The following is a 72,089-nucleotide window of genomic DNA, read 5'->3' as shown; positions in this document are numbered from 1 at the left end:
ATCAGCCTGAACACACCATCCCCACTGTCAAACATGGGGGTGGCAGCATCATGGTTTGGGCCTGCTTTTCTTCAGCAGGGACAGGGAAGATGGTTAAAATTGATGAGAAGATGGATGGAGCCAAATACAGGACCATTCTGGAAGAAAACCTGATGGAGTCTGCAAAATACCTGAGACTGGGACGGAGATTTGTCTTCCAACAAGACAATGATCCAAAACATAAAGGAAAATCTACAATGGAATGGTTCAAAAATAAACATATCCAGGTGTTAGAATGGCCAAGTCAAAGTCCAGACCTGAATCCAATCGAGAATCTGTGGAAAGAACTGAAAACTGCTGTTCACAAACGCTCTCCATCCAACCTCACTGAGCTCGAGCTGTTCTGCAAGGAGGAATGGGTCTCTCGATGTGCAAAACTGATAGAGACATACCCCAAGCGACTTACAGCTGTAATCGCAGCAAAGGGTGGCGCTACAAAGTATTAACTTAAGGGGGCAAATAATTTTGCACGCCTAATTTTTCAGTTTTTGATTTGTTAAAAAAGTTTGAAATATCCAATAAATTTTGTTCCACTTCATGATTGTGTCCCACTTGTTGTTGATTCTTTACAAAAAAATTACAGTTTTATATCTTTATGTTTGAAGCCTGAAATGTGGCAAAAGGTCGCAAAGTTCAAGGGGGCCGAATACTTTCGCAAAGCACTGTATATATACTTGCTATTTACAACAAGTGTTAATAGCAAATACACTCAGTGAAAATAAAAATTTCTTAGCGACAAATGATATTTAGACTAAGCTGTAGTCTGTAAAATAGCTGTAGATGCTATATTTACTAGGTGAATATTGTTATATATTCTACACCATATGAAAGTAGCAGTTCTTTATGGGGCTGGGCATCTAACGGCGATACTTTTAATGGTATATCGAATGAAAAACTCAGATACAATGAGTATCGAAAAATGATTTCTTTTTCAGTGCCAAATTTCGGTTCCAAAAGCCAAGCGGCTGTGTGTGTGTGAGCCAATAATAACCAACTGCAGAAACGCAGAACCCATATACGTCACTAACAATATTGGCAAATATTTCTTAAGAATGCTTTCAGCACCTTGTTGAATTAATGCCACGTATAATTACGGCAGTTCTGAAGGCGAAAGGGGGTCAAACACAGAATTAGTATGGTGTTCCTAATTATCCTTTAGGTGATATACATTTGCTTTGTAAGGAAAACTGGTTTCTTTATTTAACCATCCACCTTTGTAGAACACAAGGTTTATTACAATGGATTTTTTTAATAAACACTGACAAAAATATAAATATTTAATTGATGAGTTACCAATACAGTATATGACCTAGAATATGATTGTAGCCCAAAATTCAACATATTGGACATAAAATGTTTTGCTGCCTGATTCAGGTTGTTTCTGTGAATAGCAGCAAAGCATTTGCTTCTTGTTTCTGTAGCTTTCGGAAGGCTGTACAACGATTGCTCTGATTTCTTGTTGAATGTGCAATTGACTGTATCTATATTTTTACCTAACCATTTTCCATTTTAGATGTTTTGGGTGTTTGTTTGTTTTTGTGCAGCATTCACACTGAACACCAATCCTGCCACTCAGTGTTTTTGCCTCTCAGTTGGTGTAATAGTTACACGCCGTCTACTGGGACATCATGTGCATACTCTTATATTGGAACCTCAGTTCTACCAAACTGTTGCCTTCTCATGCTGCTCTATGGCAGCATCTGAAACAAGAAAGAAGATAAAAACATTTGGTCACAGGTCACATGAGGCGGTTCTGGTTAAGTTATTTGTACTAGGGATGCTCATTTTGGTTAATTTTGCCGACCAACAACCGATGCTCATTAATCGATTATTAACCTTTAACTGATAAGATTATAATTGTCACAATTCACCAGTGTGAGTGCCCGTGATCACCACCAGAGGGCACTCCACCCCGGACTGTCACTCCATCACAAACTACATTACCCATAATCCTTTCCCCAGACTCATTAGCACTCAATGTTTACACCTGTGTCTCATCACCTCATTACCTCTGGCTATATAAGCCTGGTTATCTCTGTCATTCATTGCGAAGTCTTGTTTAGTGTCAACTGCATTTCTATGGTTACATGTTTCTTGGTTCCCTTTCGAGAGAGGTTCCTTGTATTGCGTATGGGAAAAACTCCTTTTTTCGAGAATGTGTAGCAAAACTTTATTAATAAAGGTATCTATGTAAAGCGCAGTGCAGCTGCACGGCCATAGCCCGGCGCAAGGAGCGCTCTGATTGGCCGGGCCGCGGCAACTGCAGGAACCTATGGTGAGGCGGCTGAGAGGAGCGAACCAATGGGGGCGCTCCAGAGAGACCGCCAAAAAAGGGGGATTATATTAGCATACAGGAGGCTATATAAGACCCTGATTCATCATAGGTGTCAGGTTTTAAAATCGACTGAAGCGACACCTGAGAAGCACCGTGCGAACACTGTGAACCAGCCGCGGACAGACTGAGTTTTTCCTCACTTTTACTCTTCTCTCATTCTGTCGCGCTACCGCCGCGGACAGAGAATACTAGAGTAAATAAACTAACTCGAGCCTAAGCTCCCGCCGTGCTGAAGAAGCCCCGCGGACAGACAGAGTTTTTCCTCACACTTCCTCTTCGCTCGTTCCGTCGCGCTACCGCCGCGGACAGAGAATACTAGAGTGAATAGGCGAACTCGAGCCGAAGCTCTCATCACTATGCTGCCGTGCTGAGGAGGCGCCGCGGACAGGCAGAGTTTTTCCTCACTTTTACTCTTCTTTCATTCCGTCGCGCTACCGCCACGGACAGAGAATACTAGAGTGAATAGGCGAACTCGAGCCGAAGCTCTCATCACTATGCTGCCGTGCTGAGGAGGCGCCGCGGACAGGCAGAGTTTTTCCTCACTTTTACTCTTCTTTCATTCTGTCGCGCTACCGCCGCGGACAGAGAATACTAGAGTGAATAGGCGAACTCGAGCCGAAGCTCTCATCACTATGCTGCCGTGCTGAGGAGAAGCCGTGGACAGACGGAGCTTTTCCTCACTCTTCCTCTTCTCTCGTTCAGTCGCGCTATCGCCCAGGACAGAGAATACTAGAGTGTATAAACAAACTCGAGCCGAAGCTCTCGCCATGCTGAAGAAGCGCCGCGGACAGAGTTTTTCTCACTCTTCCACCTCTCGTTCAGTAGCGCTACCGCCGCGGACAGAGAATACTAGAGTGTATAAACAAACTCGAGCCGAAGCTCTCGCCATGCTGAAGAAGCGCCGTGCTGAAGAAGCGCCGCGGACAGAGTTTTTCTCACTCTTCCACCTCTCGTTCAGTAGCGCTACCGCCGCGGACAGAGAATACTAGAGTGTATAAACAAACTCGAACCAAAGCTCCCGTCACATTTTGCCGCAGCGCCGCGGACAGACACAGCTGTTCTCACTCTTCCTCTTCTCTTGTTCCATCGCGCTAAGAACTGCCGCGGACAGAGAATACTAGAGTAAGTTAGACGAGCGAGCTCGGACTGTTGGGTATGTCAAGAACGTTCTCCCTGCAGCGCGCGCTTACTGCCAAGGAATTTGTAATGGCTGCCTTGTCATGATAGCGCCGTTCCACGGCACGCGTTTGCTGACTAGAGCGCGACTTACGTCATAGCACGCGCTCACTGTCAGAGCATAAGGGCGTCGGAATATGGCTGCCAAGCTAAGCCTTTTTTCACTCTATCACTTCCAGTCCCCTTTATTCAGGCGGCTGGAAAGGTTTTTACACAAACCTTTCCTGTTTGTAGACAAAGTGTCCACTACACAGTGTGCACCCCTACATAAGCGCTGTTAATTCAGCCCCACAAAATCACAAATAAATCCCGCAGCTGCCGGATTACACCATGTAAACTCAACTAGCCTTATTGCAGTCAACTAGCCTGTGGTCAAACACGCTTGTCTGCACACGCGCTTTCAGTCTAGACTAGAGCATAACAGCATTGTGGAATGGCTCCCATACCACCTGCACTTCCTTACATTCTCCCAGTTCCCTTAGTTAAGTGACTAGAGATGAAATATTGCAGTCAACTAGCCTGTGTTAAACACGCTCGTCTGCACACTAATGCTGTGTGCGTTTACCCCTGTGGACTCGCTCACTGGTTTGCACCGTGGGCATTCTACGTAGGTTGCGCCCACTACACAGTGCGCGCCACTGTACATTGTTGACAACTACACACAAAAGAGCTTTTCTATGTAGGAAATGTGCCCACTTTACAGTCTGCACTCCTGCACCCAAGCACTTTTCACAAAGCCCACTCTCGCACACACAATATAAATGTGAGGAGCGCGCCCACTGCAAAGCCTGCACCGCCAAAACCTAACACTATCCCAACAGTGTTACAAGCAGTGTTACAGCACAAGCAACCGGGTTAACAGGCCCCTATTACTAAGCGGCCCAGGTATATAATATTGGGTGTTGAACATATAAAACGAGGTTCTCGCTAGAGTTTTGCTCGCAGACCCCCGCGATCATTCACGTGCTTCTCGCTGAGGTGTTAAAACTGTAAAGGAGAGAGCGGTGGAAACAGTGCACCCGACGCTAGCGAGTCAGGTTTTTACTGTTGCTAATTCCTCGTCCTGAAAATGGATGGCGGTCTCAGGCCCATTTTCCAGACATCTGAACAAAGCACTTATGACACGCTCGTTTCAAGATGCTGACGGTGAAACAAATCCTCGCGCACATTCGTCCCGGGGATTGGGTTTTCACAATACATCTAAAAAACGCATACTTTCACGTTCAGATAGCCCCCCCACTACAGGCCATTTTTGAGATTCGCCTTTGAGGGGCAGGCTTATCAGTACAGTCACTGTCATAGACTCAAGACTCAACGAGCGGCTTACGTCATAAGAACCACCACGTCTTGGTAACGTACATAAAATCGCCAGGGCAGCCGAGATCAGACTCTCTTCACTGCATGGCTAAGCATCTCCTTTTATGGGCAGAGCACAATCTGAGCTCCCTAAGGGTGGCTCACGTGCCAGGTAATCTGAATCAGGGTCCGGACATGTTATCCAGAGGACCCATTCCCCCAGGGGAATGGTCCCTTCACCCGCAAACGATTCAGCTCGCACAGCACACGCTGCCCTATATTTTTCTGCAAACGCAGGGACGCCCTGGCCCATGTTTGGCCCAGACTCCCTCTATATGCTCACTCCGATCGCAATGCTGTTACAAACCATCAAAAAAAAATCAGGGAGACAGTATCCACAGTGCTTTTAATAGCCCCACTTTGGAAGAACCACACATGGTTCTCCGAACTGATTCAGCTGTCAGACACAGCCCCATGGCCCATTCCGCTGAGGAAATACCTCCTTACGCCGGCGAAAGGGAAGATCTGGCATCCCAGTCCCGAGCTGTGGGCCACGTATGGCCCATCAACGGGTATCTGGGAACCTCTCTGACAAAGTTATGAACACTATTTCGGAAGCTAGAGCCCCCGCTATCTGGCAGCTCTGCTTTGAAGTGGTCAGTGGTTTTCTAATCAGTGTGCTGCGCGAAACATCGACACACACTCATGCAAACTGGCGGAACTGCTCGCTTTCTCCAAGAGCTAATGGACGTGGGTCGTTCCCCCTCCACGCTCAAATATATGTCTCCGCCATAGCAGCTAACCATGCTCTGATCACGGTCTTTACACTGCTTCCTTTACCCGCATCTCAGAGACAATAGACGCGAAACTATTCTGCCCAGTCAGAGCATTGAGATTGTATCTAAAGCGCTCTGCCCCCTTCAGGCAGTCGGATCAGCTCTTCATTGCTTCAGTGGCCGCATTAAAGTTTGTGCTGTCATGAAACAGACTCTCACACTGGATAGTGGATGCAATCCCACTAGCATATAGGTCAAAGAACCTAACCTGTCCTACAGGCATTAAAGCCCACTCCACTAGAGGCATGGCCTTGTCTTGGGCTTGGTTATGTGGCACTTCCATGGAAGATATTTGTGCGGCGGCAGGCTGGGCCTCTCCGCCCACGAAAGTAACCGAGTACGATTTCTTGCCTGTCTTGGATTACCCTTTTGCCTCTGTCCCTTGTTTTTGTTTGCCTGATTGAACTGCCTAGCTGTGTATGACCTTTTGCCTGTTTTATGGACTACGACTTTGGATTACCCTTTAATAAATACTGCGTTTTGGATCTTCAACCTTCTGTTTCAGAGCAGTTCGTTACAATAATATTGAATTGGCATTACATAAAAATACAATTGACAAGTGTCTGTGAACCATTAAAAATACTTTTTTTCACGTGTTTATTTTACTGTGCAAACAGCAGAACAGCTTACCAACAGAACCTAGATTCACACATTACATTTTCACGCACCTGCAGCGTTTCTGACAAAGAAAAACAATAAATCATTTAAATAAAAAGCATAAAATTAATAGGACTACACTAAATATTTGTATTAAAATAATTAACAAATTGAGATGACAAAAGACAAAAGATGACAAAAAGATGATTGAGATGACAAAAACGAAAATACAATGAATCTGTTTGAAGCTTTGAACAACCGGAATAGTTTTTTTTCCCCATTAAATAAAAATAGCAGGCCTACCTCAATTCACACCTTACCTGATTTTTAATTGCTAAAAAATAACATGTCTAAGTGATATGGGTTAGTCTGGAGGCAGCCTGTTGACTGTTAGACCCGCGGCAGAAAGCCTTGTTTACTTTCTTCTGTCTCCGCAGCACGCGCCTTGTCTGTTTGGGGAAGTGTTTACTCGACGCGCTCGCTGTTGTGCTGTTATTTGACACGACAGAGGGCGACTCAGATTAATTGTTCTATAAACCAACAGCGGCGAGATGAACATATGTGACAATGTTTACTTTAGTAAACGTGACCAAAACGGCACTACGAAAAGCATTAAACATTAAGGCTTCAGATGGCACTGCCTGGTGCCCGGGAAATACAGACACTTCGCTAGAGCGGTCAGTGCCTTTCATTTGGTTTCCTTCACCAGTCAAGAGCATGTACTATTGCCGTATTCTAATACCGTGTAGTTTATTTTGCACGTAACTTCGTCACCCTTTCTGTAGAAATATAGTCCCACACAGTAGGCCTATTCTTTCCCATTGCTTCATTTCGCGAAATATGTCTGTGTCGGCACGTGTGCAAATAATAGAATTTCTAATCCCGATTTCGATTATAGATGCTACGATTATGCAATCGTTGAAATGCAATCGCCGCGATTACAAAAACAAAACATTATTCTTCGTTCTTAGAGCATGTTACATTGTGACAGCAGTTGGCTGACTGGTCGAATGTACGCAAAATAGATCAGAAGCCGTGCACACAGCCTATATGTCATTCGTTTAGCTTCTAAACACAAATGGAGATGTTTGTTATAAAACCTGCGATTTCTGTCCCTCCATTTAAGTCCATTCCCAGTGCAGCGGCATCTTAAATTGGCACTTAAAGGGTTAGTTCACCCAAAAATGAAAATTTATTTCATTAATTACTGAAAGTATTGTTGAAAGCTGATGGCTGAGAAAGGCTTCAGAAAGGACTCCATTGGCATTCAGTACATTTCCACTGACCCACTCACAAGACCCATAAAAGGCACTAAAGACATTGTTACAAAGTTCATCTCACTACAGTGGCTGTACAATAATTTTACCAAGCGCCGAGAATAGGTTTTGTGCGCAAAAAAAAAAAAAAAAATGACTTTATCCGCCAAGATACTGTCTTCCGTGTAGGTCTCGGACGTGAACTCACCTGGAACTCACGCGATAGCAGCGCTCCTCCTCTTCCGGGTCATGTATTCGCTATGATTAGAACGGTGGAGCTACGTCATATTCTCGTGCATGCGTCGAGTACACGTCAATAATTTGGTGGATTAAATTGTTATTTAGATTTTTGTGTGCACAATAACTGTTTTCGTCGCATTGTAAAATTATTGTACACCCACTGTAGTGAGATGGACGTTGTAATGTCGTCTTTAGTGCCTTTTATGGGCCTTGTGAGTGGGTCAGTGGAAATGTACTGAATGCCAATGGAGGCCTCTCTGAAGCCTTTCTCAGCCATCAGCTTTCAACAAAAATATCTTCATTTGTGTTCCGAAGATGAACAAAGGTCTTACAGGTGTCCAACTACATGAGGGTGAGTTATTAATGAAATATTTCCATTTTTGGGTGAACTAACCCTTTAAGGCATCAAGACAGCCAGCAACGGGACTGTCCATTCCTCTCAAACTTTGGATCAAAAAGATCCAATAAATGTCATAAAATTATTGTAAAAATAACTAAGGCTGCATTTACACTGCAGGTCTTGATGCACAATTCCGATTTGGTGACTATATCCGATTTTTTTACGACCCGCTAACATCATCTTTTCAAAAGCGACCCGTATTCGATATTTGCATTTACACTGTACACTGGCAAAACAGCCCAAGACATTCTTAACCGGTGAAAGGAAGTAAAACAGCGCGATATGCAATGGACGCAGACAAAGTGATTGCACAATGTTTTGCTTTCTGTACTGTTCCGCACATCTTTAAAGGTCGGCAAAACATTTCTCTCTTAAGGCGGAGAAAAAGAGGAGAGCCCTTGACAGGGTTGCCAAGTTTTCACAACAAAACCCACCCAATTGCAACTCAAAACTGTGTTAAAGTAGCCTAATTCCGCATGAAAACCGTGGACTTGGCAACACTGGCCCTTGATCGCAGTTTGTGTCCACCTGAGTTGACGTCATTCGCCTCCGTCCTTTTTTCAATGACGTACGACTCGCATTTACTGGGGAATATCAGTTTTAACCGCTTACATGGCAGACGCTAATGCACGCATCCGAATCATATCAGATTTATTACCACATATGAGTGAGGCCTGAATCCAATCTGAGGATATCGGAATTCATGCGTTTTTTTACTGCTTACACGTTCACGTGTCATATCTGATCTGTGCCACATGAGAGGGAAAAATCGGAATTGGGTCACTTGAACCATGCAGTGTAAATGGGGCCTAATTGAGTGTCTAATCCAAATCCAAGTCTTCTGAAGAAACACAATAATGGCTTTATCTGATAACCAGATTTACCACGACTCGTATACTGTAACACGGACATTCAAATGATTGCGAGACACACGAAAACAACATGAGTGAGTACATGAAGAATTAAAATTTTTAGATGAGCGAAACATTTACAGTTTAGTAATAGTCATTTTGACACGCTTTCTTGCGATTAGAACTGTGACTGCAGTTTTTTCAGTTTGGTCTAGTTTTGTTTTTATAGTAGACAAATATATATGATATATATATTTTTTTTTGACTACTTGAAGACAACGTACCAGGTTGGTATTTTCACAACGTTTTTAAAACATTTCATTCCATGTAGATTACATTATTTTAACACCTGAATAAAACATCTACCAAAAGTTGTAGTTTGGTCTAGTTTTGTTTTCGTAGTAGACAAACGTGATATTTATCTCTCTTTTTTTTGGCAACTTAAAGACAATGTACCAGGTTTTATTTTGGTAACATTTTTTCTTTTGAAAATTTTTTTTTAAAACGTCTTTAAAACATTGTAGGCTACTACAACATTACATAATTGTAACAAAACAACAATGTTGTGAAAAGTTGTGTTTGCTGGGCATTGATCATCTCAAAGTGAGCGCAGTGACAGAATTACACTCCTCAAAGTCAACGCACAAACATCATTTAAAGCGGCAGTGGCACTCCTTAAAGTGAAAGCGCAAACATAATTTGAATCACCAGATCACATTTGGTTTTAGTAGTATGATTATTTAAAGCATTAATTTAGATGGTTTATTCTTATATGTATAGTGCATTAATAGTGGGAGAGGAGAAACACAGTGACCGGGAGAGAATGCTGCCTCATTTGAAAGCATGAGTGTGTGTGAGGAAAAAAAAATGTTTGTGACATTACTACATTAAACCACTATGTATAATGTTAAATATAATGTATAAGGATGCAATGGGGGAATATTTGTGGGTCCGGATAATAATACAATAACAATAATATTTTAATAATAATAAAGAAAGTAAAAAACACTTTAATTTGTCTTAAAATGGCAGTAAGTTCATCGAAAAGTTAAGTAATGTGATTTAAATCGAATTGTGACTGGGTTTCGTTACACCCCTAGTATAAAGCTATTCAAAACATCATTAAATGTAAATTGTGATAATCGTTTTAATAATCGCAATTACAATTTCAAAGGAATAATCGACAATTATGATTTGTGTCGTAATCGTGCAGCCCTAAAATACAGTTTGTTTTAACCATGCAGCAAACAAACAAACAAACGAGTAAAAAAAAAAAAAACCTTTAACTGATAGTGTTAATCGGTCAAAATTCTTACTATCGGTTAACAGTTAAACGGTCAATATGAGCATCCCTAATTTGTACCAACTGTAAATGTGTTTTTATAATGCCCTGCGATGCAAATTGAATTAGCGATAAAGAAGACATGATAAATCAAATTTGTCTTCTTGATATAATTGACATACAAGGTATTTTGTATTAAACCATGATTCTGCAAGTTTCATAGCTTAAAACATCCTCCTTGATTATAAACAAAGCATTGATTTAATCCAAAAATGGATGTTGCAGGATCTGTGACTATATTTGCATTAGACTGCTAGCTTCCAGAGCAAGACAGCAATACTATTTTGACAAACAGAACTCAATGTCTCCTCTCCACCAAAAAGCTGGGGTGTACTGGCTCAATATGGCTGCCATCGCATTATCAAGGTGGATGATGCACATTAATGGTGGAGGAGATTCCCTCCTTCCATGTGTAGTGCTTTAAGTACCCAGAGAAATGCTGATTGTTACTAGTGCATGTTTGAGATTTTACATATACTAGTCATATGATACATAGGATTTTGGAGATTGGACCTGCAGTCCATCAGCATGGAATAATCTAGAAAAAAATTAAAAACAAATAAACAATTTGTCAAAGTGACAAAAAATATTGTGTATAAAATATCAGGTTTAGAAGGTGAAATGCATGGTTTACTAATGTATTATTGCTCAGTGTTACTGTACATACTGTTTGACATTTGAATGTCAAAGCCTTCTTAAAACGACTTATAAAATATATATAATTTTCATAAGAAATGTACAGATGCATAGTGATACAGTAAATATGCTGTGAAAAATTATATTAACTTATTTAATTAGCTTTTTCAGTTCACCTGTATTTCTGTAAGGCTAAACCTTACTGTTTATGGATATATGCAATATAAATGCTACATGTACAGCATGATCTAATGTGTATACAAACTATATTCGTAGTTCAGTGGCATTCAATAATGCACATTCATATTATTAAATGCATTAGAGCTTTCCTTTGTTGTAGGTTTCTTTTTCTTCTGTCGCTCCTGAAATCACAAAACATTTTATCCATAGAGAGACAAGAACATGAATTTTTTAATTTTCGCATCTGTGGGGCCCTTAAGTTAAATAAATGTGCTTACTTCCAGTCATCCATTGACAAATTTATCAGCAAAACCTTTACATAACTATCAAAACCTCTCACCTTAACATAAAATGTGATTAAACGGCCAAACGTTCCTTACCTCTTTTTTCATAGCTACTTCTTCGAGACACTAAAATATTTATATAAAGAAAATATTCAACAGAATCGTTTAATTAAAGTTAAGAAAAGTATCAGGAACAGTAGCCTAATGTGTATATTACTTTTGTGATTTTATGGACTAAACTCAACTGAAAGCAGCGAAAACAACAGCGAGAGAGGATTTTGCTGCCTGATTGTTGTTTCAGATGACAGATGAAGGTAGCTCGTAGGTAGATCATTAATTTCTTGAGACGTACATAAAGGAATGCGCATGCTCACGCTGCAAGCGCAATAAGATTCGCTGTATTATAAACCAATGAAATTGTGTGTAGGCGGAGCGACACGTGTCGCCACGCTCCATCGTCCATGGTCCAGAGTCCAAACTGCACTCTGGGGGGGTTACTCGATATTTTTCTCGAACGATCGCCAAGGGGGCGGAGCTTCATTTTTTTTCACCAATAGCAAATTTCCTTTTTGCTTACACACTCTAGTTGGCAGGCAGATTTCCTGATATCAGGTTAACAGACTAAAGCGACTGAATGGCACAATTAAGGATAATTCCGTTCATAGAAACACATTACTTGTTTTACATAGGGATTTTGCATAGGGGTTACACATTTCATTTATACTTTATTTTGAAAGATACCATTAGCACCTTAGTATTGTTGTACATTAACAGGATGCAATAATTTCCGATGTGATTTGTAATGAGAAAAGAAAGAGCAACAGCTGTAAAAGGCAGATTCAAACCCGTGTTGTTCGCAACAATATAACGACCCGTTAGTCCTACGCCTTACTGATTGCACTACTGAAAAGTTAAATTGCGAGTGTTTAAAGCAAAAAAAAAAAATTTGTTTGGCACAAGCTATCACTTGCCATACACTTGGTGTGAATATACACTAGGCAAGTTCAACCATGCATTTCTATTGCTAGAGGTGGGAAGCAACAAAGTAGGCTACATTTACTTACATTTACTTCGTTACATTTTCTTGGGTATATTTTAGATTTCTTTAAGAGTAGATTTTATAATGAAAATAAAATATTTTTACTTCATTACACTGGGCGACATTCCTCTCGTTACTTTAGTTTAATGCAATTCATTTTAAGAAATGTGTAAATATTCCAAGAATGTGTTGCATATTTTTCTGGGGCATAAGTGCTCAGTCACACATGAATTAGGCCTACTCTTTTAAGTCAATTCTGTTCAAAGACTAGATCAAACAAGTTGGCAAAACTGTCTGAATTGGTTTGTAAATCGTTTGAATGATTTCAGGTTCCCTGCGTGCACTTAATCTTAACAGGAAATGTAAGAACATCAAGATTGTTGGGTGAAGTGTCTGTGGACCTAATGTTACAGTCAACTAAAAGCAAATCTGCAAACACATCCTATTGCTTGCCAGCGGTGAATATTGGTTGAACATCTGTGTATGCTGTTTGCAAACGAGCTACCTTCGATTTCAATTAATTTAGGTAATTTTTACAACTAAACATATTATGCCACGATACCACTACTACAAACTATGAAATTACCAGTAATATTTGGACATCTACTTCTTTCAGAACATTATGTAACCTACACTCTTAGAAGAAAAGGTTCTATTTGGAACCCTTAAAAGTTTATAAAGTATAGTTGAGTATACGCCAAAGACCCTTTTATGCTAAAATGGTTCTATAAGAAAGAACCCTTTTGGCACTTAAAAAGGGTTCTATATAGAACATTTAAAAGACTTCAATAATAAATAAACAAAACAAACATAATGGACAACTGCCGCACACACACATAATACAACATTTAAAAAACACAATGTAAATCCAGGCCTGGTCCTCTCACTTCCTCCACTGGTGTTGCACGTACTTATATGCCTCTGAGCTCTGTCTAGCTAAGTCATTCTATATTTAGCAAATTGAGTCAGGTAGTAAAACATATCATACATGTTGATGAACTATCAACATATTTTCGGTGACGAAAAAGGTTCACATTCCTGCTGGCAGGCGGTGAGTAAAACTGCTTCAAATGTCTATGCTGTTGGCTATCGTTGCGTGAGTAAACATCAGTAAACAACACGATTGTGTATAAGGTTAGTTAATTTATCAATGGAGCATGCGATCTATGGTGTGTTTAAATACATTTGTTTAGCTGACCACTATAGGTGTCAGTTTGTTTAACGTTATTGTTAAACCACCCAAACATAAATCTAGCGTTCTCACAAAGCGTGCTTTGTCATTCAAATGCACTAACGGTTACTCCATTGTTGTTCTCTGTATAACGTTACACTAGTCTGACATGTAAAATCGTTTTGCTTGCTGCGGCTAATGTTTAGTCACATACAATAGTCCATAAACCGAATTATGTCCTCATAAATTGCGAGTAAACACACACAAATGTTGACAGGGCACTAAATACAGTACATACCACAGAGACGGACGTCCTGCTGTTGTTGCTTCCCCTGTTCAATTTATTTCAGCCTCCGGGTCTGATTATGGATCATATATGTATTAGTTGAATCTGATCGATAGTTGTTTTCTTCTCCACGCTTGAGGACGTCACCACTTTCCGCTCGTCATTCTTTAGCTCCGGCAACACCATACGCCTCCAGCCCCTCTTTTTTTTCCGGAAAGACTTGGTACAGCCTATATTTCTTTTATAAATATGTTAAAACTAAAGACTTTTCGGAGATATGAAGGATGCAATACTACTCTATAGGTACTCAAGATTGGCATGAGATTGACTGAAACTGAGTCTTTCACCCCCCCCCCCCTTTAAGCTCTAATGACTTTTTTAATATTTTAATAAAAATTAACATTTAGTTCATTATTTTGTTAACGTACAAAATAATGAATTCCGTTTTGTGTTACGGACAATGGGATGCTATCATGAAGGATGAAACTTTTCTTCAACATAAATCCAAAGTATAATGAATTTAGTATAATTTACCACCCTTACCCAAGATTTCCATCTCCAGAGATATCCCCATCTATTTTTCCAACGGTTTAGATCACATTTAAAATATTTCTGACATAAAAACCACACATAACACAGTTAACAAACAAAGTAACACAGTTGACAGAAGTAACACTTTTGACAGGACACATTAGAAGGAAAAGAGAAACTCTCTTTAAGCTTATAAACACACAATATAATATATATTACATATTATAATATATAATAATATATTACAACTTTATTATAAAAGTAAATTAAGATTTATAATGCATCCTGTCACTTGTAAGGAATTCAGCATGCTTTATATAACCCTTGACAAATGTGAATATATCATATATTATTAGTATACAATGTTATAATGTTTACTAGAGTAAACATTATAACATTATATACTAGAAACTGTAAAAGAGGAAACTTCTGCCCGACTGCAGGCAGATACAGAGTCTATTAATATTAAGGAATATGTCATGCTATGTTTGTGTGTTTATGATACTGGAATTTTGTACATCCCCTGCGTACAGGTTGCAGAAGAGAATAAAGAGGAAATTAAGGGTGACAGATTATGCGCCCAAGGGTGAGGGTATATAACTTTCAGACACAGAGAGAAGGTTGCCTTCTTTCTAAGCTCAGAGTGATGAACGCCTTTCTTACAAGAAATAAACAATTGTTAAACCTTTCAATACTTCTCTGAATCCTAATTACCCCCACGTAATTTTCTTTACGTCCAGGGTCCGGAACAGTGATGGTCAAAATCTAAAAAAAAATGGTAAATCCACCATCCCGTTCATGTACAAAAGGTGATGTGGTCTGGCCTTATTAATGTAAAAAGTGACACCTTTTTTGTGGCACCAGTTCTTTAAACTTGGGCATAAAAGGTGTGAGGGTCAGGCCGTGGCACTGATGTAACTGTTCATTACTGAGGGTGCTCCTGTATTTGTTTTTCACCATATTCGTGGTTGAAAAGGCAGACTCACAACAGTGTGTTGAGGGAAACATGGTGAGAATTTGAAGGGCCATCTTCTGCAAGAAAGGGACACCTGCTGCAGGGACCATCTTAGTCCAGAAGGTAGGGTCACAGAGAGACTCCTGCAGTGCAAGGTTTTCCTGAAGCTCAATTAGCTCTGATTGAAGCAGCATTAGCCCATGGGCAGATTTTCAGGGCTTCAATTGAAAATTCTGCGATGTTTTTGACAAGGAATGGATTTTTCATGCATATTAAGACTTGTTTTCCCGGAAGGAAATCCCCAAAGGGAGTCTGGAAATTTTCAATCAGCTTGTCCAGGACTTTAGCATGATTGTGAATTTAAACGCTTTGGGAAGTGAAGGAGGTCCTTCTGTAAGTCACACTTTGAACCGCTCCAGTTTCATCTGAAAGGCACAGACAGCTGATGCGAGCTTACACACTGTGTTATTTTGCCCTGGAGCTTCAAGTTCAGATCATTGAGATGGTAGGTAATGTCGGATAAAAATGCAACACTTCCATTTTTTTCTTCATTCTGCATGAATTCCACAAATTGTTTTGCTTTTGCATTCTTCTGATCCAACAGAAGGGTTTCCAACTCTTTCCGTAATGTCCAAAAGCGCTCCAGTACCTTGCCTTTACCAAGCCACCGGGCATTGTTGTGGAGGAGCAAATCATCGAATTCAGCATTCACAAATCGTATTCTGCATTATGTTGTAATTTGCTTGTTCTGATTCTGGGGAAGTAAGCCTAAGGGCGGCACTAGAGCACACTCGCACCCACAACACAATTGTCGCTCTATGCAAATGCGTAGCTCGCCTATAGCAAACGGCCCTGGTGCCACTAATCCCCTCTCAACATCTGCATCGAGGCTTCATAAATATCATCTCCTCTTGTGTGTCCATGGAGGGCTGTGAGGCCTAACATATCTTCACAGAATTCTCCCTTCTCTTCATCAAAAAATCTAACAAACACCACAAGTTGTATGTTGTCTGTGGATTAATCCAAAGCCAATGAAATGCATTTAGCCTTTTTTTATTGCAGACTTCATTTGATAAAGTAAATCATCAGCAAGGAATTCAGTTCGCTTTACAGCAGTGGAGTCAGACAAACATATTTGGTTTATTTTTTGTATGATGTCATCTTTTTGAGTTCCCTCAAACAGGGCAGTTGCTATTTCATTCATGCATTCTTTTAATAATGATAATGATAATAATAATTTGTTATCATTTGTCATTTGTTATCATTTGTCATTTATATAGCGCTTTTCTAGACACTCAAAGCGCTTTACATAGGGGGGAATGTCCTCAACCACCACCAATGTGCAGCATCCACCTGGATGATGCGACGGCAGCCATATTGCGCCACAACGCCCACCACACACCAGCTTATTGGTAGAGAGGAGACAGAGTGATTAAGCCAATCAGTGGGGATTATTAAAAGGGCCATGATGGACAGAGGCCAATGGGCAAATTTGGCCAGGATGCTGGGGTTACACCCCTACTCTTTATCGAAGGACATCCTGGGATTTTTAATGACCACAGAGAGTCAGGACATCGTTTTAACGTCTCATCCGAAGGATGACTTTTATAATCTCTTCGGAGATTATTAATCTTTTTATAAATTTCGGAGTCAGAGAAGGGTTTCTTGTGCTTTCCTAAGACCCATGCCACTCTTAATGAGGCTTCAGTTGCACACTCTTGTTGGGTGGCTGATCTAATGATTACACTGCATGTTGCTTGGAATGATGATTGCAGTTGTTTGATTTTTCTGGCCCTTACTTTAGATTTATGGGGCTAATTGTGGTCAAAGTGTCAATGCTTTGACTCATAATGATGATTCACATTACCACTCTCGACAATGGCAACCGTCTCGTTGCAAATTAAACACATTGGTTTTGTGCTCCCCACCGGCAGCACAAATGCATAACTCAGTCAGTCCACTCTGTCTTAAATTCGTCTTAAAACCTTTCGCTTTTTGTCAGGTTTTGAGCACACCATGATTTTCACTAACAAGGAAAACAAGTAAAGTGACTGTTAGCAGATGGATTAGCACCTGCGTTGTTGTGAATGTGTGTCTTTGACACACAAACTTTGATGAGTGAGAATGTTGTCATGGTGATTACAGTTATAGATCCTAATTGGCTCTTTGGATTCGACACAGAATATAGATAAACCACATCTAGTAGGAAAACAATATAGGAAATCACACCAAAAACTTGCTTGGATCAACTAAATTATAATGTTGATTTTGGCTTCAGCACAAATTGTATTGCGTCTGGGTCCAGATACGGACCGTGGTACACCTATTGAGTACCCCCAATATTGATCATATTTTGAAGAGGAGAAATTATGACTTACATCACTCTTCAAATTTCCCTCCAAATAAGGAATGTGGACATGTGACTTTGGAACAATGTTTTTTTTAAATCACCTTTCTCATAATTTAATGATTATTTTGGACAAATATTTATAAGAAATATATACAGAAACATGCATTTTAGAGCTAATCTGAAGAGCAAAACCTCACATTTACCAAATCGGACAGTAAAAAATGGCAAATTCCAGTATAGAATATGCCATTATTGCAAGATAAAAGATGGGTATCTTTTGGTTATTTGTATTAAATTAATTAGAAATGTCCCTGATTTTAAAGCGATCATTACTTGAAGTGAAAATTTAATGAAAATTTTGTAAAATTGATAATTGAGTTCACAGACATGACATGTACCCGTAATTATAGAAGGACTCAGCTATGTCTTGACTAATCCAAGGATTATAATGGCAGTGAATGGCAGTCTGAAATTTGAAGCATACAGATTTAAAGCTACACTGTGTAACTTTTTTAGTTTATTCTTAGCTAAAATCACTTAATTCTTTCACGTATATTTACTTCTTTCAAGTAATAATGCATTCTCGTAATTTTATAATATACCATTGAAAATACATACGTGTTAGGGGTTCGGATGGCGGTCGCCATGTTGCTCCTCCATCTTGAAAGTACATTTGCCAAAGAGGGACATACCCGTAAATTCAAGCTTCGCCTTTCGCGTTTTTACACTCGATGGCACTGTGTCGAATGTGAAGAGGAGGATTGCTTGAGGCTGCTATATGATGATGGAGGATCACTCTTAAGCCCCTTTCACACTGCACGTCGGACCCGCAATATTCCCGGAACATTGCAGGGTTACCTTCTGTGTGAAAGCAACCACGTCCCGGAATTGATTACCGAATTCGACCCGGGTCGGGGACCTAGTAACATTGCGGAATATGTATCAGAGTCGCCAAGGAAGCGGAAAAGAGAATTAAGACGGCAACGCAACGGGCAAATCAACAAGACAAAAGTAAATATTGGAGTGGCCTTTCCAAGATGGATAGAGCTCATGAGGAGCAACGATTTTAAAAAGAACGCCGACGTTGCCTGCTTTCTTCTCGACAGGTAATATTAATTCAGCCTATTTGTGTATATTGGAAGTTTTATTGTTGCTTGGCTATCATGGTGTGCTGTGCATAACACTACGTCGAACGACGTCTATGATAGTTTTCCTCGCGTCAATGATGAAAAAGTATTGTTTACCTTATAACATAAATCCGTGTTCTATGACGGATAACATGAGATTAATATTTTAATTGCATTATAATTTGTTTGCCTTACACTAGTGGAGTTGTACAATATGCAGAATAACGATAGCACTGATAAAAGTTACTTTACTAAGAGCTTGCATTCGTCTGGGAACCTGATAGCTGATGTTAGCAATGAACTGGTTAAAAATAACGAAAACGTAAAACTATTATTCATTTTACATAGATTCATTTGATCATAGATCATTTGGTAAATTAAATAACTGCAAATTATAATAGTTTTCAAAAATTACCTCATCACTTGAGTTAAAGCAACACTAACCGAAGAGGTCGAACTGGAAGCCATGACTAAATCGGCCACCGTAGGAGTTGAAACGAAATCGAAATTGAGAGGAACAGAAACTATTATTCAGTGGATGGTCATATACCTTTTCACCACTAGATGGGAGAAAATATCACACAGTGTAGCTTTAAACTATACAGCACCGGGGGGTGAATAAAGGACTTCTGAAGTGAGTCAATAGGTTTAAAAAAATATCCATATTTAACACATTATAAAGTAAAATATCTAGCTTTCAGCAGACAGCCTTCCGTATTCAAATTACAAAAAAAGCATTAAGTATGATACGAAGTAACTAGCTACTTGAGTAGTTTTGTATTGATTTTTTTTTTTTTTTTTAATCTTGCTAAAGTAACTATTCAGATTAGTACTTTGAGTAAATATTTCTGTTAGTACTTGAACTGGAATCCGACATAAGCTTATGTGGCATGTTTTTTGCTTGGAAGTTCGATCCGGTTTAGCTCCACATAGGCCTATGTTATTTATCTTATATTACCATGACCTTTTATATATCAAAAGCTCAAGGAAAAGTTGATTTCTCAATTCAAGACCCCTTTAATTCTTCCCTCACCAAACACAGAATTTTCCGTTATTTGTGAGAAAACGCTTCCCTGGCAAACACGTCATTTTGATTTGGAGCTGTACATCTCTCTGACCCTTGCTTTTTCCCTGTGCATGTTGCTGATAAAACTCTGTAAATGCAGCATCATGGTTGCTGAACTTGATTTATGACATGTTCAATATAATACAGGAAACATTGAGGAGACTTACCTGGGAGCTGATAAGAATTAGACCACTGTTTTTTCCAGTACTGAAATGTTTATTTACAATTGCTTTTGTTTGTGTTTGTATCTTTAGTTGATTAATTTGGTTATGTGAATATTGTATAGTTTATTTGTTTTTGTTTCTTTATTTTCATTTGATTGATTTGGTTTTGATTTGAATATGGAATATGGTATATATAGTTTATTGTATTTTGTCTTTATTTTTATTCTGCTGCTTTAGGGGGGCCTCATATTAGATGAGACAGTATCTCAGCTACTAGGGTGTGGTGTGACCAGGGGTTAAAGTGGGCCAGAATTAATAAATAAATTAATATATCCAGCAGTCGCATTGCGAGAGCAGCTGGACAGTCTCACGTACAGCGCTGACAAACTTGTTCAGCCCTGCCAACTGTAATCATGGCCATAGCCAGATCTCTGTATTTTTCAGAGGCAGGGGCGCAGGAAGATGTTTTATTGTTGGGGGTGCTGTGTCACCACATTTGAAAAAGAAAAAATTTAGATGAAATTATATAAGTCTATAAAACACAAATCATAACATGTATATCACTGAGATTACTTGTTTAAACAGCATTCACACCGGGAAATTTTACATTTACACATAACATTTTTGACATTGTTAATCCTTCTTGCAATCGTAATGCAATATAGACTATGGCCTACATTAAACCTTTAAATAAAAGGGTATTTGTGCTGTTTAAAGTCTCATTTACAATAAAAGAGCCTGCACTGCAACAGGAAATAAAAATGAATGCAAAAATACTTACCAGAGCATGTGAGAAGCAGAGCACATGAACTGCTCAGCTGTAAAACCATGTGCGCTCAAATCCGAGATGACATTTCTTCTTTACTGTAGCCTACTATACTGGTTGTAGCCATTAAAAGATGTATTAAGTATAATGTTTAAATATTATAATGTTATCTTTTTATTTAATTTCATCATGCGTTGATCATGAAATGTGAACAGGACACACAAAATGCACAACATGTCATAAGACATGGGGGACAGAAATGATTTTGACCACTTCATTAAGTTTTGTTTTGTACAAATTGTATCTTAATTTTAATCATGTTTTTTTTTTTTTTTTTTTTATGTACCAGGGGTGAAAAGGAATAAGGATTCTTTGTGAATATGTTAATTCATTTTGTAATTAATGAATTGTTAGTGCATCATAGTGTCTAGACTTATGGTTAACTAACCAAACACTAACATCAACTCATGGCTTGTTAAAGGGGGGTGAAATGCTGTTTCATGCATACTGAGCTTTTTACACCTTTAAAGACTTGGATTCCCATCCTAAACATAGACAAAGTTTCAAAAACTAATGTTGGACGTTTGATGGAGTATTTCTGTGTCAAAAATACTCCTTCCGGTTTCTCACAAGTTTCGGCGAGTTTTTTTTCGAGTATGGGTCTACTTGACGTTAAATAGAGCGGAAGGTCCTTGTATGGGCTGTACGGGCTTTTCTCCCGGAAGGGTGCGCGCGCGTGACTAGAGGGAGAGAGAGGAAATGCACGCTGTAAACAGTCTCTCAGGTGCAGATCCAGTCGTCCGTGAACACTTATGTCGCGCCGAGCTCCACTTTATTCCTATGGGTGACGTCGAGCGACTTCAACGCTTCAGCACAGCATTCCGGGAAGGCAGCGCTGCATTTGAACCGATTTGAACGCAGAAATGACGGGAAGCTTCAAGGCATCGCTTCAGTCGCGTCGCAAAGTGGATTTCCACGGTCACTGCTGTCACAGGACTTCACCAAATCATACCAAAGAAGTGTGTTTTTGACAGAGCGGTCCTGCTTTGGAAGATGCCGGTGAGTAAATCAACTTCAAATGTCTCTGCTATTGGCTACCGTCGCATGAGTAAACATCAGTAAACGATACGATCGCGTGCTTCGTCATTCAAATGCGCTAACGGTTACTCCATTGTTGTTCAGTATAAGGTTACACTATTCTGACTCTGACGTGCAAAACCGTTTTGCTTGCTACCTCTAAGGTCTAGTCACATACAATAGTCCATAAACCGAATCATGTCCTCATAAACTGCACACAAAGGCCCCTAAATACAGTACATACCACAGAGACGGACATCCTGATGTTGCCGTTTCTCCTGTTCAATTTATTTCAGCCTCAGATTTCATTGTGTATCATTATCTGTATTAGCTGAGATAGATGGGTTTCTCCACGCTTGAGGACGTCACCGCTTTGCGCGCTTGTCATTCTTTAGCTCCGCCCACACGATACGCCTCCAGGCGCTCGGTTTTTTCCGGAAAGACTCGGTACAGCCCATATTTCTTTTATAAATATGATAAAACTAAAGACTTTTCGGAGATATGAAGGATGCAATACTACTCTATAGGTACTCAAGATTGACATGAGATTGACTGAAACTGAGTGTTTCACCCCCCCTTTAATGCATCATTATAGGCCTGCACGATATTGGAAAAAATTTACATTGCGATATTTTTTCCCCCAACGATAAATATTGCGATATTGAGAGCCATCAATCCAGGCTAAAGTCAATAATTACCATTCCGTGATATTAATAATTTCACAAATAAGCAAGCTTCATTACAAGTGACAAAAAGAAATGTTGGAAAAAAATGTGTACACATGAAACTAAACCTCCAGTAGGTGGCAGCAGGTGACCGTCTTAATGAGTGAGTCACTGAGTCGTTCATTCAAACGATTCATTCGAACGCTGAATCGTTCACACTTGTTGCTATGAGTGAGACGTGTTACGGGTCTGCTGTGAACGATTTTCACTGCTGAAATAGAACAAAAATACTAAATATTGCATCTAAAATGTAAGTGACTAAGTGATTGTTAATTAGTTGTTTATGGAGCTGTCATATGAAATCAGTGTAATTTTCAGTCGTGATGGTATTCAGGAAAACGCTCTAGTGTTGTGATTTCTCCTGAAGAGGCTGCACGAGCGTCAACAGCGCGACCTTATTATCATCAGTTCATTATATATTATCCACAATCGATCGCCACTTACACTAAATAAATGCACAAACATTCTTGCATTTTGGTGATTCGCTAGTTATTTTTTGTTTTAATCCGGCTCTTGTCCGTCAGGCAAGTAAAATTCTCTTTCACTTGTCCCTTCAAAACACCCACATGTCCCGGACAAGCGTCAGTGTTGAGCCCTGCTTTGTAACTTATTCGTCGTAAAGATTGTTGTGGTGCCGTTTTAAGTGATCAGATAAATTGGTGGTTTTCTTGTTTTGTGGCCACAAGACACTCCATGCAAAGTACCTCTTTTTGTTCAACATCCTACTTTATGTATCCAAAAAAATCCCAAAAAGATGATTTCTAGTACGAACCTTTTTTTCCCCTCTTCGAATGTTTGGCCGTGTGCGGTGAGCAGCGGCACAGCGAACCAATCACTGTGCCGGCATGAGGAACGGGCATGTCACTCCAGCAACAAACTCGTGTTTACTGTGTGCTTCCTTACTACTACCATAGACCGTAAAAAAATACTACTACCCTTCACATCGCATGTTCCGACGATGTGACTATCGCACACGCGCACATCGCGATGTCGATGTTAAAACAGAATATCGTTCAGCCCTACATCATTATGTCATATTTTACTTGAGGGGACACATCATGATTAATTCACTATTAACTAACCATTCACTAACATCAACTCATAGCTTGTTAATGCGTCATTATGTCATGACTTTACTTGAGGGGGCACATCATGATTAATTCATTATTAACTAACATCAACTCATAGCTTGTTAATGCATCATTGTGTCATGACTTCATTATTAATTCACTATTAACTACTTACCAAATTCAGCTCAATTGATCATAAACTTACTATAAAATTCACATGTAACTAGTATAACTAGTATTCAGCCCAGTTAAGAGAACGGAGGTACCGTATCATCATGGCCAATGTCTGGGTGGAGAGAGAACTGTACGGATCCCAGCAGACGTTCCCCTACTTCCGGACTTAACTGCTTGTTTCTTGTTTGGTTATTTTTTAGGGACTGATTCCTCAGAAACTGTTATAAGTCACAATAGGTTTAGTTTGATGGGAAAGAGATTACAAAACAGACTGAGACCTTTTGAGATAAAATATAGCAGATTTAGATGATCAGTGAAAGTAATGAAAAACTAATCTTGGCATTCAATAATATTTATGATGAAGCTTCTGATAAAAATGGTTTACATTATGACAATAATTCATTTGAAAATTTCAAAGTCAAAATATCTGTTATTCCTTCTTAGAGAGCCTGTTTAATTTAGTTTACCAATACTTGTTAATTAATACATTAATTACCAAACATGTACTAACGTATTAATGCTGCTGTATTCATGCATGAATCATTATGACTCATGTCTTAATTAAGAATAGCTCATCATTTGTTCATGATTAATTCATATCTTAACTAATCATGAGTTCATGTTGAATCAATGTATTAATACATGATTATTTATGTCCTATTATTGTTAAGTGTTACCGATTTATGTAATGGTTGTCTATAACATTGCATGTGTGGACATCACAAATTTTTATGGTTGTACTAGAAACAGCTGAGACTGTTACTTTCAATTTAAGACTTCAGACTAAATGAGTATCTGGTCCCCTTGTTGCAGCCATTTTGTTTGCATTTTGTGGGAATTTTTTGTTGTTGATTGTACTTTGTTGATATTTTTTATTTTTGTTCGTTGCTTATATATTGGATTCTATAATTCTTAGGTTTAATGTACTGCACCAGAGGTCATGTTTTCATTTAATTTAATCACTTGAGCGGGTCTACTGCCCCTATTGGTATATCCCGGTTGGCGTGTATACAGCAATATTGTGTATATATATACACTCACCTAAAGGATTATTAGGAACACCTGTTCAATTTCTCATTAATGCAATTATCTAATCAACGAATCACTGAATGTCAGAATGGGAAAGAAAGATGATTTAAGCAATTTTGAGCGTGGCATGTTTTTTGGTGCCAGACAGGCCGATATGAGTATTTCACAATCTGCTCAGTTACTGTGATTTTCACACACAACCATTTCTAGAGTTTACAAAGAATGGTGTGAAAAGGGAAAAACATCCAGTATGCAGCAGTCCTATGGGAGAAAATGCCTTTTTGTATGCTAGAGGTCAGAGGAGAAATGATGAACTAATTCAAGCTGATAGAAGAGCAACTTTGACTGAAATAACCACTTGTTACAACCAGGGTATGCAGCAAAGCATTTGTGAAGCCACAACACGCACAACCTTAAGGCGGATGGGCTACAGCAGCAGAAGACTCCAACGGGTACCACTCATCTCTACTAAAAATAAGAAAAAGAGGCTACAATTTGCAAGAGCTCACCAAAATTGGACAGTTTAAGACTGAAAAAATGTTGCCTGGTCTGAGGAGACTCGATTTATGTCGAGAAATTCAGATGGTAGAGTCAGAAGTTGGTGTAAACAGAATGAGAGCATGGATCCATCATGCCTTGTTACCAGTGTGCAGGCTGGTGGTGGTGGTGTAATGGTGAGGGGGATGTTTTCTTGACACACTTTAGGCCCCTTAGTGCATATTGGGCATCGTTTAAATGCCACGGCCTACCTGAGCATTGCTTCTGACCATGTCCATCCCTTAATGACCACCATGTACCCATCTTCTGATGGCTACTTCCAGCAGGATAATGCACCATGTCAGAAAGCTTGAATCATTTCAAATTGGTTTCTTGAACATGACAATGAGTTCACAGAATGACCACCACAGTCCCCAGATCTCAACCCAATAGAGCATCTTTGGGATGTGGTGGAGCAAGAGCTTCGTACCCTGGATGTGCATGCCACAAATCTCCATCAATTTCAAGATGATATGCTATCAATATGGGCCAACATTTCTAAAGAATGCTTTCAGCACCTTGTTGAATCAATGCCATGTAGAATTAAGGCAGTTCTGAAGGTGAAAGGGGGTCAAACACATTATTAGTATGGTGTTCCTAATAATCCTTTAGGTGAGTGTATATCCTGATGTTTTGTGTCATACACTTCAGAATGTTGATGTTCACATTAAACTACGAAACAGAATAAATAAAATATCATAAATCCAGACCTATATTTCATGGCTACATTTAGTCGGGTAAAAAACCCAAATCCAAAAATAATCATGACAGGATCATTCCTGATCCTGGATAACATGAAAATCATATTTTTCATTATTGTTTTGTTATTCATTTCTATTTTTTCAGGATGATCTTATTATTTTATTTAGGGTGCTAAAAAACATAATCATGTTAATCCTATAATTGCCATCCAATACTGATATCAATCACAATGCAAACATTTTGATGTGCTGGTCTAAAGTGAACGCAAAAAGCAGAAATCTTCGTTTTGACACATGCTGATGAAAAGTTGGCAAATGTGAATTTTACTGAAGTTTATATTGGTCCCTTCGGATGAATGGAAACTGTTACAGAAAATAGCGGATGAACTACTATAAACAATTGGTAGAATGAGAATATTGACAAAATCAACAGCATTGGGAAGTTTTAGGTACTCAACCTAGAGGTTTATTAACTACTTTATAACCAACAATATTCACAATTCTTTCACCCGGTAATATAGTTTCTGTTGGTTTTATTTGCTGTTATGAAAATGTTTACATAAAGTAAAAAGAGTATTCATTATAGATTGCTCCGTTTTTAAAGTAAATGCAACCAAACCCCTTTTATACAAATTTATATTAGCAGATATTAAAACATCAGAAGCAAAACCATGTAGCTTGTACCCCCCCCCCCATTAAAACCCTAAATGAAATAGAAGACAGCAGATCATACATTTCATTCTGAAAGTACATATTTTTTGTCGTCTAATAAAAGGTAAGTGCTATAACTGAAACAATGCTAATGATATATAGCCAAATATATAAATGTAAAAATCCCACATATACAACAGACAGACATACTGTAAAATCAACTTCATCATCAAACATCATTATAAAGGATTATTAGCCTCATTATTTAATGCAATATTTCAAAAGACATTCAAAGAGTTTAAAATATCATATCTAATTTGTATTGGCATTCAGGATAATTTTTGGGATTTATTTCTCCGGTATGCTCAGGATTATTTTCATTGGTATTCAAAAGATCAAAAATGGTAGAAAAATGCTTGTCTATGTTGACAATGACAAATACCAGAGATCTGCAATTACAAATGTTCCATGATGCTCGGACTTCAAGAGTCGCCATTAATACTCCCTTTTCCTGTTGAAGAACAGTGAAATGTCAACATGTTTCTCCAGTGCTATGCATGACATGACATTAAATATGGATGCACCAACATTTTAGCCACAAAAAAAACAGAAAACAGTGAAAGGCATGCCTAAAGAGCTCAAAAAGCTTTGCACATCTTATGCATGTGATAAGATGTTTGGATTCCAGGAAAACAAATTCATCATTTAGGGATGCATTTTAAGTTTAGTGCATAACATATATTTAAGTAAGGGGCATATTCACCAGAGTCACTGCTTCCATCACTTCCAGTTGATGCCTTATCTAGACATGTAACAGAGATATTCAAGTTAAACAGCAATACAAGTCACATCAGAGATTTTAAACTTCACAGTGAAATGTATTTTTACCCCACATTTTTTTTTTTTGTTTGTTTAATGTTTACTGCTGACATTCAATGAACAACATTCAATTAGGGCTGGAACATTATGAGATTTTCACGATATGATAACCGTCCCAGAAAATATCTCAGTATACAGTAATAACCAATCAGTTATTATATATATATATATATGTTATTATTATTATTATTATTATACAGTTAATATGACAGTTATAATTATGAAAACAGGTTTTTGGTAGAACAAACGCTTTATTATAACAAACTTGTTTTAATCAAATTTCAAAAATCAAAAACATGTCTAATCAATAATGTTCAATAATTGATTATGGATTAATCTATAAAAAGGAGTCCTAAAAATTATTTTATTCAGAATTTATTTTTATAATTTAATACAAAAATATTATCAAAAACAGTGGTAATCAAATGAAAGCTTACAACTAATAATTTAATATGTTTTAAATGCAATCAAATGAAAATTTTACAACTTTTATTTTTGGCAAAGTACAGAGATTTACTAAATTAATACATAGACAAAAAATTATATTCCTTAAAATAATTTTTAAATAAATGGTATTATTATTTAGAGAAGAACATTCTGTTGTACAATAGTTCTTTGAATTTTAGGAAGACAAATTATTAATTCAGTGATGAATTTTGAGTTTAGTGCATTATTAAAAAACATGACATTTAAATAAGGGGCATATTCACCAGAGGCAGGTAAAAGGCTTGTCTCAATTCCATTTGCTGCCTTATCGTCTCCGTTACCTAGACATGTAACAGAGATATTAAGTCAAGCAGCAGTACAAGTCAAAGAGATTTTAAACTGCACAATGAAATGTACTTTGATCCCAGTTTTTTAATTTTTATATGGTTACTGCTGACATTTAATGAACAAGTTGTAAGTACTTACAATTAGGGTTGTAACGGTATGACATTTTTTACGATATAATGATCATCTCAGGAAATATCACGTTTTCATGGTATACAGTATTAAACAATCAGATATTCTCATGTCACCATTAGTTTAAATGACAGTTAAATGAATGACAGAAATGCTATATTATATATTATAAAACAATAATTAGCTAAATTATTACCTTCCTCTTGAGATCTAGGGGTGCCCCTGTCTGCATTACTAACATTTACTTCTGTTGAAAACACAATTAAATGATAAAGTGTCATTTCACCATCACCTGATACACAAGACTGATTCAGTATTAAGAATGGGATAACTGGTACCTTGCAGACAACTAATCTCTTCCTCTTTCTTTGGTTTCTGGGTATCCTCTTTGCCTTTGAAAACTAAAGGACATGACAGATTAAATCATTTCTGAAGAATTTTTGCAGTGTAATAATATTTTTAAAAAACAGTGGTACAAAAGAAACACTAAGACAGAAGCATGTAAAGGCAAATGACGTAACCTACTATAATATTATTTTCAAAATAGTACATCTCTATTTGGACATTTATTTGTTAAAGCAATAGTGAAATGAAATCTGAAAATAATGTCATTATTCATTCACAATTTATTTTTTCCAAACCTGACTATGTTTTTTACATGGAATTTCAACGTTGATTAAACAATTGATTACATTGATTAAACAATCGTTAAATAATGAAGCCGAAAATAAGAATGTGTATATCATAATCACTACTCACTCATAATATTTTTCTTCTTTAAGATGAAAATCACCAAACCGGCAAATACCAACACAAGCACACCACCAATCACTGCTCCAATCATAACCGGGATAGCCACTGACGTGCAGGTCGGGCATATTCCATCTATACAAATGCAAAAGATAAATATTTGAACTGAATTTGAACTAAGTGAGGATATTGCACATTAAAATAAAGTGGAAAATGTAAGTTCACAAGTTCAACCCATTTTATATAATATTGCTATTGTTTATATGTGTAACTGCTTTTAAGTACCCCATTTGACGCTAATAGGTTCTGTGAGAGTACTGTGGGACACAAAACAATCATATTCTGCTTTTTCATCCTTCTTGATGTGTACACTCTTCCTCAGCTGGAAGGTTCCATCATGGTTTGGTCTGACTCCTGAGGATTCAATCTCATTTTCAGGCAGAGATGAGCGATATTTCCTTATGGTAACTTCCACATCTTTGGGGAAGAAACCGGTGACCAGACAGCTGAGTTTTAGCTTGGTATCGTCACTGATACACCTCTTTGCTGACAAACTCACCTGTGGAGGAGCTGAGGACACAGGAATCAGTTTATCAGTGAATTCAATATATATACAGCTACTGATAATCAACAAATACAAATACTGTACATTTACTCACAGCCCTTTCTCAGCTCCTCGTCTCCAAATTCTCTGAATTTGTTGAGCCAGTCCACACACTCTTTCTCCAGGTAGCCCTTGGTGTACTGGTTTAGGATGGGTACATTATCCCACTTCGTCTTGGTTGGAAGAGCTGCCTCAACGGGGGCAACCCACCGAGACTCCTTATCATCAAAAGACAGGAAGTTCTCACCATCATAGCTGTACTCATCAATACCTTTGGAAAACTTCAGTTCATTTCCCAATTTCTCGATTTCACACCCATGTCTCCACTGAAGAACATGAACATCTGAAAATTAAAATGTTTAAGGGATGATAAAATTATACTAAAAAAGATAATATCAATAAAATATTATAATTCTATGTATATGGATTTTAAAATGTATCATTGTTCCTTACCTGATTCATTCTGCCTCATTCGGTTCATCAGAATGTTGACGTTCACATTAAACCACTGTTCTTTGCTCTTTCTTGACTGGGTGCCTTTTTCCCAGTAATCCGCTTGCATTTGCTCTTTCATCCAGTGCTGTTTGGGAATCTTTATTTTGTCCTTGCTATTATAATAATCAATCTGTCTGTCATCTAGCAGACCCATTGCAGTGAATTCATAGATGCCCGGCAGATCAACAGGTTTGGATAAAGCCGTGTATATGTAGTACAGGGAGTGTTTGTCTGTGATGCAAAAAAAAAGGAAAAAAAGGAAAACCAAATTATATTATATTTTATATATATATATATATATATATATATATATATATATATATATATATATATATATATATATATATATATATATATATATATAATATACGCGTGAACTGAGTTTTGCAGAGAAATGTTTGTCTCGCAAATAAGAAAGTATTCAGAGCAAATTAAAATTAATTCGCATTTAAAATAAGCTTATTTGGTTGTGCGTCAATGTTATATTTCACATGTGAAACGTCTCGTTTGCTTGCGCTCCTATACCTGCTCAGACTGCTCAATGGCTTGCTTGCTCAACACAACTCAAGGTTACAATATCACATAATTCCAGCCAATCAGAGATGAGAATGCTAAATTCTGATAGGCTGGCTTAACAACCTCTCACAAGAATCCCTGCATTACTCTACAGCGGACAAGGAAATATACATGGTGGAAATATACATGGAAAATCAAATTTAACACTGTTATAAAGTCTTTGACATTTATTTCCAAGTTCAAATATCTACCATTTGACAAACACACATAAGTATCTTATTTTTTCTAAATTAATATCAAATTGTATCCAATAGATAATAGTTCTTCTTAGGGGTGTGCATTGGCACTTCCTTCACGATTCGATTCGATTACGATTCACCAGGTAACGATTCGATTCGATTCGATTCTACGATGCATTGTGATGCATCAAAATTCTACTGCACACAAAGCAAATATTTCATCAGTCATGAGGCAATACAAGCAGATATTAAACAACAGATTGTATTGGCTGCTATGTGTCTCCTGTATGTTTGACATAAAAGTTATTAAATAAAATAAAATGTAATTAAATAAAATGCAATTAGCCCTTAAATGCATGACTGTTTCACCAAACATTCTTACATATTCAGGTCGTTAGCGACCCAGATCTATATTTAACATGGATAGACCTCTACCTGTCGTGATAATATTTAAAACTCCTGATTTTAGAGTAGCAGCTACAGAAGAATAAAATAAAACCTATTTCGTTACCTTTTGGAGCTTGGAAGGATTCAGTTTGAGCAGATGTTTAATACCATCATCCTATGACCTCATCAGAGCTCGTTTACCAGTATATTCAGCATCTGCCTCATATTCGCGATCTCCAGCATATTCTCAAAACTCATTTTCAATGTCTTCAAAATCAATATTTTGATCACTGACAGCTTCTTGACCACATCCATCATCAAGAGAAAGTGACACTAACATATGATTGTGTTTAGTACTTGCTTTCTGCGGTAAATCACTGAGCCATTTCAAGTTTTGCAGATTATTGTTTCGTTTTCTGTCAGAGGTAACTATGAGTGAAACGTCACTTCATCATTGCGTATCAGACATTGCCACCTTGTGGAATAAAGGTGAATTGCGGCGTTTTTCGTCATTAAAGATTCATTGATTATTGTGCAAAAAAATATACGTACAATCCTACACACCTCGGGTCGTTAGCGCGTTTTTAATAACCCGTCTATCGCGGTCCTCTCCCTCTGCCTCAGCCATCTCTTGTTGTTGTTGTTATTCTCTCGGAACCGGAAGTATTTGAAACTTCCGCCAGAAAATAAACAGTGACATAATCGATTATGGCACTTTGCCGCATCGATGCTGAATCGTTCATGCCCCGCATCGCGATGCATCGCCGAATCGATTATTGTTGACACCCCTAGTTCTTCTTACTGATCTTCAAGTTATTTTCAAGTTATTTATGTTCTCTAATGTTACACAGTTTCAGAAATAAAAATGTACAGACTTTTCGCCTATATTAATTAATGAATGTGAACAAAAACGGCCTCTGAATATTTAAAAATAAAAGCCATCAAATAAACATAGAAATGCAATGTTAAAACAGTAAAATCACAATAAATATACTTCATATCCTTTAATTTATTTAAACCAAAAAACAAACAAAAATTAACATTTATTACAAATGTTCTATAAATAATAATAATTTGATTATTCTAAAAAGACTGGATTACTCATTTTACATACTATTTAGGATGTATATTGTGCACATTGGAATGCAGGCTTATTTTTCCTCATTGGAAAAAACAAACAAACAAACAATTAAATAAATAAAAAATGTTATGTGGGTAACCATTACATACATACAAGATTTTCACTTACTGTTATATTTGCATATGCGTAATTGTTACCCACATAACTACATTTTTGCATTGAGGAAGAACAAGCCTGCATTTCAATGTGCATACTAACCTACCCAAATAGTATGTAAAATTAGTAATTCAGTCTATATTTTACAGTATTGTACTGTATAAGTCTTGTGACCATGCATAGTCTATGCAAAACCATCCAATGTATATTTGTCATTCTGAGTATACATAATATGACAAGCATGGACATGCATACTTTTTATAATTCTCCCTTTTATATTAATTTAGAAAAAATAAGATAGCCATGTGTGTTTGTCAAATGGTAGACATTTGAACTTGGAAATAAGTGTCAAAGACTTTATAACAGTGTTAAATTAGATTTTCCATGTATATTTCCACCATGTATATTTCCTTGTCTGCTGTAGAGCCTTGTGAGAGGTTGTTAAGCCAGCCTAACAGAATTTAGCAGTCTCTGATTGGCTGTAATTATGTCAAATTGTAACGTTGAGTTGTGTTGAGCAAGCGAGTTGTCAAGCAGTCTGAGTGACTGCTTGTTGTGTTGAGCAAGCAGTCATAAATTAAAGTTGGCAGAGGCTGTTCAAGTGTGCAAATAGATTATCATAGCTATTGTTAGGTCTATTAAGTACCTGTTAGACACTTTAATTTTTAATAAAAATAACGCCACTTATCAGCTTGGAGTGCAAAAGAGGGGGCTTGTAAAAGTGAAAATGTCCTTTTCGATTGCACCACAGTGCCCCCGTGAACGCGATTTCTACCCCGCACCGATCGTAATCCCTTGCTTCTCCCAACCTCTAACTTATCAGCTTGGCATTTAATTTTAAATAAAAATAAAGTGTCTAACAGGTACTTAATAGACCTAACCATAGCTATGTTAATCTATATGCACACCTAGAACAGCCTCTGCCAACTTTAATTTAAGTTGTTTCTATTGCCAAAAAATAAATAAATACATTTATATTGCACTGGAGTTAAAATGCTATGCGAGTAATGTTTTGTTTGGTTGAATATTGATAGGCCTATATATGAAATTATTTTTAGCTGTTTTCCACCAGGTTAAATGAGTGATTACTTAGAACACTAAATAGAATTTTTAATTAAAGTATATTACAAAGTTTAAATTTAGACACCAAAGAATCATATTAACAAAAATGGCATTATATGACCCATTTAAACATATAGGGGCCTATTAAAGTCAATGTTAATCATAAACATTACAATTGACAACATTTCTTTTAAACAAGAAATCCTGCAGGTCATAAATAATGTGTTTTTCCACTTCAAAGAAAAGAGGAAGGATGAGTGCCATTATGTGTCCTTATTTAGCTAAATGCCTTGCTTGGTTTTCCTTGCTTTACCTAAGGCAAAAAAAAAGTAGAAAAAAAAGAACTAAACTTAAGTCATGTGATGACTTTAAAACAGTAAATTTATAAATTATATTACATTTATATGCATCTGTGGTGAAATTACTAGGTTTTCACGTCTATTTTAATGCCCCTCACGCCTCGGACCGGAGAAGCGCCTGCGGCCATCGGACTCTGCCCCTTAATCCTATCCATTCACTACCCTTTCTTCACGATTCCCTGGCACAGCGAGGACACAAGATCCCTTTTTTGTTTTACACTTTATTTCCCTTTTTGAAAATGTCTGTTTGTTTGTGTCAATAAATAAACCGTGCATGCACACACAGGCGCAACTAATATGCGAGCCGCCTGTAGAGGGCGCTTGGTCGCCGACCTCCCTGCCTGTTTTTATTTTTATTAGGCTATTTTTTAAATAATCTCTAATTTTGAAAGACAATGTGTTTTAATTATATGATAATAATGGTTTTTATTTTAGAATGTGTTTAGAATAGGGTGACCATATTTTGATTACCGAAAATCAGGATCGGCTCGCTCGATATATCTCGCTCTAAAAAACACACACACATATATATATATATATATATATATATATATATATATATATATATATATATATATATATATATATATATATATATATATATATATAATCCTCCAAGGGTCCATTTTCCATAATAGCCTATACAATAAAATAAAAACAAAAATAGAAGAACTAACATAAATTCATATTTTGCTATTTAAAAAATCTCTCAAAATTATGTGGTAGGTTCATGAACGTGTCTTCTTATGATAATACCAAAAAGTAATTAGATAGTTTCAGGTAGATCTTATAGGCCCACGTTTCCCTTTCAGATGCAGACTAAAAATGCGTCATTAACACTAACGTTAAACATTTTGTAAACAAATTAGTTTATAGCCTATTAGTCACAGATTATATTAGCCTACATTAGTTAGCAATTGAAAGTCGCATGTAAAACATATTTTCCATTTTAGTAGAATATGACTATTTAAAAGATCCGTCGAAGTAAGTAACTTAACTCTCTTTCTGTAGCCTATTCCAGGAAGTTCGACATGTTCCTAAACCGAAAGTATTTTGATAGCCTATTGTTTACTGCGACATTACAGACACACCACGACGCGAACTAAATAGGCTACTAACAAGTAAACTCGAAGAAAAGCTTGGGCAAATAGGCCTTAAGTTAATTAGACACACGAATAATATAATAATAGTATTAGTCTATGCATGTTGAGACATTTCATTAAATGATGACAACGCTTGTTTTTCTTTCAGTTTTAAAAATAAATAAGAGTACGTTTATTTATTAAGGCTATTATGTGTTGAAATAACAGCAGACTCACCGCTCCAGGCAGGTACGACAGCCCCAAGGAGAAATGCCGAACACAAAACAGTGAAAAAAGTCATTTTTCCAAGCCTGTTACGGCTTCGGCGTCTTCTGCGTCTTGCTCAGTTGATGGCTTCCTCTTAATCTGAAACTTTTACCAGTCTGCCAGAGTGCAGTCTGGACCGGGCGGGGCGACAATGGAACATGCAATTTCATTGGTTTAAAATATAACAAACACGCGTCATTTCTGAAAGCCGCTCTCACCGGGGTGGGGGTGGGCTGGGCAAACCGTCTCCATTTACTTTCGATTTGAAATCCGGAAATCAACACCAATATTTCAACACTTTAAAAGTGTATTTATGGGAACCACCCGCAAAGTGTTAATTCAACACTTTTAAAAGTGTTGCCTCTCACAACACCAACCCAGTGTTACAATAAACTCTAATAGAGTAAAATTAACACCAATGCAGATAACAACAACACTGTTACAGAGTTAAGTGCAGCTTTGTAGAAAACACTGGCAGAGTTAAAATTCCACACTGTTCTGGTGTTGACCTAACACTTCAGAAAAATTGAAATCAATGTACTCAACATATATATATATATATATGTGTGTGTGTGTGTGTGTGTGTGTGTGTGTGTGTGTGTGTGTGTGTGTTTGTGTGTGTGTGTGTGTGTGTGTGTGTGTGTGTGTGTGTGTGTGTGTGTGTAGTATACACATACAATCTGTTCCTTGTAAAGTATAAAAATAAAGAACGCAAAAAGTTGTTTCAAACTTTATTAACGAACAAGCCCATTTACATCACAGAAGGTTAACTTTTAAAATAAATGATAAAGGCACAATACATGCATTTCTGATACTTCAAGTCCTGCATGTCAGTGAAGACATGTCCTGTGTCTGTGACGTTGGTTCAGTATTCAGCTTTGCAACAGAACAGCACTTGAGTCAACACAACATTCAGCAGATCAAAAACAGTTGCAGGATATGTGTGGATCAGTTGTGTCCAGTTGCTAACAGTGCAGTTCAGTTGTTGTTTCGCATGCAGAGCAGGAAAGGCTGTGCAGATCCAACTCTCTGGAATGTTGGTTAAACAACACAATACCAGACCAATTACAATTAATACTATTTGTATTTTATAAATACAGCAAGTTTATGGTGCAAAAAGTTCAATCATCTTGGACTTTGGTGACTCAAACAAGAAACTATTTTGGTTAGAATTGACTGATTTCCAAGTACTTTAAAGGTCCCGTTCTTTGCGATTCCATCTTTCAAACTTTAGTTAGTGTGAAATGTTGCTGTTGGAGCATAAATAATACCTGTAAAATTATAAAGCTCAAAGTTCAATGCCAAGCGAGATATGTTATCTAACAGAAGTTCCCTTTCAAAGCCTACAGCGAACGGCTGGTTTGGACTACACCCCTGCACTTCCTGGCAGGAATGACGTCACTAGAACCGTTTGTCAACTAACCCTCCGCCCACAAGGACAGGCAAAATAGGGGGCGTGGTCTCGTTGCTCTCCCACGTGGAGAAGAGCACGCATTCAGCTCTTGCATTTCCCTGTTATGGTAAGAGGCGGGACCTTTCCGGGCAAAGTGTGCTAAGCTGCTGTCCAATCACAACACGGGAAGCGCTGGCCCAATTAGAACTCGTTACGTGTTTCTGAAGGAGGGACTACATAGAACAAGGAAATCATCAGGCCGTTTTTAGGACAGAGGAAACAGCGCTGTACAGATAAGTAAATTGTGTGAAAAATACGTATTTTTACACGCGAAACATGAACTCATGTTGTATTGCACACTGTAAACATAATCAAAGCTTTGAAAACACGCAAAGAATGGGACCTTTAAAGGGGGGGGGTGATACACTCAGTCAATCTCATATCAATCTTGAGTACCTATCGAGTAGTATTGCATCCCTCACATCTCCGAAAAGTCTTTAGTTTTATTATATTTATAAAAGAAATATAGGCTGTACCGAGTCTTTCCGGAAAAAACGAGCGCCTGGAGGCGTGAATGACGAGCACACCCAAACCCAAGTATGCTATCGATCGGATTCAGCTAATACGTGATCCAAAATCAGGCTGAAATTAATTGAACAGGAGAAACAGCAACAGCAGGACGTCCGTCTCTGTGGTATGTACTGCATTTAGTGGCCTGTCAACATTTGTGTGTCTTTACTCGCAGTTTATGAGGACATGATTTGGTTTATTGACTATTGTATGCGACTAAACCTTAGCAGTAGCAAGCAAAATGGTTTTCCATGTCAGACTAGTGTAACGTTATATAGAACAACAATGGAGTAACATTAAACTTTAGCGCATTTGAATGAGGAAGCACGCAATCGTGTCGTTTACTGATGTTTACTCACGCGATGAGCCAACAGCATAGACATTTGAAGCAGTTTTACTCACCGGCTGCTTCCAAAGCAGAACTGAACCTTTATCGCTGGGACCGCTTCGTCAAAAACACACTTCTTTGGTATGATTTGGTGAAGTCCTGTGACAGCAGTGACTGTGGAAATCCGCGATGTTGTGAAGCTTGCTGTCATTTCTGCGTTCAAATCGGTTCAAATGCAGCGCTGCCTTCTGGGAATGCTGTGCTGAAGCGTTGAAATCACCCATAGGAATAAAGTGGAACGGGAGCGTGGAACCCTACTAGGAGAAGAGACCGTACGGCCCATACAATGACCTTCCGCTCTGTTCACGTCAAACCGAGCCATACTCGAAAAAAACGCTCCGAAACTTGTGAGAAACTGGAAGGAGTATTTTTGACAAAGAAATACTTCATCAAACATCCAACATTAGTTAAAATACTTCATCAAACACCCCCCCCCCCCCCCCCCCCCAAAAAAAAGGCTTAGGCCGGGGACACACTGCAAGCGTGTCGTGAGCGTCTCGGCTGCGTGGCGTGTCCGTTTTTATTTCGGCTCCCATGTTAACCGGTTAGCGCTTGCATACTGCCTGCGTCAGCCGCGCGGCTCTCGCACGGTCCGAGCCGCGCGGAAAACGCGTGCATGCTTCAAATAAAAGAGTCGCCTATTTTTCACGCGACACGCGAGCGTGTTGCAAGCGTTTCTAGGCAAAATAGCATAGGAAAAGATGTTTAAATGCAATTTTGACACGAATACATATTAATAAATGACATTTTGATGTTTGAAAGTCTCTAGGTTAACATAAATGCAGATATAGGCCTAATTGCAATACTAAAAAACGACATAAACCTGTCAATACAGAATGAAATATTCTGTAGCTTATTTTGCCGTCAATACCATATGTATGGCCAATAGGCTACTGCCGACGTTGTCTTTGCTGTATCAATAGGCAATATATTTATATTTAACATGAAGTATGGGGCTTCCCTGTACATTAATAGCAGCAGCAGCGCCGCATCAGAAACGCTTCTGGTGTGTAAAGACAGAGAAAACGCCGAGCAGCCGCCCCGCGACTGACACGCAGCAGAAACGCAACGCTTGCAGTGTGTCTCCGGCCTTACTTCATCCAAAATTTTTAATTCTGTTATTAATTACTCATCATCATGTTGTTCTCAACCCATAATATTTTTGTTCATCTTCAGAACACTGAATGAAGATATTTTTAATAATATCTAAGAAATTTGTCCTTTCATTTACAGCCTATTCAGCCCCCATTTCCAAAGCCTTCTTCTTCTTCTTTCGGCTGTTCCCTTCAGGGGTCGCCACAGCGAACCATCTTCCTCCATCTATTCCTATCCTCTGTATCCTCTTCTCTCAGACCGACTACCTTCATGTCTTCCTTCACTACATCCATAAACCTCATCTTTGGTCTTCCTCTTGACCTCCTGTCTGGCAGCTCTAACCTCAGCATCTTTTTACCGATGTATTCACTCTCCCTCCTTTGAACATGTCCAAACCATCTCAACCTGGCCTCTCTAACTTTGTCTCCAAAACATCTCACATGTGCTGTCCCCCTGATGTACTCATTCCTGATCCTATCCATCCTCGTCACTCCCAAAGAGTGACCCTCCACTTCCAAAGCCTAAAAAAGGAAATCATAAGTGATCTATGTGACTCCAGTGGTTTAACCTCCATTTTATGAAGCAAGTGCTTTATTTGCTCAAAATCTCAACTCCATTTATAAAATATTAATCTTCATTGTCTTTCACACAATTTGGTCTCACATCAACAAATGGTAAATGGACTGCATTTATATAGCACTTTTAACAGACCCTATGGCCATTCAAAGCGCTTTACATTTTTGCCTCACATTTACCCATTTGTACACCAACAGCAATGTCAGCCATGTAAGGCACCATCTAGCTCATAGGGAGAAGCTTAGTTGTCTCACTCAAGGACACCTCGACACTTGGTCAGGTGGAACCGGGGATTGAACCACCAACCTTTCAGTTTGTAGACAACCTACATGAACCACTGAGCCACTGCCGCCCCGGACAACATGAATGAGTTCTCATGTCGGAAAATTAATATTTTATAATTATTTAATTTTTGCAAATACAGCATTTGCATAGTTTAATAAAATGTATGTTAAACCACTGGAGTACTTTAATGATGTACCTTTATATCTTTCTGTGGCTTGAAAGTGGTAGTTGCATGGACTGTCTATAGAGGGACAATGATTCAAAATGCTCCGAGGCTTTACAAAGCAGTGTTTTGAAATCGGCCATGCCGTTATTTCATTTTTTTATACGCACAAAAACTATTCTCGTTGCTTCATAAAATTATTGTAGAACTACTGGGCTTCGTAACAACGAAGATGGGCTTCGTAACAACGTTTTTAGTGCCTTTATGGGTCTTGAGAGGAAATGACATTGGTGTCAATGAAGGCCTTACTTCAACACTAGAGCCATCGGATTTCAACACTAATATCTTCATCTGTGTCTGAAGATGAACGGAGGTCTTACGGGTGTCCAACGACATGAGGGTGAGGAATTAATGACAGAATTTTCATTTTTGGGTGAACTAACCCTTAAGAAATCTCACTTACTAGTCAGCTGCTGGAATGATTTTTGTTCCCTTCTTCCTGACTTTGTGATGTTGGGGGCAGGTGATTTCCCAATCTGTTGAGTCTAAAATCAAACAGAAAACATCTACCTGTCAAATAATGCAAAAAATTAGTTTGACTCAATTCTATTAGCCAAATACCAACAAAGCTATGATTATTTTTGATGTTTGTGGCCATGATTCTCTCATGTTATCTGTTAAATCTTACCATTTCCAGACAGGTTCTAGTCTGTACAGTCTTCAAACACCAAGCCAGGTACCCTTACTTGATGCATCATAGAAATTCTCCTAAAAACCCAAATAGCAAAAACAATACATTTAAATATGAAGGCATATCCAAACGTCAACCAAAAGTTAGTGATAATTAGCCTACATTTTGCATAAATATTTAGTCTGAAAGAATGACTTACCCAGTCTATGAAAATACCTAAGCTATTCCCAGATATTGCCAGATAATCACTTTATCTTTACAAGCCCGCCCTGATGATTTCATTGGTCCGAACAGTTTCTGTTCGGAGATTACTCCTCTGTGGAGCAAGGCCAGACCGAACTGCCCGACCTAAAAATGTTGTGGGCGGGGCTAAGTTCGGCTGGCATCCAGGCTAAGGCTACTGCATAATTAAAGTGAATTTACAGCATAACTTTCAGTAATTATAGTGTAACTATAAAGTAAGTACTTGTAGGTATATGAACAATATGTAATATTTGGGGAATAAAGGGTAAATCAGGAAAATGAACTAATGATTTATACTGTAATTATTTTTTAATTAAGGGTTAATTATCCATTTAGTTACGGGGTAAGTATGCGCACAGCGTTTTTTCGGCGTGCCCACGTCACGCTTCAAGTTACGTCCAACATGAAAACAACCCTCGCATGCACACACAGATGACTGCTGGTTGGAAGCGATATAGTCTACAGTTTAAATAATGTAAAATATTGTTATTTTTCTTACAAACACTTATCGTTTAACTTCAGAAGACATTGATTCATCCACTGGGGTAGTTATTGCTATATGTGCATTTTCATTTTTGGGTGAACTAAGGCCCTGTCCACACAAAGCTTTCCCAATCCGGTCTTTTCCCCCACTTTTTTCCCCTATGCTTTAGAACTTCTTTTTCAAGAAATATCTGCATACACACAAGATCGCAAGCTGCTTTTCCATTACAGATTTGCGCAAAACTTTTGCGATATTTTTTGAATGTCGATAACAAATTATTGCGACATGACAGAGTTTACCATTAGCCGCATTTTAGCCCAAAATTCAACATACCTGACATAAAATGTTTTGCTGCCTGGATTCAGGTTATTTCTGTGAATAGCAGTAAAGCATTTGCTTGCTTTTCTGTAGCTTTCAGAAGGCTGTACAAAGATAGCGCTGATTTCTTGTTGAATGTGCAATCTACTGTATCTATTTGTACCTAATCCTTTCTCATTTGAGATGTGTTTTGGGTGTTGTTGTTTTTTTCAGCATTCACGCTACCAATCCTGCCACTCAGTGTTTTTGCCACTCAGTTGGTGTAATACAGTTGCACGCCGTCTACTGTAACATCATGTGAATATTCTTTAATTGAAACCTCAGTTCTGCCAAACTGTTGCCTTCTCATGCCTTCTGAAACAAGAAAGAAGATAAAAACATTTGGATTAGTCAGTGGTCACTTGAGGTGGTGCTGGTTAAGTTGTAATGTCTTTTTTAATGCCCTTTTGACATATGAGGTATTTTGTACCATTAAAACATTCTGCACGTTTCATAGCTTAAAACATCATCATAAACAAAGCATTGATTTAATCTGAAAATGGATGTTGCAGGATCTGTGACTAATTGCATGAGACTGCTTCCAGAGCAAGACATCAACAAATACTATTTTGACAAATAGAACTGATTGTCTGCTCTCCACCAATAAGCTGGGGTGTACTGGTTCAATATGGCTGCCATCGCATCATCAAGGTGGTGCTGCACATTAGGTGGAGGAGATTACCCCTTACACGCTTTGAGTACTCAGAGCTATATGTAACAAATTTAAAAAAAAATTATGGTAACACAGAGTTAGTTAGAGTTATGGTGCATACATATCCTATTAGGAGCCATACACACACACATCCCACAATGTAGGTAATCTCAGGTTTTACTATCCTTATGGGGACATTTGGTCCCCACAATGTAATATAAACAAGGGCACACACGCACGCACGCACGCACGCACACACGCACACACACACACACACAAAGCAAACAGTGAAAAGGATAATCCCTGCATCTCATTGTGCATTCTGCCCTAAATAGGAAATACCTAATGTATACTATTTAGGATTAATAATATGCACATTTTTTACAGTCTATGATTGGGACACAGGCGCTGCAATATAAACACATATTTATAATCAAATTAATTCGAACCATACCTACTGTTATTATTACTTGCTTTTTTTTATAATAGCCTGTAATGATAGATACATTATACAAATATTTTATAAATGAAATTAGCTGCCTCTCCTCCCTGTTTCCTCTCTATCTCTGTACATCTCTGCTGGTTGCATTGTATACATCTATTAAGTCTACTAACTATCATTACATGATGCATTTATAACGTCACATCACATCACATGCCTGCACGCTGAACATGATTGTTCTTCAACGAGTGGGAGAAGGAGGCGGGAAATGAGGACGAAATACTACAGCCCTTGTATTGTTGCATCGAATGGATATTAGCTGTGAGAAGACAGTGTCAATGTATTGGACAAAACAGCGACCATAAATGTTAAGAAACTAAGTTGCTTATCATATTTTAGTGAGATGGACTTTGTAACGACGTCTTTAGTACCTTTTATGGGTCTTGAGCAAGCGGCAACCTCTACGTTTCTGTCGAAGCCAATACGGAAGCCATTTAAACTGCAGATCATCGACTGGCTCCAGAAGGAAGCAGAATCTCATTGAGCCCCATGCATGTTAAAATTCCCAACTTTACAGCAGAAAAACAAAAACAAATTTACAGCCTGGTATTAATTGTGGTTTTGATCTATACGGCTAATTTTGCCCTCTATATGACAACTGTGAGGGGGTGAATTAATTTTGCACTAATTCGTTTACATTTTATAAAGCCTTATTGCCTATAATTGTGCCTTCTGCATAATTAAGAGCGTGGCCACTTTAAGTGACAGGGCGATAGCCATTCACCTGCTGTATGTTAGTCAACACGTCACCTCAGCTCCACCCACGACCCGCCTCTTCGCCCATTTTCTGTTATTCGGGCATGACGGGCTGGCAAGATGGCAACGGCCAGCTCATCTCTATGCTTTAGAACTGCTCCTCCGAATCCTATGGGAGACGTCATGGACACTACGTCCATATTTTTTTACAGTCTATGGTCTTGAGATAGGAAATGTCATTGCTACTAAAGGAGGCCTTTCTTAGCCATCCGATTTCAATAAAAATATCTAAATTTTCTGAAGATGAACCGAAGTCTTACGGGTCTGGAACAACATGAGGGTAAGTAATTAATAACATAATAAAAATGTTTGGGTGAACTAACCCTTTAAGTCCAAATTTTCCTTCAACAACCTCCAGAGATCTTAAATACAATACTAAAACAGACCACAGCGTCAACAATAACCACAAGCAAAAGTATGACATTACCAGTAATATTTGGACATACCTCAATTTATAGATGGATGAACACCCGCCTTCTATAATTTGTGAGTATTGCGCAGTGGCAGTGATCTGTTCTTGAACACAATTCTTTGCTTAGACACAGTTAAAGGGACAGTTTACCGAAAAATGAATATAACCCCATGATTTACTCACCCTCAAGCCATCCTATGTGTATATGACATTCTTGTTTCAGACGAATATTTAACGTAGTTCTTAGATATGGGAAGAAAGGAGGTGGGAACTGGCGAACATTTAAATGACTTTAATACATAAAGCAAATGTAACCCAGGCAGTCCCTCGCAGACAAGTGCTGCGTAAAAACACATAATAAAGCATAAACAAAACACAAAGTAAATCCAGACCTGGTCCTCCCACTTCCTTCACTGGTGTATGCCTCTGAGCTCTGTTTAGCGATGTCCTGGCTAATCCAAACATAATTGCAGTGAATAAGAGCACAAAGTTTGACGCTCAAAATAGTGCTATAACCCCCCCAAAAATTTGGCGTTTTTTGATTCTTTTATATAAATTAATTTTTGAAAGTGTGTAACTCAGGTAGCCTAGAAACATAGACACACCCTAGCGGCAGCAAATTTAATCTGCCCGCAAGTGTCGTCTAGCAACTCTCAATACCCTTCTGAGCTGTATTCCCCTAACTCTTGCCGGGCCAATCACATCATGTATAGAGTCGGTGGGCGGGGCCATAATGACGACGGCCGGGTTGCGTTTGCGTGCTTCTAGTAAACACAGGAACTGGCGAACGGCGGTCTTTCGAATCAGCTCTGACCGCAACTCTGGAAGACTTGGAGTTGAGCTTTTCTCTGAGAAAAGGACAAAGAACGGCACTGAAGTCATTCTTAAAAAGGGAAGATGTGTTCTGAGTTTTGCCGACCGGATACAGCGAATGTTTAATCTATCAAGGAGCTCTGTTTCACCTTTGTTGCTTTGGTTGGTGTAGCGCTATCCTATCGTGTGCAGAGGGAGTTTGAACGACAACCGTTTATCCTGCCCCTCGGATTGAGCCCGGTCTATGGTGAGTTTCCAGACCAAAGCATTTTATTACAGCATAGACAACATATACTTACATGTTTATCACTTTTAGCTGTGTTTTATGTAACTTCAAAGGGTTTCCTGTAAAATGACACCAACATTTTAAACCTAGACCACTGTGTGTTTGTGTGTTGTGTGTGTGTGTGTGTGTGTGTGTGTATGGGAAGCTTTTCAATTTGGGTAGGCCAAATTCAGGCGGAAATCCCCAAAAAAATGGCCCTGAGTGTAAGAGGTTAAGCATCTTCTGAAGGAGTATAGAATCTCTTGATCAAAAATATCTAAGACCAAACAGTGACAGATTGATTGACAGCTGTCAGACTACCAAAATTGGAGAGTGACAGCTATGGTTTTGCAACAGAGAGGTCATTCGAAGTAGAGGACTTTAATCTATGAACAGTCAAGTTACACAGAATGCCACTAATTAAAATAGATCAGATACATGCAATTAATTTTTATTCAAATTAACTGAATCAATAGGCAGCTCAGGACCAATAACTTCAAACCTAATAGCATATTATAAACAGATTTCCTCAAATTAAAGTTAGATTATATACGCCAGCATGTTACAGTATTGTTGTTCGTTACCATGGCATCCACTTGCGTGTCAAGGTTCGAAAGCACTTCTAGTAGTAAAAGTATCTGTATTACACATGACGGGTGGAAAAATATCACAAGAAAAGCCTGACGTGTACTATCAACTGCAGTATTTAACCGTATTTTCTTCATTAGAATGTTGATAGCAAGTGTCAAGTAAGATTCATTTATAATGTCTCTATGTAACATTAGAGTTCATACTGGAGTGAAGTCATTCTCATATGAGCAATGCAGGAAAACATGTTTAGAGTGTGGTGAGCTCATGCCACGGGCGTGGGTGAGTCAGAGCCAATATCTATCATACCTATCATACCTACAGCGCATGACTGTTTAGGTGTTTACCACCAAGCTGTGGGCTAGGTTCACTAACATAACAAAAACAACTTATTTCCTCTTTGAGTCTTTATGTTTAGAAAAGAGCAGAGCACCATCATTATTATAAAACATTAATTATTAATATTTATTGTACTCCGTGTTAACCAGCAAAAGTATTTTGTCTGTAAACACAAGCTACTGTGACACAGGCTTTGTTCTCTGCTCTCTGTTGAACTCTGATGCCATGTCTGTTCATATATAAAAATGTTATCACTTGACAAGCTGTAATCCAGTAATGGTTAACAAAACCATGATAATATTTTATAATCGTGATAATTTAGTTCACTATAATTGTGAAATATGACATTTTCATACCATTCCATCTCTAGTCCAGAGTCAGACCCCTTAGAGCAGAGCTACCATCCACATCGAACAAATACACCATAACAGGAGCAATGGGAAAGAGCATAGCCTTACTTAATACCTATACCCAGAGAAGGCGCAGAAAAGAAATACAACTATAATAGATAGTCATATAAAAAAATGTCTCCAGCTCTACTTCTGAATATATTACTAGGTAGCCAAACACACAGACACACCAGATTCCAGCCCTCCAAATTTTAAAGGTGTCATGAACTGGCTTAAAAAAAATACAATACTAAGTTCATACAATACTAAGTTTATACAAAACTAAGTTGCTAAGTTCAATTAATGACGTTTGTGTGATTTTTACATTTAAAAACATCATAATGAATAAGTAATAGGTTGTTTTCTACACTGTTTTTTTTACGCTGCCTCCTGAATGCTTTGTTTTGATGGAGACTTGGAGACTGAGGGAGGGATTGAAGTCAAGAGAGTGAACAACGCAGATCAAGAAAGGAATGTTATTTCACTATTTAAGATTCACTAGCCTGCCAGTGGGCTTACGTTTTGGTAGCCCGTCTGAAACACACATAGCCCTGGGACGTTGGGCTTTATGAGCCCTGGCCCATAACGTTACATGTCCGGGTCTGATTCCTTAATTGCAATGAACCAATAAATAAAGGATTCTCCAGCCTGTGACAGCGTGCTAAGGCATGTTCTGATGGAAACGTACACATAATCAAAACAATCAGTACCAATGCAATATTTTGTTGTAAATATATATTTGTAACAAAGTTCGTAGCTGGAAAGGAAGGAGGCGGGAACCGGCGAACGATCAAAAACATTTATTTAAAGTAAAGAAACAAAATGAAAGTAAAACCGCGGACAGCCCCTCACGGACGACTGCCCGCAAACACACACAAAATAAAACGTGGGCAGCCCCTCACGGACGACTGCCCACAAACACATAAACAAAACATAACATAAAATTCCAGGCCTGGTCCTCTCTCGTCTTCCGCAGCCATGTTCCTCCTTTTATGCTCCCGTCACATGGCCGCGAGACGAGACCGGTGTGCCACGCAGCTGGCACTCGTTGACATTAATCACCGGCCCGCTCTCGCGGTCCCTCGCCCTGCTGCTTGCCACACCACATACCCCCATCGCCCCTCGCAGGCCGGGGGGCACTCCCGAGACTGCGCTCTACTCTCACCCCCTCTCCCGGGGGGGGGGGGGATCACGGCGGCCGCGGCACCTGGGGGTAAGGACAGAGAGGCGAGAGAAATGTAGACGGGAGCACGAGGAGCCCGCGGACGAGAGAGGGGAGAGAGGAAAAAGAAAAAAAAGCCCGTCACGGACGACTGCCCACAAACACATAAACAAAACATAACATAAAATTCCAGGCCTGGTCCTCTCTCGTCTTCCGCAGCCATGTTCCTCCTTTTATGCTCCCGTCACATGGCCGCGAGACGAGACCGGTGTGCCACGCAGCTGGCACTCGTTGACATTAATCACCGGCCCGCTCTCGCGGTCCCTCGCCCCGCTGCTTGCCACAACACAATATTACATATATTTTTGTTGAGGCGGCGTGTCCCCGTTCTATTATGTCATTGATCAATTTTGGAGAGCTCTCGTTTTCTGCTTTTCTCGTTTTCTGCTGAAAAAAGCTTTTCTTTGTCTAACAAGGAAGTTTTCAGTTCAGTTTATCACAATGAACTTATATATTTCAAAGACTCATCATCCCTTTAATTTAAAATCTTCTTTACCCTAGTTCTCCATGGAGGGGAGGGAGGAGATTTTTATTTTCCTCTAAAAAAAAGCATTATTACAGCTCAACACCCACATTAGAGGGGAAGGAAGGAAATTATTGAAATATAATTGTTGGAGAGGAAAGGAGACCGCTAGGTTCTGGGTCTACTTGAGCAGTAATACATCCTTGTGTGTCAGCCAGGACACAATAATGAGGAGGAGACTGGTGCTTCTTTCTAAAGGGTATTGAAGATTACGCCCAACAATAACAAAAACAATTTACATTAACACCTTTAAAAAGCATATGAGGATGGGTGGTTAAAGACAATGTTGCTATTGGTCTAGTCACACAAATAACTTTGGCATATATATATATATATATATTTATATATATATATATATATATATATATATATATATATATATATATATATATATATATATATATACAGTCTAGTTCAAAATAATAGCAGTACAATGTGACTAACCAGAATAATCAAGGTTTTTAGTATATTTTTTATTGCTACGTGGCAAACAAGTTACCAGTAGGTTCAGTAGATTCTCAGAAAACAAACAAGACCCAGCATTCATGATATGCACGCTCTTAAGGCTGTGCAATTGGGCAATTAGTTGAATTAGTTGAAAGGGGTGTGTTCAAAAAAATAGCAGTGTCTACCTTTGACTGTACAAACTCAAAACTATTTGTACAAACATTTTTTTTTCTGGGATTTAGCAATCCTGTGAATCACTAAACTAATATTTAGTTGTATGACCACAGTTTTTTAAAACTGCTTGACATCTGTGTGGCATGGAGTCAACCAACTTGTGGCACCTCTCAGCTGTTATTCCACTCCATGATTCTTTAACAACATTCCACAATTCATTCACATTTCTTGGTTTTGCTTCAGAAACAGCATTTTTGATATCACCCCACAAGTTCTCAATTGGATTAAGGTCTGGAGATTGGGCTGGCCACTCCATAACATTAATTTTGTTGGTTTGGAACCAAGACTTTGCCCGTTTACTAGTGTGTTTTGGGTCATTGTCTTGTTGAAACAACCGTTTCAAGGGCATGTCCTCTTCAGCATAGGGCAACATGACCTCTTCAAGTATTTTAACATATGCAAACTGATCCATGATCCCTGGTATGCGATAAATAGGAGAAACATGCCCATATCATAATGCTTGCACCTCCATGCTTCACTGTCTTCACTGTGTACTGTGGCTTGAATTCAGAGTTTGGGGGTCGTCTCACAAACTGCCTGTGGCCCTTGGACCCAAAAAGAACAATTTTACTCTCATCAGTCCACAAAATGTTCCTCCATTTCTCTTTAGGCCAGTTGATGTGTTCTTTTGCAAATTGTAACCTCTTCTGCACATGCCCTTTTTTTAACAGAGGGACTTTGCGGGGGATTCTTGAAAATAGATTAGCTTTACACAGACGTCTTCTAACTGTCACAGTACTTACACACTGTAAAACCCAACAAGTTACGGTAACTCAAACCATTTGAGGAAACCGATTGCTTCAAACCAATTAAGTTTTAAAACCATTAAGTATGAGTACTGAAAACTCATATACATTGAGTTAAATTAACTCATATTTTAGTGTTGTTTAAGTGTTAAAACTTATATTTTAGTGTTGTGTTGATCAATTATTAAGAGTAAACTGAACTTAAAGATTTTAAGTTAATTTTATTAATTCAGTTTGAATTCAGGTAACAAATCTAACTAAGTCTTAACAACTACATGGTTACTTAAATGGTTTTAGGAAACAGATTGCGGCAAATGGTTTAAGTTCATCAAACTCAAAGTGATTAAGTTACATAAGACTAAGCACAAGCTAACATTGGTACAAAATGAAGACAGAACAGGAGGGTATTTTTAAGTAATTTATTGAAATATAACATTTACATCATAAATACAGTATGCCATATGTTCACAAATATAACTAGACAAAAAATATTAGACTTTTTCACCAAATAAAACAGCACAAACATGTTTAAAAAAGTCATAACATTTAAATAACCAAACATATAAAATAAAAAAAATTATGTAAAAAGGTACGTTTCCTCAAAAAGCAAAAGCACTGTATGATCTTTAATGTACTCTAAGTGTATAGCACTGACCGAAGACTTGGCAGACATCACCACCTCATCTTTAAAGACAATCAAAGCATCCAGTGGGTTTAAAGGTAACGTTCCCTCTTCCTCCTCGACAGTAAGGATGGTGACTGTTGGCTTCTGCACCTGGTCAAGCTCCTTTTTCTATATGCATTGGAAAAAAAGTTTGTATGTCACCACATATAAAAATAACTCTTGTCAGGGCAGACACCATATTTCAATTTTCATAAATAAAAAAAACGTTGTTATAAGGAACGGATTATTGTTGATTTAATTGGGCGTGTGCTTATTTAAAACCCTGTAGTTCAATTTTGTAAAGATGTTAAGTTAAGTTGTTTGTCAGCAAGGTTCAATTGGGGGAAAAACATTTTCAGGGGTGTATCAGCCGAATGTTCTAGACCTTGAATTGAATGACGAATTGAATTCAAGCGATAATGCACACATTGCAAAACATTTGTTTTTCATGTCAGTATGTCATAAATAGAAAGAGGCAACAGTTTACTGTCAAAGATTTGTCGCTCACATCACGCCACATCCAGTGTAGACAACATAACGGACTATAAGGGGCTCTTTTGTCCTGTCGCGCTGCTCACATCCGGTGTAGACAAAGTGAAACAAGACAGATTTGATTAACAAATTTTAAATGGATAATGGCAAGACATCCTTGGTGTAAATTACGTTCTTCTTTCAGATTAATATAATCAGAGCGGTATTAATAAATGTCCTGGTTAATCCAAGCATTATAATGGCAGTAAATGGCTGTCCAAAATTTGAAGCCAAAAAAGTGCATCTATTCATTATAAAAGTAATCCACATGACTCTGGAGGGTTAATAAAGTACTTCCGAAGTGAATCGATGGGTTTATATAAGAAAAATATCCATATTTAACTCGTTATAAAATAAGAAAATAACTAGTTTCCGGCGCAACGATGACGTCGGATATAGCGTAAAAAAGCATAACAGCCACGGCGGACGCAGCGTAAAAAACATAAATGATGTGACGATGATGTCGGGCGTTGCACAAGCGTTTTGAATCACGAGAGGATATTTTTCTTACACAAACCCATCGATTTAATTCAGAAGGCCTTTATTATTCACCCGGAGCCGTGTGGAGCACTTTTAAAATGGATGGATGCACTTTTTTGGGCTACAAATTTTGGGGTGCCATTCACTGCCATTATAAAGCTTGGACGAGCCAGGACACATATTAATATAACTCTGATTGTATTCGTCTGAAAGAAGAATGTCATTTACACCAAGGAGGACTTGAGGGGGGGAGTAAATCAGGGTGAACGATTCCTTTAAGCTTGAGCTGAGATTGGTTTATTATGTGTCAAATAAGCTTTTAATGTGCTCAATGTATATGCTAATGAAAGCCTAAATTAAATGTTTTGAAGACTAGATTTTCAATGGACAGATTAATAAAATTCTTATGTGTTTGGAACAATATGAGGGTTGGTAATTTATGAATCATGACTGAATTTGTATTGGCAAGTGGACTATACATTTAAGACAACTTGAATGATCAACTATCAGTCACTGTAACCACACCATGCATTTATGCTGGTGGCAGCTGAAAGGTTAACATGTTGATAAATAAATGTAATGTAGTTTTGACATGTGTCCTACCTTGTGTCTTGAAAACATCTCCTGACTCTTCCTTTTAAATAGTAACAGACCTGCCAGGATCGTAGTTTTTTTTATGATTCATGACAAGACTTCTTTCAACCACTGCAAATCTAGCATTGCCAATTACCTTACACCTTTACAAACCCAAGGCAACTTCAGGATAACTGCCAGTGAAAATATAACACACGAAATGTTTCTGTTTATATTAGGAAAGCCGACTATAACAACAACTTTCAAGACTTGACCAGTACTCTCCTGAAGCAATACAACATGACTTTGAATGATAGACAGACTGGACTTTGGACTTTAAGCCTTTTAAAAAAATCATATTGCTTCAGAAGACTTACAAGTTGTGCTAAAAGACATTTATGGTCATAATTACGTTTGCAAAAATAGCAATTCATTCAAAAATTTAAATTGAAGAACAAACTTATATTTGTATGAACATTATGTAACTGTTCATAACGTTATCATTTGCATTTTGCACAGTAACGTTACAAAATTCCATTGATTTGTTCAATGTTAATTCTAACTTACTTACTCATAGAATTGTAGCCACGTTGCTGCCATTGCACCTTCGTCTTTGCTCTGAAAAGATTTAAAAGCATGGCAACAATGTGTTAGTGTGAGTTTCAAATGAGAAAACGTCATGAGAAACAAATAACAGTTTAAAATTTTATCTAACGTTAGCAAAACAGGATCTAAAATGCTCCTCAAGTCACTTTGTTCACCCCGGAGCTTCAGCTGCTTTAGTCAAATTAACTAGCATCACATATGATAGAGGAAACTCGAATTCGATTAACAATACATTTAAAACGGTTGTAATATAAGGAATGCGTGAGTTTGCATTAACGTTACCTTTTGCTTTAACGTAAGTTAGTTAACGTCACTGTGGCACGAGACGAGAGACATGGAAAGATGGCCAACTGTCTCAAAAGCCAGCGTTTATCTGTCCGACTGTGAGAAAGCACAAACATATATTTTTTAATTCCCCGCTGACAAACTGCAGTGTAAAACAGCATAATTAACTCCAAACGTGTACATTACCGTTGATAACACTGGTGCAATAGCGCATTTGCTCCTAATGTTAGATTGTTTGCTGGCTAACTTTACACACAACATTACTGAGCTGGTTAATCTTCGGATAAACATAAAAGAGTTACGAAAATAACACTGAAAACGTTCAAACATGAGCGAAATATGAATAAATAAGTTTGAAACGCTTACCTTTTGTTTTTCTTGACTGTAGCGCGAGCCATCCTGCTGTGACTGGACTGAAGGAGGGAAAATGGTGCGGTTTTTGTTACCTCGGAAACTCACTGGGATGATACTTTGACATGACTAAATGTAATGACTTTAAAAGAGCTTAATGTAAGACTGTAGGCTTAATATGAGGTAGATTAATGTATATACTATTGTTTATTTATTTATTTTATCAGCTTTTAGTCTTTCCTGTAGCTCAATGAGTAGAGCATGGCGCTAGCAACTAGAGGTCTTCACGGGTCCAAAAATTCGCACCCGAACCCGAAGAGACCCGCAATGTTCAACACAGATCCGACCCGGACCCGTCTATTATTTCAAAAACTGGACCCGGACCCGTGCAGATCCGAAAAATGACAAAAATATATTACCCGGAACCGACATGGACCCGTCTATTATTTGATAGCTGGAACCGAACCCGCCGGGAAGACAGACGCGACTGGACCCGATTGTCTCATATTACACAATATACTGCTGTTAACAAGTTAATGAACAAGCTGCGAAAAATAACTGTCTCAGTCAGCCTACCTAACGATATATAGCCGTTGTTTCCCTTCCTTGTACCTTGATTGTGATGTATTACAATATTCCTCATTAATTGTTCCAAGCATGCTTAATTCACTCATTTCAGCTGTAAAAGTCAATTTTATTTCACAGTGACGGATTTATGAGTTAATTCGCATAATAACTTTGACTGTTTGCCCTTTTGAACTAATAACTATTGCTCGTTTAGTGCCATGGCCGCTTGCGTTACCATTATTTATTTGCCATAATCTCTCTGAGCCAAGTCTGACTAGCAGAACTTTAAGATTAAACAAGACAGTTCATTCATATTATTTTTAAAGTCATTACAGTCACTGCGGAAGCTCGGGTTGCCATAGAAACATGACACGCGCTTGAGACTGCACTCGCGCGTCAGCTGGAGCAACCTGAAATATGAGCCTTTTTTAACGCAATTTGAGCATCACAGAAAACATTTATGTGACAGTTCACCTGAGGTCTTGTTGCTGATTTGAAATATATTCTTGAGTACATTATTACCGCGCGCATGCATTAAATCTGCCCGCTTTCTAAACGACTGAGAGAGCACGCGCGAGAGAGAGAGAGAGAGAGAGCGCGCGCGCGAGAGAGAGAGAGAGAGAGAGAGAGAGAGAGAGAGAGAGAGAGAGAGAGAGAGAGAGAGAGAGCGCTTGTGTTGTTGTTGTTGTGTATTTCTAAACCTCATTTCCCGGCTCACACTTTTCTTATCCTAATTTAGCAATTTGTAAGTTACACAAAACACACAAGCCGCGCTGACTCTCACGGCCAGGTGTTCTCCGAGTCCGATTGGCGTATTACATAGGCTACAACATTAACAGACCCGGGAACCGAAGTAATAGATTAGGACCCGACCCGGACCCGGCTGACCATTTAAAAAATAGACCCGAACCCGTACGGGTCCCGGGTCGGATCCCGGGTCCACGGGTCTCGGGTGCCCCGTGAAGACCTCTACTAGCAACGCCAAGGTCATGGGTTCGATTCCCAGGGAAAGCAAGACTTGACAAAAATGTAAAATGTGTACCTTGAATACAATGTAAGTCGCTTTGGATAAAAGCGTCTGCCAAATGCATAAATGTAAAATGTAAATGTAGTTATTTAATTGGCCATAGATGTAAAATACTAGATTAAATAAATATCTGTAACTTAAACCATTAGAGTTAAAAAGTTTTAGTAACTTATTTAGATTGAGGTTTGCTTACAATAATACATTTTTGAGTTAACATCACACATATTTGTTAAGTTGAATTAACTTTTTTGGTAACATTAAGTAAAATGAACTTATTTCATTTAGTGAATTTCACTGTTAGGTTTTACAGTGGGTAACTCCAGACTGTCTTTGATCATCCTGGAGGTGATCATTGGCTGAGCCTTTGCCATTCTGGTTATTCTTCTATCCATTTTAATGGTTGTCTTCCGTTTTCTTCCACCTCTCTCTGGTTTTGCTCTCCATTTTAAGGCATTGGAGATAATTTTAGCTGAACAGCCTATCATTTTTTGCACCTCTTTATAGGTTTTCCCCTCTCTAATCAACTTTTGAATCAAAATACGCTGTTCTTCTGAACAATGTCTTGAACGACCCATTTTCCTCAGCTTTCAAATGCATGTTCAACAAGTGTTGGCTTCATCCTTAAATAGGGGCCACCTGATTCACACCTGTTTCTTCACAAAATTGATGACCTCAGTGATTGAATGCCACACTGCTATTTTTTTGAACACACCCCTTTCAACTAATTCAACTAATTGCCCAATTGCACAGCCTTAAGAGCGTGCAGATCATGAATGCTGGGTCTCATTTGTTTTCTGAGAATCTACTGAACCTACTGGTAACTTGTTTGCCACGTAGCAATAAAAAATATACTAAAAACCTTAATTATTCTGGTTAGTCACATTGTACTGCTATTATTTTGAACAAGACTGTATATATATATATATATATATATATATATATATATATATATATATATATATATATATATTAGGGGTTCACAAAATTCACGGTTCGGTTCGATACGATACACTGGTGTCACGGTTCGGTTCGGTACGGTACGGTTTGGTATGTTTTAGATACAGCAAAATGAAAAAATTGGCAGATAAATTACCTTTTTTAATTATTTTTTTAATAAAACTAACAAAGTATGGATTTTTTACATTGAACAATGACGGAGTTATACTCTACCCATCTTCTATGTAGTTACAGGAATAAGACATTAGCTCTTTACATTAGCTCTCTCCACACTTTTTTCACACACTACTGCTTCTGTCATCCCCCAAATCCTCACTTGTTTGACTCTCAAGGGGGCGTGTCTGAAGAACGTGGCTGTTCAGCTCCCATTCATAATGTAATGTGCCGTTACATTCAGGTAGCTTTGTGTAGCCCTTGACATCCAGCCTGTTGTCAGAGCAACCGCTGTTGCTTTGGCCAACTGGTTCTCTGTTTGTGCTTTTGTTTTTTGGGACAAAGCAGGAATTACTGGCTGAAATGGGCTCGTGAAGGAACATTGTAACAGGGCTCAATTACTTTAAGCATGTTCTTAAAACTCCGTCTGCAGTGCGTATGCAGTGCGTTTTGCACTGCGTATGCGGTGCAGCAACCGCACACCCTGTTGTGCTTTCAAATATGCTGCGTTTGCAGTCCGCAACCGTTAACATGGGTATGGAAAAAATACGCACCGCATAGACTACGCACTGCAGACGGAGTTTGTGTGAAAATGGGCGTAAGGTCTCATATCCGCGGCTATAAATGGGCCACTCGCCGCGGTGATGTCTTTTGCCATTTGAATAAGTTGGAAATGTCTGTCTTAATGCTGCGGGGATAGTTTGTGGCTGTTTCTCCTTTTTATCGTCTTGTTGTCAGCGTAAATGAGTTGACATGGCATTAATTATTCCCGCTGCTGTACCATCATGTAGCAAATGCGACATACGTTGTTTTTTTATCCATCACTATTGCCAACACCATCATAGCTTACAAAGAATCCAAAGTTCACCCAAACACCAGACCTGTTGGTTATTGGAGGATCATCTATTTCTGGTTTGTTAAACGCAATAGCCATTTTGCCACGAGCATTCAGCGCGTAGCCTACTGAGTAAGCGAGCACCTGACTGAGCAGCCTAAAACATATTTGGTGTTTGTTTTTTGTTTTTTTGTTTTTTTCACTTCGGCGGTGTCAGGGGCATTGCCTGTTATGTCGTTTTGGTTATTGTTGAACGCATGTTATTATATTTCACACACTTTTTTATTTTTCCAAATCGAATTAATTAGTCCGAGAACCGTTCGGTACATAATGCGTACCGCGTACTGAACCGAAAGCCTCGTACCGAACGGTTCAATACGAATACGCGTATCGTTACACCCCTAATATATATATATATATATATATATATATATATATATATATATATATATATATATATGAATAACCCATCTGATTTCCCAAATAACATCATAAAGGTAAATAACATTAATCTGTCTGAAGGGTCACTATTTAGCCGATTGCAGACATATACAACGTAAACTAACATATAACTTTAGCAGAAATAACATTACATTTTGTTTATCTGTCAAACGATCTCACATGGCTCACGTGTCCGTGCATACACAGGGAAGAACACAAATATCCATAATACACTTAAAACACAGCTAGAACATGGAGAAATCAAAGAAAACGTACTTTATGGTCATTTACTAACACTTTGGACATCAAAACTCTAACAACCAGATATATAACAGGCAGGAAGAAACTTCTAGGGTGTTCTCTGATGCAGCAGCCAGCGGACGGTAACAATAATCCTGGAAGCATCATTAATTGCACTCTACAGTGGCAATTATCAAAATAGAAGTCCCACAATAAAATCCCTTTCTCCAGAAGCCTTTTTAAATTATTATTATTATTATTATTATTATTATTATTATTATTATTATTATTTATTATTATTATTATTATTATTATTATTATTATTATTATTATGCTATTTTAAACCTCTTGTATCCCAGCACCCTATTCAGAGTGGGAGGGCAATTACTTTCCTCTAAAACGTTTTCACTCTCCTCTAAAAACAACATACTGTACCCCATACCCTCCACAGAAGAAGGATGTAGGAGTTTTTTATTCTCTTCTAAAAACAGAACTATTGTATCCCAGCACTCCTCATAGGGGGAGGGAGGAGCAAATATGGATGGCAGAAAGGAACAAGAAGAAAATAATGAAAAGGGGGCGGTTACCGACGTGGAATACATTTAGGGAACAGGCTGCCTGCCTGGTAGCCTGGTTTTACCAGACTCTTGTACATTTCATTTGTACATAGAGTCTGGCCACTCTCCATTGACAAGGGTTTATTTTCGCGAAGGCGGGCACCCTGTTGAGGTTTAAAACTATTGGATCTGCCCTGAGCCACTCTGGATCTGCCATAACCAATCGCTACCCAGATAGCAGACAAACAGTGAATCAGCGTTGAATCAATGTTAATGCATCAACTAAAATATCATTGAATCAATGTTGAGATGTCAATGTTGAGAATGTTGATTTTTCATCAGGTTTGCACCCTGAAATAATGTTATTTCAACGATGAAAAATAGATCAAGATGGGCTTAAAATCAATAGTTTTCCAACTAAAATTAAACCACTTATTTAAGTGAATCAATGTTGAATCAATGTTAATGCATTAATCAAAATATCATTGAATCAATATTGAAATATAAAATTGATTTTTCATCAGGTTTGCACCGTGAAATAATGTTATTTCAACAATGAAAAATAGATCAATCTTGCTTTATGTACAGCAGGATTCTATGCCAGTTAATTTGTCTCTTTATTTTATTCATTTTAATCAGAGACCATGTGGCTGCAATCGATATGATTTTGCATCAAAAAGTCACTCAAAGTAAATAACATCCTTCAGTTTACATGCAAATGTATTTATTTATGCCCCCACAGTTACAACAGGAAATCTCACATTGACTTGAAACAATTACATCTGAATTTATTACACAAATGAGAAGAGCCTGGAAAAACATGACAACCTGCATCTGCAAAATGGAAGTAAATACAAATGTAAACTTGCCAATAAATACAGAAATGACACAGTACTACTGAAAGAAAGAAGGTAGAAGAAAGAATAATACTCCAAACTCAGGGGTTTCCACCATGAGCAATGTCCCGAAGCCTTTCAGGTTGTAATGGAGCCAGTTTTGCACCGTCCCAGCAAAGATAAACTCTGATGCCTCTTTTTATCAGCATTCACAGCATCTAAAACAACAAGAAGTTAGTAAATATTTGGAAATGTGATTAATTATACATTACAAATATAGCCTACTACAAAATGAAGTGAAACTTGAAATTTTATCAAAATCTTGATATCCCAGTTAAAACGGTAACATTAAATTCAGAACTATTTAATGCATTTTAAAATAGATTTTAAAGCACCAGCAGTCACACAATGAATGAAAAAGCAAAGTGACTATATCAGGTGTTTTATCTAATAATATTATTGTATTTAATAGTAAATAAATAAAGTGTGAAAATGAAACAAGTAAATGACTGACCAAATAGCTAAATTAAGAAAATAAAAGAGGAGCTGTATAGGCTACATGGTGGTTTGGAAGAGATTTTTTTTCCTTTACAACACGAACTGGAGGCACAACTGTTTACTAAATTTCTGTAGTTTGATATAGCTGCCTACAGAACTTAAAGATCTCACTCTTTTTTCTTGCTGCATTAAAGATTAAACTGTAATGATGTAATTGTGATCTGCTCTCGTGATGATATCGTACAGCTGAAGCTGAGCTGATTGTATTTCCCCTCACCGCGCTAACAGGTCAATCAGTTCTAGCTCTGCTTCAGCTGTGAGATACTCTCACGAGTGGCGAACACAATAACTGACAATTAAGCCAGAAATTCATCTAACCTTCCGATCGCCTCTCGTTTATACACTGGGCGAATATAGGATGATTCTAAATGATTCATCTGTGTGTGCAACGAGTAAGATACGTTTGTGGATCCGCGCCGCGCATGCATTCATTGACTTGTGAGTCGATCCTATATGGCCTCAAAATCCAAATGAATCAAATAGGATCGACTCACAAGTCAATGACTGCATGAGTTGCACGAGTCAGAATTCGGACGCAATTCACAGTGTATATGCCAATCTTAAGGAAAAAAAATGAATACAAATATGATATGGTTTGGTGAAAAACAAACTGAAACTCAATGTATTAAGATTATCCTGGCCGGTTGTGTAACTTACGAGGGCGTTCATGTGACTATTATTAATTGCAGTTCACTCTAACTCGCTGAGGAGAAGCACACAAGTTGTAAAACATAAAGATGAATAAAAACACTAAATTAAAATTGAGATGCATTTTATAATTATATTTTTGTAGGCCTACTTACCTCTAAAAAACACGGTCGTTGTCCTGTGTCTCTTTTTCGCGATTGAAGTCTGTTCAGCTGCGCTTGCTTTGGTTGATTGGTGGATGTCTTGAAGGTGCATTACCGCCACCTGCTGGATTGGATTGTGGCGCATTCGAAAGGGACACATATTCTAAATTCTTTATTAACTCCGTATTCTTTAGATAAATAATGAAATGCATGAACATTCTACATGATTTAAATAATAATAATAGGCTACATTTTTATTTATTTAAAATGGATAGACTAAATTTATGGTAGAAGTTCTTTGTTTTTTATTTTATTTGTTTTTTTACATTTTTTATTATAATAACATGAAACACAGAATGACAACATTACATGCCAGTAAACAGGAAAATAATATACCTTTTAAAAAGATTCATAGTTTTTACAGCTTTCTTATTGGAAGAGTCAGAAATCAAACACGCATACAATTTTAACTCTTTCAGAAAAAGGTTAAAGAAAGGCTTACAATTACAAAATTTTAATTTATGTATTCTTTGTTAATCCACACACTCGTTGGTGTACTCATCGTATCCTTTGAGGATAATAAATGTGCTAAAATTCACACAAATGTACCCAATTGATTTGGACTTGCCTTAACATGTTGAATAATGGGACAGATAGATTGACCGTAAGCCTCACCGGTGGAGAATTAAGATGACCAAACATCAGCATTGATTCAATGTTTGTATTTTCAACACTGAAAAGCATGGAATTATCAACATTGATCCAATATTATTTAGCAGTGAATTTTCAACATTGGTCCAGTATGGTGTTAGCATTGAATTTTCAACATTGATCCAATATTACTTAGCATTGAAGTTTCAACCTCAACCAAAATGATGATTCTGATGGAATTTCAACATTGAATCAATGTCACCATGCTATCTGGGTAACGTTTGGTCGTGACGTATGTCATGCGCCCTTCGCCTGTTTCACTCATGGAAATCCGACAAAATAAAAGTGCACATGTGCATGCCACCTCAGTAATAAAACTATAGGATAAAACCTAAAACTCGTGCATTCGGATTATGATTTATTCACGCCACGGTGGAGAGAAGAGTTCTGTGATTGGGAACGCGGCACTCACGTGGTCTGTAACATCATTGTATGCTGTAAATAAAATGTCATATGCTTGGTATGATAATAATTCCAGCTATAAATAACGGACCAATTCAAATGTTTAAGTGCTTTTATTTTAATTTGTTTGAGCGGTGATGAAATATACCTCTAAATATTGCTCTTCTAAATACTTGCCAGCATTTTAAGGAAATATAAGTCTATAAATGCATCCTAATAACAGCAAAGCAACCGTATGGTGTTCTGCAGTGGTCAAAATGATTACAAACAGTGCATTTTGAAGTGATATATTGTTGAAAACTCAAGAGATGTGGATTCGGACAGCTGTTACATCAACACGACCTTGCGTTTGTCAAAAGCAGTAGGTAACTCGGCCGGGGATTTTTCCACGGGTGGTGAGAGACGGACGGCAATAAAATCACTGACCAGTCCCTGTAACTTAAATGTAGGCAATACCTTCCGACCCCACGAGACACAGTTACCGTCCGAATAGCTTCAGCCAACTCCTTCGTCACTAACGAAGCAATCTGGAAAATCAAACTTTTCTCGAATTTACCCTGTTGGAGGGCAACAACATCATGGCCACCAACAAACCCCAACAAAGACTGTTATTGCTCAGGCTTTAACTTCTGGAAATTCGGCAGCGGTGCCACAATGCAATGAATGGTTTAGTTCCGCCGCCATTACTGAACTACATCTTAAACTAGCGCTCAACATCAACGTCATCGTTCTCAGCCACTCCCTCTGTTCGGTAAAAATTTGTTCTGAGAAAACCTAAGACTACACAGCAGTCCCAGACGTAGTACTGAAGGAAAATGAAAATTGAGCGGAAGTACGTAGGAGGGCAGAGCCAGGCTACCTGCCTGGTAGAATGAAAGGTTAAATCTATTATATGCAGTTCAGAGACTGCCTCAGGGCTAATATTGGTGGAGTGTGCAAATCTCTCTACGAGCCTGACCCACCGGTGCATACACACTGCCAACCAACCTTGATGCCATCTGATCTGAGGTGGCGATAGTCTCTAGCCCCTCTACATTTGAATAATTCAAAGATGAATGGGAACTGGACGTAGAGGTTTTTGCATTCTGAACTCTTGACTTATGTTATATACATTATAATGGATGGATTGTTTGATAGACAGACAAACAGAGAGATAAGAACAAATGCTTTTTACTTAGTGGAGGAGATCTTCAGAGAAATGCTGCATACACAATCACCAAGCAGGATAGCAGTCATTTTTTGCATAAGAAAAAATTTATTGGTCAATGACAAGGCAATAGACCTTAAGGTGCAGTTATATTTACTGATGCTCTGCCCAAATTTGCTGGTAAAATCCAGTCAATTCAATAGGAATCCATGTGAACGGGAGTTTTGCTCAAATGCTAAATGTTCAGCTTTTGCTCCTATTTAAATTTGTCACACAGATCCCACAAACAGAAACAAACTGGTACAATACAAAGAATGTATTTTGCAAACAGGTTTAACAGGTAAAATGCCTAGGCCAAGACTCCTCCCCTCCCTTTCTGTTCTGCTTGAGTCAGTTAAACTTAAGATCCTATCTCTAAAGACAGCCTTCCTGACCGTACTCAGTTCCATCAAGATGGTGGGTCACCTGCAGGCATTTTCGGTCAGCAAATTGTGCCAGCCGGCTTCTTTCCACTTCATCCTGAGACCCTGGCCTGGATGCGTGCCCAAAGTTCCCATCACTCCCTTCTGGGACCAGGTGGTGAACTTGCCAGAGCTGACCCCAGAGGAGGTAAACCCAGCCCTGGCATTGCTGTGTCCCGTTTGCACCCTGCATGTTTACATGGACCGCACACAGAGCTTCAGAAGTTATGAGCAGCTCTTTGTCTGCTTTGGAGGTCAGCAGAAAGGGACGGCCGTTTCCAAGCAGAGGTCTGCGGCGCCTCTTTGCCAGACATCTGCAGAGCCACGGGCTAGAGGACACCTTCGGGTGGAGACAGTTTTTTCCTGTGTGTTGGGTACAGACAAGTAGTGTGAGGGGAGGCTAGCTCTGTGTCTCGCTTGCAGTGCCGTTTCCCTTCAAAGGGGAGTACGAGCTCCTTCTTGGCTGTCCAGGTGACTTTTGGTCAACCACTGCACTGGGCTAGATATGTCCCATGTGTTTTGATTCTCCCTTGGTAATCCCACAGTACAGTTTCCTGTCTGTAAATCTGTGTCTTTGCCTGTGGAGATTTTGCCCTGCCCCATCTCTGTGTCTGCAGTAGTTCCATCGCTGTCTACTGCAGAGGCCTTTCCATAGCACTGCCACACGGGTCAGTCCATATGTGCATTTCCACTTGTTTCTCCAGGTTGGATGTGGCCTCTGTGTTAATACACTGGTCATGGCTAACAAAACAGAAGTACTTAAGTACCAAAGTACTCTTCCCATTAAATGAATTGTGAAGAAACAGCAGCTACAACCATCTTCATGGTAAAGCCGCCTTTCCACTGCACACGACAAACGACCGCCGTCGGACCGGAAGTCATTCATTTCCAATGGAGAGTCGTACAGGGATTGCGTGGGGTGCCGACCATATGCGAATGCGGAATTTACGGATCCGATTTTAGCTTCGGGTGCGTTCAAATATTTGAACTTGAGCGACTACACCGTATGCGACAAGCCGACCGGATGTGATGTATTCCAAAGATGTCCAATCAAATCAGTGTGCGCGCAAGTTGAGAATTATTATTCTTTTTGTTTATCAGGTTTTATTTTGTTTTACAACCTTTTTAAAAATGCATAATAGATGAATATTAAATGATATATTTTTCTAAATAAATCTGCCGAATGGGTCGGCATCAGCCGGTAATTAAAACACACACACACACACACACACACACACACACACACACACACACACCATCATTATATTCAATGTGTGAATAAGAGTAAACGGTGTTATTTAGTGCTGATGTTAGATAGGGCAGCGGCTGCTGTCTGGCTCTTGTGTAACGATCGCTGCGCGTGTGTGTGTGTGTCTGTGAGAGGGATTCACAGTTCACCTTTGTAGTTTAGTGAACTAGTTTACTAGTTGGTCCAGTCCTATGGCTGTTGGAAGAATGAACAGATCAGAGAATTAAAAAAAACACTTAAAAGACGCAGTGTGTCGTCATGTTTTTGTCTACCGTATATGAAAAGGTTGCGATATGATTCTAGAGAAGTATCATACAGATGAGACCGCAAGATCTCTCCCATGTTGCCGTGTACGATCATAATAACATTTCCGTAGACTGCCACTAGAGGGCAAACTCCGACGGTCGTGTCCGAATGTCGTGTGCAGTGGAAAGGCGGCTTAAGCCCTGTCCCAACTATTCTTGACTTACATAAGGCGCTGGGTAGGTTATGACTCAATATGAGCAGTTCCCAAAAGGGCACATTACAGCTTGCCAATATCTGCATCTCCATCACTCGTAACAGTTCAGTGGTTGTGCCGTTTTCCATTGGGATCCCATTTGTCAGTCGACATTATTTTGTGGTGACTTGGGGAACGTCTTGGTTACATCTTGGAGAAAATGGAGACATTATTTCCCCCCTGCCACAACCCTGAACCACTGCTAGAATGGGGCCCTCGTCTCCTCAGCATAAACCTGAACGAGTGGATACCTGTTGAATATACAGGTACATATACAGGTAATTTACAGGGTACATCTTATATACCCTTATATACTTGGAAGTGGCTCGGCATGCAAATACCACTCGCCAATTCCATTGGCTGGTTTTCTAAAACTCAGAGGTGATCCCATTCTAGTGAGACCCATTTGTCAGTCAACATAACATCTTCATTCCCTCCATCAAGAAACGAGGGTTACATCAGTAACTAATACTTCATTCATAGCAAACAATGTAGTCATGCAAAAAAGTTAACAATGATCTTGGAATACAGATAATTTATTTCTGCTAATATTGTTTCGGATTCTCTTAACATAACTGATTCTAAAATACTTTTTTTCTTTCTGGAAAAACAAATATATGCCTAAATAGTTAATTATTTCAATGGCTTTGCAAGTTCAGCATCATAAGTAAGTATAGCGTATGTAAATACTTTATGGTATTAAACACATTAGGCCAGGCTTAAAATGCAACAGTCATCATTTTTATGTTACAGATGGTTTCTATAATGAACCAACGCAGAGATTAAAAAATAAATAAATGAATGAATAAGGAAAATTTATATATATATATATATATATATATATATATATATATATATATATATATATATATATATATATGCAAATTAATAAATGGATAAATAAATGTGATAATAGGAAAACAAATGGCAGAATAAACAACTTGATAAAATTAATATGATGCATTTTTAATCAAGTTAAATTTTGAATTATCTTTCCCTTAATTTATTTTCTGCTTAATTTTTTTTAATTATTTATTATTATTTATCTGTTAATTAACTTATATTTATTAATTTATGCGTTCATTTCCTTTCCTTCAACCCCAGACTGGGTTGAAGATCCAAACGCAGTATTTATTCAGTTCACAAACGTTGTCAAAAGCAGGCAAAAGGTCATACACAGGCAAGCAGTCCGGAAAGGCAAACAAAATAGAAGGGACAGGCAAAAGGGACGAAGAAAGCAAGACATCCAAGACCAAGAAACATGAAACGAAGGAAACGCTCAGAAATGTAGTTATTACACAAAACAAGACTTTGACCGAGTGCACTAATGAGTCCGGGCAAAGGATTATGGGTAATGTAGTCTACGATATACTAACAGTCCGGGTTGGAGTGCCCTCTGGCGGTGATCACAGGAACTTACACTGGTAAATTGTGACACTTATGAATGTTTCCAGCAGTGTGACCCATTGAGAGATTTGTTTTCCTATTATCACATTAATATATCTATTTATCTGTTTATTAATTTACATTTGTGTATATTTATTTATGTACTTATTCATTCATTTATTTATTTTTTTAATGTCTGCAGGGTTGGTCCTCCATAGGTTTCTGCTCTCTCTCTATTCACGGGTCCTTGGCTCAAAAATGAAAGATCCTTGCTTTAATCCACTGTCAAATGATATAAGAAGAAATTGCTTATAGCCCATACTCACCCTAAATCCAGGAAATGCATAGCATTACCCTTTCTCACAAGCACAATCTCCAAACTACGATTGCATTGCAGAGACTTTAAAATATGTGAAAAAAGCTCACAACTCGATCAATGTATTTGTGTGTCCATTCCTATTCCCATTTTAACCATGGAAACAAAAACAAAAAAGATGTTTGTTGTATTTATAACTGCTATTTTAAATACAGAACATTTAATTAAAACAGTATACACAATATTTTAGATTTTTCATTACCTCTTGCATCTTTATAAACTGTATTAACAATGAACAGCTTAATGTCAAATAAATGTCAATTTACAAGTTCTTTATGTAAAATTATTGTTTCTCCCACTCCAAGATATCTAAAAGAAATGCTGTCAGCAATGCACCCAAAGTGGCACAGGACATTCAGCACTAAAAAACTTTTAATGCGGCTCAATGTACTAAGACAGTGATATTGGAAGACCAAATTCAATACACACCTTATTACTGTAGTAAAGCACAAAAAGCTATATACACACACAGTTGAGCCCACAATATAGAAGCAATTATAAATGCTCGTAAAGCATTTTAGAATGTTCAGCAAGACGGACATAATGCATTGCTTTCATTGAGAATTGAGAAACATTTAATGTCAAACCTCCATTGAGGCAAAGGGCATGAGAAATCTGTCTTCATGAAAATATTGGGGTATAATTTTGACATCATTTTTAGGTTTTTATAATTTGAACAGCCGGCTACTATAGTCCAGGGGTAGGGAACTTTTTTTGACCAAAGAACCATTTTTTATTTCTGGTTAATGCATTTTTCCAAAAGGGCCACAGTACAAAAAAGTATTATATTATTATTAAAAATATATATTTATTTTTCAGGTTTAAGAAGGTTCCAGTTGTGTTTCCACTTGAGCCTGATACAGCAGGGCATGTTTACAAACCATTCGCGGCAAGGAATTCTTGGCACGGTTGTCTAACCTCAATTGTGCTGATAGAATCTGTGAAGTAACGTCATCACTCTGGATTGGTCACTTGTCTGTTGCCCTACCAAGGCTAAGCGGTCTTATGATAAAAACAAAAAATAATAATAAAATTAAAACAAATATCTCATCATCCTCATCAGTAAACCGTTGGCATCGACTGACGCTTTTGTATTATATTCCAAAGATTTTGCCATTATCGGCCCCACATTGGAAAATTAAACCAGAACTGTACCAGCTGACCTGGATCGACGCAGAATGGAATGGTTACATAATAATAACTGTTCGGCCCAATGGTGGAAAGGTATGTTTGTCGGTGACCTGTTTGGAGCGTATTCACAGATAGCATCCTGTCAGCAGTGGTCGAATTAAAAAAAAAAATGAATGGGGATGGTGTAGTCAAGTATTTTTTGGGTAGGACGGGGGGGCCTGTAGCTAACCTTACACAATGATTGCAAAATTTGTCATTTTTTAGCACATTTAATTTAAATAATATAAGTGTAACCAAGGGTGACCATAGAAAAAACACTGAATCTCATAAAAATTGCTTATTTTAGCAAAGCATTAATTATAACAAACTGATTTTGATCAACATAAATAAGAATGCCATATAAAATAAATTACCCCCCCCCCCAACATTTTTTTTCAAGAACCAGCCAACCTTTCATAAACCCCTAACACAATCCCTGCTTAAATCACACAATTAAAAATAGAAAGAAGAACAAATGACATAAGTATCCTCAAAATCCTATTACACAAAAGAAACTCAGAAAACCATTACTCCAAAACGTACACTCCACGGCAACCATAAATCTCATGCAAATGAATTAATGTGTTCCCAAAGCATCAATATGGTAACAAGGGAATACAGGTTGTCTGGCAAAACAAGGCTGGGAAATGGCATACAAACAAAAACAAAAAAAAAAAGCATAGGAGCAACAGTGATCAACTAAACCTAATAAAAAACAAAACACAAATTACAATATCACCGAAAAAAATTACCACAATACATCATTTTACATTTTAATCCTAAAAAGAATAAAATCAAAACATTTTAAAACACTATAAAAACCTCTACAGTTACCTGCAACATGGCCACCAACTCTGGACTAATGGCCATGATCAAATGAGAACGGGCGTGACCAACGGCATGCAAACCCACAATCCCTGCATCTCTACTGCTCACAAAACCATGTCCGTGCACACCCAGACACAGCTGTACTGCTGGACAGCACAATGTTTGTGTCTACTTACCCAGACCACAGCTGCGTCCGGAAAAACCCCTGGAAAATGCTGCATTCGGAGGACACATTTCAAGGCAGGAAGGCATCAAGCCACGTCCAAATCTAATGTTTGCTTCACTTCCTGTCTCCTGAGATATCTTCATCTGATTGATTTTTGAAGGCAGTATACATGTATCCTTCGCTGCCTTTGATATCTCACAATCCTGTGCTTTCCATTCAATGACAGTTGAGCTGGGGAAAAAAAGATGGTGTCCGAAAGTTGCGTTTGTGGGTCAGTTTGTGTGTAAATGTATGTTTCTTACCAATATTTCCCACTTTTGATGTCAGTTCTAACGAGAAATTACTAATGTAGTAATTCAATATTTGTTTAGTTCTCACCAAAGCTTCATCTATTATGCTGTAGATCATATTACTGTTGCACCACCTTAGAAGTCTGTCTGAAATCAGTTTTGTGAGGTGCCTTCAAGCACAAACCGCTGCCTTACAAGCATTGTCTCATAAGGCAGCGAGGCAACAAGTCAGCTGCCTAGGTTTTCAGATGCAGCCCACGTCTGCTCAAAACCAGGTAGTGCTACCAGACTCACTCGTCGGATCCATTCTCTAGAATCGGACCCATTCTCAAGGCCTCCCTTCAGGTGCCTGCTTAAAAACCAACCTGGTCTCCCAGAATTCTGTGAAATCAACACGAACCCTAACCCAAAAATCTGTGGTAGTTTCACGGAATCTCAGAAAATTCTGCGATGGGTTCACGGAAGAGATGCCTATGTATGTTATTGACAGGCAGCATCCGTGGTCCACACACGGATTCCCAACACAAATTTAATTATTTGCATTTGTAAAAGCAGACATGATTTTATGAATATTTATAGCCCACTTTTATATTTCGGAGCAACTAACTCCACTCCTACCCTAAACCTACCCACTGTCAACAATATAAAACACATAACAGGCAAATAAATGTACAGTCACAGTTATTTATTGCAAAAACGGACCAAAAACAGTATAGAAGTATTAACTCATGTTGCATTCCAAGTCTTCTGAAGTCATACGATATCTTCATGTGAAGAACAGAGTTGATGTGGATGTTTTAATCGTTGAAAAGATGATTGCGCCCCTTTGTAAACAGAAAACACATGCACTGTCACACTCGTTAATATTTCTGAATCAAATGATACACAAAAGTTTAGAATGACGCGATCGGTCATGAGACTAACAAGAGCCAATGTCATTTTACAATCAAAGCTGACGTAATGACGCAATTGGCCACGAGACACACGACAGCCAATGCTGTCAAACCTGACCTGACGTTTCTTCGGCGGCAATATTTGAAATGTATTATTAATCTTTGGTGGATGGACTCGACGTTCTGATCACTTTTGGGGATTTTCTTCACACAAATCAATCGTTTGGCCTCAGAACACTTGGGATATTTGTACTTTCTGAATAAATTGTGCCTGCAGTATCTGTGTATCTGCCTGTTATATCCTGTTTTTTATAATACACAAATGGGTAGGTTTAGGGAAGGGATGGAGTTACGTGTTCAAAACGTGTCTGAATAAAAAGAAAATAAATGTAAAAAAATTTATACTGACTGAATCAACCTGACGAATATAAGGTGTTGGAACAGGTGCCTGTCATTGACTTACATAGGCATCACTTCCGTCAACCCATCACAGAATTTTCGGCGTTTCCGTGAAACTACCACAGATTTTTTAGTTAAGGTTCCATGTTCAATTCATGGAAATCTGTGAGATCGTCTCGGTTACGTATGTAACCCTCGTTCCCTGAGGAGGGAACGGAGACGTAACGTCAGTGACTGACGAATGGGGGTTTCGCTTAGAAGCCTGTCATCTCCGAGACTAGAAAGCGCCCAATGGCAGTGCCAATGCCATGGGCATGCGAGATTTGCATGCGTAACTCCGCCTACCCACGTGGGTATATAAGGAAGTAGCTGGCATCATCGCATTATGTTTTACCTGCTGAGGAGCCAAGTTGAACTCCGTTCCAGCGGTACAGCGGATGTGGCAACGGGACGTTACGTCTCCGTTCCCTCCTCAGGGAACGAGGGTTACATACGTAACCGAGACGTTCCCTTTCGTTCAGTCACTCCGACGTAACGTCAGTGACTGACGAATGGGGGTCCCAATGCAATAACGCCACTCGGCTGTCTTCCAGTGCCCTGCGCAAGCGTGAGAACCCTGATGCAAGTTAGGACGGTCAAAGGCCTCTACTTAACGCAGGAATACCAAGGTACACTGGGAGGCATATTCCAGGAGGAGATATGCGCCAAGATGCCTACCCGTAGGGAGGACTTAGGGATACACGTATGACCCCGGGGGGCTGCATACGGAAGATCACTGGGGTACCAGCCGAAGGTGGATTTTTAACTCCAGGAGGTGGCAAGGTTGCCAAGGAATACACCCGCTCAGGGAGGCTTACGGTGGAAATACACATGTGGGGGTCGCCGGAGGGGAACCATGCACATGGGGCACCTGGCCGGACACGAGTGTCTGGGCTAAGGGCAGACTTACTGGCGTCGGCGTCGTCAGTGCTGGAGGAGCTCAGGGCTCTCGGGGAACTCACCTGAGAAGAATATCGCACGTATCCAGTCCGTGGAGTGGAATGGCGAGCAAGCGAAGACACCTGAGCCAATCCATTACCGGCCACTTGTAGAGGCGAGTACATAGTCGGATACAGGCTCCACTCGGGGGTTATAAAACCTGGCGAATGTGTTTGGTGTCGCCCAGCCTGCAGCTCTGCAGATGTCTGTCAGCGGAGCGCCATGTGCTAAAGCCCAAGAGGAGGCCACACTCCGGGTGGAATGGGCCCTGACCCCAAGGGGACATGGGCGTCCCTGCTGCTGGTAAGCCAAAACAATGGTGTCCACTATCCAGTGAGACAGCCTTTGCTTTGAGAGAGCCTTCCCTTTCAGCTTCCCACCATAACAGACAAAGAGCTGGTCTGAGGTCCTGAAACACTGCGTCCTGTCTACGTAAGCGCGAAGGGCGCGTACTGGACAGAGCAGTGCCAAGGCTGGGTCTGCCTCCTCCAAAGGCAGCGCTTGCAGGTTCACCACCTGGTCTCAGAACGGAGTGGTGGGAACCTTGGGCACATATCCAGGCCGGGGTCTCAGGATCACGTGAGAGTCGGCCGGCCCGAATTCCAGGCACGCTTCGTCAACCGAAAATGCCTGCAGGTCCCCTACCCTCTTGATGGAGGCCAGTGCGGTCAGGAGCGCTGTCTTCATAGACAAGAACTTAACATCTACTGACCGCCAGAGGTGGAAAGAGTAACAAAATATTCTACTCAAGTAAAAGTACTGTTACTTCAATGAAATTTTACTTAAGTACAAGTAAAATTACTGGTCTAAAAATTTACTCAAGTAAAAGTAAAAAGTAGCTCATTTAAAATGTACTCAGAGTAAAAGTTACTTAGTTACTTT

At 38.6% G+C, this 72,089-nt stretch overlaps 1 protein-coding gene and 1 long non-coding RNA gene across 3 annotated transcripts; both read right to left on the bottom strand.

The window, feature by feature from the left end:
* Nucleotides 1-26,671: 26,671 nt before the first annotated feature.
* On the bottom strand, nt 26,672-35,796 carry LOC137047549 (H-2 class I histocompatibility antigen, Q10 alpha chain-like). The gene is made up of 10 exons (XM_067425311.1): nt 35,638-35,796; nt 30,477-30,749; nt 30,079-30,366; nt 29,705-29,989; nt 29,429-29,554; nt 29,008-29,070; nt 28,866-28,916; nt 28,477-28,533; nt 27,651-27,689; nt 26,672-27,398 (listed from the first exon to the last, which is right to left on the bottom strand). Exons 1-10 carry the CDS (start codon nt 35,699-35,701, stop codon nt 27,370-27,372), a joined length of 1,275 nt encoding a protein of 424 aa, XP_067281412.1. The 5' UTR covers nt 35,702-35,796; the 3' UTR covers nt 26,672-27,369.
* A 14,318-nt stretch (nt 35,797-50,114) lies between these two features.
* LOC137047943 (uncharacterized) lies at nt 50,115-53,296 on the bottom strand. 2 transcript variants are annotated; one of them, XR_010899289.1, is made up of 3 exons: nt 52,937-53,296; nt 52,620-52,666; nt 50,115-50,593 (listed from the first exon to the last, which is right to left on the bottom strand). It is a non-coding gene; the product is annotated as an uncharacterized lncRNA (long non-coding RNA). The 2 variants fall into 2 exon arrangements; XR_010899290.1 differs by lacking the exon at nt 50,115-50,593 and adding an exon at nt 52,079-52,128.
* Nucleotides 53,297-72,089: the final 18,793 nt, after the last annotated feature.

This window comes from Pseudorasbora parva, chromosome 19, assembly GCF_024679245.1.
Source record: "Pseudorasbora parva isolate DD20220531a chromosome 19, ASM2467924v1, whole genome shotgun sequence".
Lineage (NCBI taxonomy): Eukaryota > Metazoa > Chordata > Actinopteri > Cypriniformes > Gobionidae > Pseudorasbora > Pseudorasbora parva.
Note: the sequence above shows the minus strand (reverse complement) of the source record. Positions and strands in the feature narration are given on the sequence as shown.

Coding starts and splice junctions, on each gene's coding strand:
- LOC137047549 (XM_067425311.1), bottom strand. CDS start 35,701: ATGACTTTTTTCACTGTTTTGTGTTCGGCATTTCTCCTTGGGGCTGTC. Junction 30,750..35,637: donor TGTCGTACCTGCCTGGAGCG/GTGAGTCTGCTG, acceptor TTTGCATCACAG/ACAAACACTCCCTGTACTAC. Junction 28,534..28,865: donor CCCTAGATCTCAAGAGGAAG/GTAATAATTTAG, acceptor TTACATGTCTAG/GTAACGGAGACGATAAGGCA.